The following is a 72089-nucleotide window of genomic DNA, read 5'->3' as shown; positions in this document are numbered from 1 at the left end:
AAGGCTTTGAATATTTCTTCTATTCTGCTGTATTTCCTAATTCAGTTAAAAAAAGGAAAACACTCTATATCTGCTTCATTGATTCCATATTCCCAGTCTTCTTTCTAAACTTATATATCTACTCTTTTTACCTCTCTTTGTATCTCTGTCTCTGTCTCTATCCTGAGGCCTTGTCCCAAAAGATATTTTGTTTATTTGGCCATAGTAAATAATAAATGCTAATTAATTGATTGTTTGGGTAATTGCTATACTAATTTATACTCACAGCCTTGGCAAATTTTAGAAACTGAAACTGTAGATAATACTATTGCTCTTATTTTTAAACCTTCAAATAATCAAATATTCTATTTCTAAAATAGAATAATTTTCTTTACTTCTGAAAAAAATGCACCATAAACTTTGCATATATTTGGAAGTTTTAAAAAATGAGATTAAAATAATGTCATCAGGGGTTACAATATGATATCACAATTTTAGACTATTATCTCGTTCACTTTTCTCCCTAATATACTGAAACAAGTGATGTAGCTTCAGTATTCTAGTTGGAAAATGTAATCAGTGAAATGTGTTTATTTATATGGAATTTTGTAAACCACTGAGTTCTTCAAATGAGATGTCCAACAACCAGGAGGAAGCCTCTGCAAATGCAGTGTCAAGGTATTTTAAGTACCTTCCTACTGACATGTGGTGTAAACTGAAACTGACACTGTGTCCAATGAAAATGTTTTTGTTCCTCCAGTGATATGTCATGCATGCCCAGTCATTTGTTATTCTAATATTGAATGCTGGCATTGATTCCCCTTCCCTGGGAGAAAGAAAGAGAGAAAGAGAAGAAAAGAAAGGAAAAAAGAAAGAAAGAGAGAAAAAAGAAAGAGAAAAGGGAAACGGGAGAAAGAGAAAGAAAACATTCATGCATACACATAATTACACAGACTTTTAGAATAAAAGTCAAAATTATAAATGCATAGATTTAAAGATATAGAAGAAACAGGGACATCAGGTCAACCTAAAAGCCTTCCCAAATGTTAATTGTATTCCTCTCTAGTGTTATTATGCTGAGTGTACCTCACTTAATGCACTTTATGCAACTTTTCAGGAAAAGTTGAATCATATTTTTAAAGAAGCCTTTCTCTGAAACCTTCTCTGCTATAAATAATCCTGCCTTAAATGAACTGTTGCATGAATTTAGATTTTGCAATAATTCAGTTTTCTAAAAGAGAAGACACCCCTACTTATTCACTGCAGTGATTCTCTTTGGGATTCCTGACTATTCTTTTGGTTTATCAACAGTTGCAGAAGGGAGGCAAAGATTGTTCTTCCTCCTACCCTTCCACCCCCAGCAGTTATGTTCTGATGAACAGGGCTATTGTTCATGCATCTCTGCTAGCTAGCATTCATTTCTTATTTAGGTGTGGGATGGCTCTGAAATGTTAATGGGCTTCCAACAGTGCTCTCATTTATAACATGAGGTGTTATGCTTTGTTGTTTTTATTGCCTTGTTGTGCCACTCTCCAGTTTATGTGAGTTTTCTGTACATTTAAAATTTTTATCACTTCTCTAGCATTTGTTTTAGAGTTGGGGTTTATATATTTGGGGGAGGTGGTAGAATAGATGTTCCCTATCCCCCAAGATAAAATAGCTTTTTCAGTTGAAGCAATTTGAGAGGACTAGAAATTGGAGTGAATCAAACCTAAAAAGTTTGATATTCAATAGCCATTATTGGAAGAAAAGTAAATCTTTAGTATGATTCTTATTCTTTATATCCTGAAGGATGCAAACAATTTATTCTTGGACATTGAGATGTAACTCATCCTTTTGAGATTTTCCCAAAATACACACTTTCAATCCCTAAGGGAATGACTTTCCAAATTTCAAAGTATTCTATTGATCCATACTCCTAAAACCTCTGAGTCCACACCAGCTTTTTAATATTAATTGTTAAGCCATTGATACAATTAGTTTAAAGCAAAGACATTTACTGAAATGACATATTAACAAAACATTCTGACCACAAGCCTGGTATCTCTCCCCCTCCCTTTCTTTGTGTATACGCACACACACACACACACACACGTGTGTATACATATACATATGTGGATATATCTATATATGGATATATAATGTATTTGTGTGTACAGTATTTTATTAATTCCCACTGTTCACAATTTGTAAAAGATATAAAACCTTTATTGGTTGCAATCTATGGTCCAATCAAGGTGGACATTCAAGGTCTGAAAAGTCAAATCTAAAATGGTTTTTGTCTCACATTTTTTAGAAAGAAAAGAACTTCTTTCTGTGACTTTTCAGACTGCTACATTAATAAATCCTTACCCAAGATAGCATTGTATACATTTTTACATATTCAGGAAATTATTTGGATGGTCAATATTAGAATCAGTATCAAAACAGTGTCTTCATACACAAAATGCAACATGACTTCAAATTATAATCAAACAATATTTGAATCTCACATTTGGAAGCAATCTCAGAATTCTTTTGCTAATCCAATTGGAAATACCCCAAAGTAGAAAAGGCTGCCTCAGAAAATAATCGTTTCCCTAACTGGGAGGGAAGGAAAGGCCAGGTGACTGATTGTCAGGGATACTTAATAGCTTAGATTGAGATGTATTCTAAAGTCCATTCTTCCTCTGACATTCTATGATTCTGTGACAGCTGCTGAATTGGACAGGAATTAAGAAAGTGGAAGGTCACTTCAGAGATATGGCAGTTGTGATACTGCACACCTCTCTGACTGCCAAATTCCTAGACCTACTCCACCCATCCTTGACAATATATGAACTTAAGGTAACATATATGAAATTCTTTCTGTTTCATGTAAATTTAACTGATTAGGTCACAATGAATTGGGAGAATTCTGAAACTGAGTATCATGTGTACCAAATATTTGGTCAAATAACTGGATTTTTCACTTTTCATTTGAATATATTGGCTATCATATCTGCAAGCCAAAGGAGATTTGGCCAAGATCATTGAGCAGGCTCAGGGAAGTATGCAGATAGTGATCTAATGATAATTGATAAAAGGAAGGATGTGATATTCATGCACAACAAAACCACCAGGAAGTAGAGTTGAATTATCTTCTGGATACATTTTAAAAATAAAAGACTGATACAATTATCAAGTGAGTTCACCGGACTGAGAAAGGAGAAAGATGATCTTAAATAGGAAGATACTGTTTCTGATTAAGAAAACACTTCTTTTATTCATATAAAGTATTTATTAGGTGTTGGGTTTTATAAACTGTTTGGTCCTGCAGCCTTTATTTAAAAAAGGTTACTCTGAATGCATTACCAAGTATCCTGTGGAATATTTCACATAAAAGGAAACAGAAAATGTATAAATGTAAACAGGCTAATTGTATGCAGATATAAATTATGTATGTTGGTCTTATGAAAAAGCATCCCTGATTTGCAGGGGTCTTACTCAGCAGCTTTGTGTCTTGTCTAAGGGGATATTTAGTATGGCTGTGATGTGCAGAATTTAAAACAAAACTTTAAATCATGGAGAATAAAATATAGCCCAATTGTGATAAGACCATGCTGTTGGGAGAATGAGATTTTTATTTTATTTTGTTGCTATTGACTTCCATGCTCATTAGCTCTATTATAGAAAGTATGTTCCCGCATATGAACATTGCCAAGCAAAAGATTAGGTCGGAAATTTGGATGATTTGCTTGATGTCTTTTAACAATAATTGTATGTGGAACAGTCTCCAAATAGTCTCATTATCCAAATGGGTATGTCCCACTCAAGTCTCTCCTCTTTTAGTCTGGAAAATCAAATGGTCAAGGTGGGGCATAATTGTGGTTTCATTTGGAAGAGACTTTGGAGCATACATTTTTACAGTTAAAAAGTAAATGTAATAGACTTGGGGAAAATGTTAAATGTATCAAATAAGCCATCATTACTTTATGGTGAAATATGAAAAAATGTGAAGCCTTCTTTAGAGGAAAGTACAACTAGATTTGAAAAGATATTGGAGGCCATCTGGTTCAACCTCTTCATTTTACATATAAGGAAACTAAGACGCAGAGATGTTGAATCATACAAGTACTAATAGAAATGGCATTTGAAACCAGGCCTTCTGACTTCAGACCCAGTTCTCTTCTCATTGTATTGTTCCGAACACTATTAATTGTACATACTAGGAAATGCCCCAAATTTTTACATGTTTGACCCCATATTTCCAGTTAAAGAAAAAGATTCCCCCAAAGCACAGCATGAATATTGTAAATGGGCATCTGTCTGAGTGGAAATAATTTTTTTGATGTTATGTGACATGTGGTACATAAAATATTATGAGCATTTATGACGATGAGCACAAACCTTTAGTTGACCCATCATAGAAGTGCTTGGTTAGTAAATAATTGACTAATGTAGGCATATTTTTTCTTCCCAGGGAGCATCTATTTGGCAGTGCAATGACATAAGCACAGAATTGGAACATAGACAATATCATCTCTTCTTGTAACTATAAGAAATAAACATGGTACTTTTAGGAAGCAAAGAATGTTTTCATGAGCTGTATTTAAAGAAAACATTTTGCTCATCAGGACTGTCTTGATTTTGACACCTTAGAAAGGTAAGAAAAAAGAACTTGCTTCTCAAGGCTATTCCACATCATGAGCAAAAAGCATACAATTCACCTTTGGTTCAAGATATTAACCAAAGATTGAAATATAACATTGAAATCAAGCTATTCATCAACAGATCCAGTTTTCCATGTAGAACAGGGCTGGCCATAAGGAAAATTGTCAAGTAGGCAAAGTTGCCTTTTTTGTTCCTGTTTTCTCCTTCCAGCTACCCTTTCCCTGTCTCATGCTCTTACCATTCTCCTTCCTAACAGTGAGAGTCCACTTGGGCTTTTCAACCATTCTTTGAACTTTTCCATTATCCCCTCATCTCCCTCTCTCCTGCCCCTTTCCCCCTTAAATGTTTTCCATTGCCTCCCTCAAGGTTTTCCTAGGTAATTTGCCAGCTTTAGCCAATTATAAATTAATTTATGCTCATGGCTAATAGTAACTTAATGTGTTACCCCTCCTAGGCAACATATTAAAAGGCTCAGTACCTTAGTTAAAAGGTATTATATCAATGACAAATGTGGGAATTTTAAACACCTAAATCTAATATGCCTAAACCTAGATCAAGAATTCATTTTTGGATTGGGGGAGGGCACATAGGAACTTCAAATGATTGCTTACCTAGGGTTGAAACTTGAATATTCCCAGTAAAAGATGACCCAAACCCCCAGGAACTTTAAGATCAAACCACAAAAGAATTCTTTGAAGGAACTGGGAGTGTCAATTCTGAAGAAGCCATAGCAGAGAACATGACAGTTATTTTTTTTTTCTAGATATTTTAAGGACTGTCATGTGGAAGAGGAAATCAGACATATTCTGTGTGATCCAAGTGGATAGATCTAGAAACAGTAAAAGTTACAAAGAAATTCATGCAAGTGGCTTGGATTCAACCCTAACAATAGCAATTATAGCTATCCAGATATGGAATGGAGGAGGTAGGGATATCCCCAGAGGTGTTCTGGAGCCAGTTCCAAGCAGTTCACAAGAGCTTCACATATTTAAATGTGAAGGTTTTTTTACCTTGGACATAGGAAAAAACTACAAATACTTGAATTATTGTTTTGTTGATTTCATCTAGACTTAAGAAACTGATTCAGGAAATGTTGATTATGCAGATTAAACTTAGAAGTTTCTAAGAATTGCTTTTTTTTGGAAAGCTGATTATTAAACATTTACCAGTACATCCTTAACTAGAAGTCTTCAACTGGATATTGGATATCTACTCAAATACTTTAAGAAGTTCTTATTCAACTATAGGTTGATTTATATGGCTTCTGAGATCCTTTCAAAAACTAAGACTTTGTGATTTGTGGCCTTATAGTTGATAATTTTTTTAATCCAAATTCTTCTTGCCATTAGTACTTCTTCCATTTCCATAAGGGGCAACATTGGTTAGACTCTATAATGTGCTACACGTGAGACCTTTTAAAAAAGCATCTCTGAAGTGTCACCTGGGGCAAAATAGAGCAGATGAGTTAATTATATGTCTCCAGTGCCAGGAATAAATTTGTCACACTAGCAAACCATAATCTGTATTCACCATCAATATGCTTCTATAATATTTCAGTGTTATGACCATTAATAACACAATTTTGTGCACCCTCAAAAAATTGACAACTGTTGGAGTACTTATAATAGCTATTCCTAGATTGATTTTGAATGAGTATAGGAACAAGGAAATTCATAAACTTAGTTTAGCATGCTGGCCAAGCCTCACATCAATCTTCAAAAGTCTGATAATTTAGACAGGCTAACAATCCAAAATAATCAGATAATTGCCAAAGGTCCCCTCCTTTTGTGCTGTGTAGACCCAGTTTACACTCCAGAGAGCTCCTGCATTTTAACAGCTTTTTGCTAGTTCTAAACTAAAAGAGTTCCCATAAAGGTGGTTGGAGAGGTTATTAGACTTAACCTTTCTTTCCTCAGGTCAAAGAAATGAAGTTGGAATCTGCTATCTTTATGTCTTTTTATTGTTTTAAATTGGGCTTGATTTCTGGCAAAGGGCAAAAGCAAATGGTTCACTTTGGGGAGTGGCATTAACAATTTTAGGACAATAAGGCCAATTAGCAGATGATGATTTTGAGGATCCTACATAGCCCCCTGGAGGTTGGAAACATTAATTCAGCCCCATAAATAGAGTCATTTACTTCCCTTTTCCCAACTAATATGAGGTCCATTGTTTAAAAATGGTTTAATTCATTCTACATAATCTTCTTCTTGTATTTGTATCCTGAGGCTGCTTGGTAATTATAACCAAAAGTAAAAAGAAGCAAACCGCTAAGGAGCACCCTAGATACCTGAGAATTATTGCTAGACTATCTGGGATTCTTAACAAGCATCCCAGGAATTCTGAACACTTCTACAGGAACAATTTTCTTCTTCCCTTGTTGAAAATCATGGCTATTATTTTTACTATTTCTATAATGACATGTCAGAGACTTCCTCATGACACTGAGGGCTGGGGTACACTTTGGTCCATTATCTTCTCCTCTTCTCCTATAAAGCCGACCCAAGAAATTTAGCAACATCTCTGTAAGGTATACTCCATCCTCACCCTACCTCATTGTTAAGGATACAGGGCCCAATTCTCCACTTGTAAGCATATTGTTCACAAAATTAAAGAAGAAAAATTTCACTGAAATATCGAAGACAAAGTATAACCCCCAAATGAGCTCTTAGAAGCTAACATGCATCCTCTAGTGAGCAACCTCCTCCCAAAGGTTTATAGAGATTTTCAGTAGCTGGGCAGGGTCCTCCCCAGCTTTTTCCAGCTCATGGTGCAGGGGATGACTCCTGCAGTTCTCCTCTCTCCCAGAAGGTGCTACTCACTTTATTGATCTGCTAACATCTCTTGTAGAGAGCTAGTAGGTTGCATCAAACATTTTTATCTCAGGTAATGGGACAGTGAAAATTAATCTAACTCATTATATAGAGTCAGTCTCAGACCATACTTCATATCCCATCTACCAAGACACTAGGACCTACCCAAATGTTGCCATGTGAATCTACTACTCCTTCTAAGTCCATGACAAATATATAAACACACATGTTCACATACACACACTTGACATACTTTTTATCTCTTGGTCAGTAATTAAATCGATATTTCCACTGTTGCTGGAATGGGTGTGACAATCAGTCCATTAATACTTCCTGTGAATGTTTAGACCCAAATTTCCTTCTCTAAACCTTCATCCAAATAGTCAAAGCTATGTTTTTTTCCAGTAGTAATGTACGGCTGTGAAAGGTAGACTTTAAGGAAAGCTGAACACTGCAGAAGCAATGCTTTTGAATTGTGGTGCCAGAGAAGACTTCTGAGAATTCTTTGAATAACAAGGAGATCAAATCAATCACTACATAAAGAAATTTAGACTGCTCATTGGAAGGCCAAATACTGAAGCTGAAACTTAAATACTTTAGCCACATAATAAGAAGACAGGAAAAGACTCAGATGTCGGGAAAGATTGAAGGCAAAAAGGACAAGGGGAAGGCAGAAGATGAGATAGATAGTGTCATGGAATCAAGGAGCATGAACTTGGACAGAATTTGGGAGATAGTGGAGGATAGAAGGGCCTGGCTTGCCTATGGGGTCATATAGTTCATGAGATCATAAAGAATCAAGTGTGACTGAGCAACTACAACAACAATAAAAAAAATTCGCATTTCCTTTGTGCATCATATCTCCTGCTTTGAATGTATGCTCCTTGAGAGGAAGTGCTGCCTCACTTTTATATTTGTACCTGACAAAGTAAATACTTAAATGCTTGTTCATTCAGTTCATTCATTCAAAGAATTTCTTGCCTCTGTCCATCATATATCCTACAACTCTGCTTCACTCACAACGTATAATGCTAGTCATTACTCTCTATCCAAATCAAAACATGTTGGGGCAAATTTTTTTTCAGTTAGTTGAGTATAGTTTTCACCAAGATAGTAATTTTCTCTGTCTGCTAGGAGACCCAGTTTCCTACCTGTTAGAATTCAAGATTTCATTTTATACTCCAGTCTGAATAACAAGGGACCTCACTAGCTAGATATAGTGGCAGGGCAGGAAAGCAGGGGAACTTGAGGAATTTTTTTAGCCTTGAGTTTTGAGTTTGACTTTTTCTACATAAAGCACCTAACAAAATCTTTGCTTTCCAGATGGAAGATACTTAGTAAATTCCAATTTAAAATGTAACTAAGTACAAGATGAGGACTTCCAAAAAACAAAAACAACTTTTGTACTTGGACAAGAGCCTGCTAAAAGATTTGTCTATAATAAAAGGGGTTTGGGGATATACCAGTGAATCCAACCTGTTAAACATGTTTGCCTATAAAAATGGTATGAAAAGAAAACCCTGAGTGTCTAGTGAAGATGAATATCTGTTTGTTCCTTATGCCTGAGAGAAACTGTTAAGGATCAGCTATTCTATTGCACGAACAATGAAGCTTATAGTGTGTATATAAAGTGATGATTTCTGTTGATTTATGTGATTTGTGTCTAATTTATTCATCAGTGAGTGCTGCATAAATGCATATGAAACAAGGTTTAAATATGTGGACATAAAGTCTAACAATTGAACTCTTATGTCAGCTCATCCAAACACATCTGACTTCCCATACCTGGCATTTGAAATTTTGAATTCAAGTGGGTCAATTCACAGCATTCTAATGCTAGCCACAGTTGGTGTACCAGAAATGTTTTCTCATCAGTAGAATGATTTTGGATGTTTGATTTATATCACTGGGCAACCACTGGTCTCTCTTTCAGACCTGTTGTCTCTTGGCATGTGTGGGGTGCTGTATTACACCATTCTCTAAACTATTTGGTGCCATTGCTCTTATTAAACAATGGGAAAAGATTAATGTTTGTTTGGATACTTTCCCAAAATGGCTGTCTGGATCTCCTAACTTTTATGTCCTCTGGAAATACTGGGAGAGAATGTCTATGGGTGCCAGATATCTGGAATTCCAACAGATCCTCTATCATAGATTTTATTCTGGGCAAGACTTTAACCTCTCAATGTTTTAATCTCTCAACTATTATCTGAGGAAGAATAAAAACAAACAAACAACCAACAATCATAATGAATTATTATTACAGTATTTTTTCCCTTTGGGGTAGCTAGATAGAACAGTAAATATAGTGCCAGTCAGAAAGACTTCTTGATTTCAAATCCAATCTCAGACAATTACTAGGTATGTGACTCTGGGCAAATGACCTAATCCTGTTTGCTTCAGATTCATCATCTATGAGCTGGAGAAGGAAATGATACCTCTCCAGTATCTTTGCCAAGAAGACCCCCAAATTGGGTCAGAATAGTATGACAGGAGTAACTAAGCAACAACAATAAAAGTTTAGTCACAATTTGGAAAACTTGACTGATCAAATTTAATTTCCTTGAAAGTCTGGCCAAGTGCTTGAAATTAATTTTCTATTTTTATTGAATTAAAAGTACTCCATTATCTGAATTTACTAAAATGACTAAACAATAATTTTTCTTTAATCTTAAATTTATAGGTGATTTATACTTATTTGGGGATGATTTTGCCTAAAAATCCACTAAAACAAAAAATATCATCTTTATCAAGTAGTGCAAATATAACCACAATTTTGCCATGTAAAACATAAACACAATACTATTTTTAGGTCACCAACCCAATGAGAAAAATAACATCTTCCATCTATTCACCCTTCTGATCAGTGGTGTTTTTTTTAAACTAATTAATCAATCAATTCATTAATTTTGCTATTTAATAGCTAAGTCCTAGGCAAAGATAGGCGGTTTAAATGATCTACTGTGACTATACTTGTTCTGTGGTGTTCACATAACCACAGAATTATAGAGGAAAGGAACCTGGAAAGGAACCATTTCTGAAAATGTATCCTCCCTGTAAGGCTCTTCATCAGTGGTCATTTAGGCAGTGTTAAAAAAAAATCCCTGGGAGTGAATAAGGAATATCCTGGACCATCTCCTGACAGTCCATTATAATTCCCATTAGGGCAGCTTTAATTATCAGGATTTCCCCCCCCCTCACACTAACCTTAAATTTAACTTCTTTGCAACTTTCACACATTTTCTCCTAATTGGAACAAAGGTCTAATCTAAAGGGAAGGAGCACATACTTTCTTCTTTGTAACGCTATTTCAAATGCTTGAATAAAATGGCTGTCTCCTTCTAAGAGTTTGCTATTCTAAATCAGTCAATAATCATTTCTTAAATACTTACATTTGTAGGTATTTAAGGCTTTGTGCCAAAGTTTGAAAATACAAAAAGAGACAAAAATCTAAGAGAACTAAAAATGTAATGGGGGAGACAACAAACAAACATATTTTATAGTTGTTCAGGTATTTCAATCCAAGGCTGACTCTTCTTAATTCTAGTAAAGACATTGTAGTGATTTACCATTTCCTTCTTCAACTTTTTTTAAAACATGAGGAAATAGATTCATTTTTATCTATTTATTGCTATAGACTAAAACTAGTTTGTTTTTTGTAACCACTTCAAAATTTCAGTCAGCAACATTCTTGGTTTTTTTTTTTTTTTTTAAACAAAAACAAACCTCCTTTTAATTCTATAATTCAAAAGTATACTGTACTTATACATCAAAAAAACAAAACGGGAGTTTACATATTATATTTCTGGCTGCCCCCTACCCTGAGCTCATCTGGAAATTTGATAAGCATGCTTTTGACATATCTTTATTTTAAGTTTTTGATAAAAGTAAAGAACAAGACAGAGCTAAGATATGTCCCCCCAAGTCCCTTAAGTGCCACTATTGACAGTTTCATGGATAAATATGGTTAAACATTTCTAGAGGCCAATATTTTGGTGAAGATATTCCCTGACTTTTAAACAGATATGTAATATACATGTGAATTCCTTCTTAGACCCTTTTTGGCTTAGTAAGTTCTGTCCAAGATTGACTTACAATCTTTGAGAACTTATAGTTGTGTTCATGCCACAATAAGACATTAGAAAGTTACTTTGGTGAAGAACCAGACTAACATATCTATGAAAAAGTGAAATGTGCTAGTTTGGCATGACCCAAATATTTCTAACTTCATATAAGGAAAGAATTTTCTAACAAATTCATTTTGGAATTTTGCTTGGAATCGATGTCAAATTTAGCAGTCTCTGGTTTCTACAGCATGTTTTTGCTTTCTATTGAAAACTAAAACTTTGTGCTTAGCACCTGGCAAAGTACCAGAAATGTAATAGGCTCAATAAATTGTTGTTGATTTGTTGATTTGGACATTTGAACATACATATTCTTTCTTCTGTTTTCTGTGATTTTTCATAAATTACTATTCTTTGCAATAACTCATATAAGTTCTTCCAAAATCCTAGAATGTAGTTCATCCAAGTTTGGGGACTTGAAACTATATAAAATGCTTTCTTATTGTTTCCTCACTTCTCTTGGACCTGACTCTGGAAACAGAATTTTTCCAGTCTCCCGAAACTTTTCATTTTAGTTCAAAATTAGTAAAACTTTATTCTATTCTTCCACCATTAAAAGAAAATTGGGGAAAAAAGAAAAATGTGTTTCATGCTAACAAAGATGAACACAGCCTTCTCAAAATATGGTGAGGAAGATGTACTATAGAAGATGAAAGTATTTTTCTCTTATAATTCTTTCAAGGCAGGTTCTTCAAACTTTTGTGTATTCCTTCATCCCAGAGCCCTAGCATGGCCTATTGGAGTGGAACCCAGGACAAAGAAAATTTAGATTAATCAAATTCCTTAACATGAAGCTAAAAGGAACTATCCAAGGTCAAGTGTCTGCTTTCCCAAACTTTTTAAAACCATCTTTCTTTTCAGAGTCACTAGCTTTGGGAATCATCCAGTTTTTACTGATTTTTTAGAAGCCTGATGTCCTAAAACCTTAGATGACATGTTTGACTACATTCAATATTATTTTTCTTGGTTATTATGAATGATTCTCTAGAGTTCCTATTTGTATATATACCGATTCAATACATTGATTCTAGAAACACTAGGATTTCCTAAAATGAAGTTCATGGCTATACAGATGAGATAGACATAATAACCTACACAGGAAAAACCAAGAGGAAGAATGGTCATTACTTGAATATGACATACATTTGGTTGTCATAAATATGCAGAAATACATAGGATAAAAATATTGTAAAGGATTGTAATGTGCACTGGTGGAGGGGTACCTTCATCAAGGAGATTACAAATCAATCAAAGTGTTGCATTCTCCTATAACTACCATATTACCAGCCTGTTCATGCTTATTTATCAGAATTTTATCTGGAGAATCAGTTTTCCTCATTACTTTAATCCCACTATATGGAATTAAATCAACTAAATTCAGCAAACTGTTGGGTGCAAAACACTTTGCTCACTGTTGGGGCTGCAAAGATGAATATGAAATTGTGCTGGCCTTTAAGAGCTTACCCTTATTAGGTGCTCTGCTTTTAGTAGGGGGTCCCCCAACAGATCTCTGTATAGACAGAAGTTGTCTCTTACTTTAATCATTTGATTTGATGCTCATTTTGCATTCCATTGTGTTAATAATGTAAAAAATACAGAAAATGAACTATAAAATTTGATTTCGGACCTTAATAAGCTCAGAATTTAGCTGAATTTTTAAAAAGGGATAAAAATGAAGCACTGGTCGTATAAAATTAAGTTCTAAATTGTGTGACCTAGACAACAAATATGAAATCAAAGATGGAAAGCAGCCATTCATGTTGGATGGAGAAAATGGAGAAATCAATCTAAAATAATCTTAAATAATTCAAAATAATGCCAGTTTTTTAGAAGTATATTTCTTTGGGATAATAGTACAGGAGTTTTCAAATAGAAGATTTCACAAAGATTCTTTGAATTAAATTGATACACATCAACATTAAACTTTGTTGTAGTCACTATAGTTGTGTCTGACTCTTCATAATCCTTTTGGGGTTTCTTGGCAAATGTACTGGAGTAGTTTGCCATTTCCTCCTTCAGATCATTTTTACAGATGAGGAAACTGAGGAAAATGACCTAAGTGACTTGCACAGGGTCACAACCTGACAAACTCAGGAAGATGAGTCTTCCTGAATTCAGACCTGGCACTCTAACTACTATTCCACCTAGCTGTCCCAGCACTAGTAAGTCTAAGTACTAAGTAGTAACTCTGCCACTGTTTCCATCTATCCAAATTCTACCCACCCTTCAAGTCCTGGTCACATTTCCTCTTTAATTTCTTTTCCAAGCAATCTTATATGATTATGTACTCCTCACTCCAAACACCTTGCCAGACAAATAGTAGTCCTTTAATTTGTTGATTCATTGTGTAGAGCTGATATCTTTAAATGCAGTACTGCAGCCTTAAGAATCTTCTTTTCTTTGGAACATGTGTAGATGTTAATACTCTGGGATGTCTTTTCATTCATTATCATTATGTTTATTATTAACATGTTTTCATTTATTATTAGCATTCAGTCAACCCCCAGACTCAAGAATTCATTCAAAATTCATATTTGATGGTCATATCTTCAGCTTCAATTAACTGGTTCACAGGAATCCACTTTTAACGTGAAATACTGTTTGGGTTTAGTTTAGTTTTTTTTTTCCTCAAGACTTTTGGAGACCAATGATCCACATGTTTCTTGCCTATGGGCTGTCATATTGTTTGTATCTTGCATTGCTTGAAAAGAACTGCATACCACATGTACCAATTTCTATTGATTTTGCTTTTGTGCAACTCTCCTTTTCATAATTGCTAAGAGCTTCCAACACACTTTTGTTTTCTCCATCACAACTCTAGTGATGCCTCCTTGAATTTTATTTAGCTGGTATATAACTAGAGATTTGGTCCACAATGTAGACTGTGGCTTCATCTCTTTTTTAAATGATTGGCAGCATATTCACAGGTTGATCACAACTAGCTCTTACTCAGTTTCATCATTGTTTGTTTTGAATGCCATTACTTAACATTACAAAATGACATGAATTTATTTTTCTTCTGTGTCAGGGTTTCTTAACATCCTTTCTCATCTGTAATGGGATCTGCATACTTATTTTTAAAAAATTAATTTAATAGCTGTAGTTCAATATTATTGGTTTCCTTTCTTTTCCTAATATTATGAATGTTATTTTATGCACTTTAAAACACTTTTCTAAGTAGGGCCCATAGGTTTCACTAGATTGCCTAAGTGATCCATTATGGAAAGTAGTAAGTGCCTCTATACTATGTGATCTTTGAAAATTTTTTGAAAATCCAGAGTTTGAAGGAACATCAGTGGCAATATGGTCCAACTGCTCATTTTATACATGAGGGAGTTGAAACCCCCAAAGGAAAAAGTGACATTTTCAAAGTTGTACATCATAAGCAGGATTTGAGCACAGGTCCCTTTTATTCAGAGCCAATTCTTGTCACTATCCTGCCACAATTCAATTCAATCCAATTCCACTAGCATTAGCTAAGTTATTTTCCAGACATTGGGCAAAAAAACAAAAACAAAAAAACAAACAACAACAAAAAATCCTAAGCTAGAAAGTCCTTTCCTCAAAGAATTTACCATATATTGAGGGGAGAGATAAATGTGCATTCAAATAAGAAAATACATAATTGATATGAAAAAATAAAGCAATTTCAGGGCATAGGGGACACTAATAACTGGGAAAATGAATAATGACCTTTTGTGGGAGGAAGCATCTTAAGTTAAGCCTTGAGATGAAGGGATTCCAAAAATTAGAGATGAGGAGGGAGAACATTTTAGATATGGAGACAAGCCTCTTCAAAGCCACAGAGGTAAAGAGATGCATTTTTATATGGTTAAAAAGTCATTCAATTTAATTGGAATATAGAATATAAAGATATAGGTGATTTGTATTAAATTTAGAAAGATTGTTATGGATTACCACATTATCCAACTTCTCTGGGTTCAATTTCCTATTTTATAAAGTAAAAACACTGCACTAGATAATCTCTAAAGTTTGCTCAGGCTCTAAATCCCATTATCCTATTTGTACTACCTGCTTCCCAGGGATGTAAGAATTGAAAGAGATGAGGCATGGAAAAGGATTGTGGGAGGCAGCATGCTAGTATTAGTAGTAAGAAGTAATAATATCACTTATACATTATTATCGTTTGAGTGGGAGTCAGGTTGACATGGTAATCTAAGGAGGTTTAAAAGCCCACTGACAATACCTATAGTGTTTATTAATAGGCAAAGATAAATGATAATTTAGGGTTTGGAATGGCAGTGCTGAGCACAATCAATTTGGATTAGCTACACATTACCAAATTGAAAACATTTTACTTATGTATTATGTTGGATCGTGAATCAGGTTTCTATTCATTCATTCCACTAGAAGGTAGAATACCTGACATTCCCCTAAAAGACTTACCAAATGGAAGTAAAGCAGGTTTTCCTGTTTCAAAGAGAGTTGGGGTTATTTGGGGATAACTATTTAATCATGCTTTTAGTGAACTTGGACTGCCAAGGAATCAATTTTCTTCTAGGGGGAGTATTTTACAAGTGGCAGAGATGGAACGACCCTATTACCCACTGGAACTAAGACAATTTTATATATGGATAAAAGAAAAGATAATTGATGGTACGTTGCCCATCAGATAGGGAAGCATAATCAGAATCCACCCATTTGTAGAAGACAGTTGGTGTTAACTCAGTCTTACTTGGAAAGTGAAGGTTTTGAAATATTCAGTGATAATGATATCTGGCATAAACCAGAAAGCAGTAAAACTTTCCTCGGGCCTCCCAGGAGGGAAGTTGCCAGTGAGGACTCAGGGATTTGAGGGATATTCATGAATGTGTTTAGCGAGTAAGAGTTACATCAGGTGTGAACTGTCAGTTCAGAGAGAGGAAGGCCAGCCTGTCGAGCAGATGTGTCTGATCTAGAGTGTGACTAATCTACTCTAAGTTAAGTGTATTTTCTGCTAAAAACAAGTATTTTTGGGTTTGGGTAATTTAATGTAATATTTATGTCATTATGTCATTTTTTTAAAACAATTATATCCGTTTGATATATCTTGCCCTACTGGTTATCTGGGGTTGTCTACTAATATGGAAATACAGTTTAAAACAAATAATTACACTTCAATTAATTACTTGGCACCACTACCATTATTATGAGGTGGGCATTTCTTAAGGCTCATTTACATTCAGTGTTTTGCTAAGTATAGTAAACAGACTTGGTTTTAACTTCTAGGAATTTATTCTTCAAGATACTTTGCTGAACTTGAAAAAAAATAATGATTACTATTAAATAAATTAAAAACTTAAATCAAACAAGACAATATACTATCAAGGTTTTATTTTTTTTTCATTCCCTTGAAAAATCAAAAGGTCAATCAGAAAAAAAAATTTTTTTTTCAAGCACCTACTCTATGCTAGATACTGTAGACATATAATAGAAAAAGAGAGACCTCAGAGATCTAGCTCAATCCACTCATTTTAAGATATAAGAAAGTTTAAAAACTTGCCCCATGCCACATAGGAAATAAGAGGCAGAGTCAGGAAATAAATCCAGATCTTTTAACTTAAGATCCAGAAATTTTTTTCACTCTACTACAAAACTTACTGGATTTTGCTGTTTTTTTTTTTTTTTTTTTTTTTTTTTTTATGCAAGACCTTTTAATGGATAGCATAAAATGGACTTTGATAATATGTAGAATTGTTAGCAAAATTCTAGTCTTTTGTCTAATCATAAGCAAGTTATTAGAGGCATGATGGAATGATCATAGATCTCAAGAGTCAGCAAACCGTGGCTGTAGTGCTGCCTCTAAAGCTACAATAGATTTGGTATGTATGACTCTAAGTCAAAATGTTTAATTTTCTTCATCTTCAGTTTTCCAGCTATCAAACGTAAATAAAAATATGGCTCTACATATTTCTGAGCAGTGCTATTGGGAAAATACATTGTAAAAATGGTTTATAGATGGATTATTGTTGCCCTCTTCCCTTTTTTTTTTTATCATGTTTTTATTTGTTACATTGTTAGAAATGGCTAACATGGGGCAGCTAGATGGTGCAGTGGATAGAGCACCAGCTCTGGTTCAAATCTGGCCTCAGACACTTAACACTTCCTAGCTGTGTGACCCTGAGGAAGTCACTTAACCCAAACTGCCTCACCAAAAAAAAAAAAAAAAAAAAAAAAAAGGCTAACATGGATGTTCTTAATCTAACCACTATTCTTTCTTCCCATTTCCTCTCATAAGGATTTTCCTTTCTTCTGTTCATAGTCTTGTTGCCATATATCCCATATTTTGCTATTATTTTGACTCTGTGAATTTCTAATTTATGTTCATGCCTTTCTTCTGAGATTAATTCCCATTTGCCCTATGTATGTCTTGTATGTATGTTTAGTTGTTTGTGTGTCATCTCCCCCATCAGAATGTGAGTTCCTTGAGGGTAGGGTCTCTTTTTTGCATTTCTTTATATCTCAGAACACTAACTTATTCCTTGGTACATTGTGAACACAATAAATACTCTGACTGAGAATATAATTTTCTGTACTCTGATCACACTTTCCTTTGGCTCTTTGCCAGATGAGCTCTTATTATATATGTGACCCTTTATGAGTTTTTGTTTATCTTGTTTTACTAAACTGTCCACTGGAACCTCCTTGTGGGCAAATGACCTTAAATAACTTTCCTGCCTAAAGCAGAGTCTTGCCTAGAATAGAGATAGACAGTCTGGAGTTTTTCTCTGAGATGTAAATGAATCCTTCTTAGGCATTTTTCAAACTGATGAGTGAGAAGAACAAAACCCTGCTGTAGAATTCTCTTTTCCCTCTGTCTGTATGGGAATAAAAAGGGTGGAAGTAGATTTTTGAGGGTAATGGTATGACACATGTGAGAACTCCAGGGATAAGAGAATTCAGTTCCTATAAATAAACAAACAAACAAACAAACAAAAAACTACAGCTTTAGATATGGTTAATTTCAGACATGAATACAGACTCACAAATATAGACCCAGAAGAGATGTTAGAGACCCTCTATTTGAACTCTTCTATTTTGTAGTTGAAGGAACTGAGGCTCAGGAAAGATAAATAAGTATTAACATATTTTACACTTATTGACTACCTGCCATCTAGGGGAGGGGATGGGGGACAAGGAGGGGAGAAGTTGGAACAGTAGGTTTTGCAAGAGTCAATGTTGAAAAACTACCCATGCATATATTTTGTAAATAAAAAGCTATAAATAATTCTTTTAAAATCACAAAAAAGAAAGATAAGTACTTGTCAGTTGACATAGGTAGAATGTGGCAAAGCTGTGATCAAGAAGGAAATTAGTCAAGAAAAAGAAACTGGACAAGATCAAGATCCCAAAGTGTATATATTGGCAGGGAAGTTGGGCTGCCATCTTTATGGTTCTTCTTTGACTTGTTATTTATAAGGCCCTATAGCTTTATGATGCTTAGTAGTAGAGTAAACCTTAGAAAACTTTGAGGAATGTCATATGTGATCTTGCAAGACAACAAATTGGATTATGCTTTCTGAAGAAGAAATATAACCGAGTGGAATGCAAGACTAGGATATGGATGGTGGCAGAGATTCCTAATAGGAGGAGCTGGTGATGAAAGCTCTCAATCTGAAAAATGAGAGAAAATGTGTATGTATGAGTCAGTAGGAAGACTGAGAGTATCCAAACATAGCCTTTAGCCTCACATTCCCTGAAAAATTTTGCTATTAGGAAGCCTATATTTTGATGTGACTAATTCCCATTTCTTCACATATTGCATAGTGATTATTTATTGCTTACCTTTTCTAAAAAAATATTTATTGTATTTTGGTTATAGTTTCCCATTTTGGATATATCACTTTACATCTCCATTTTTCATAGAGTTTTAAATTATTAAGTTCTCCAGTCTTTCTTCACTTTCTCTCCACTTCTCCTTTACCCTTGCTCTATTTACTCTTTGCTTGTTGGGATATTCAATTCCCTTCCCTTTAGCCTTCAATCACAGTCTAAATTCTTGGACTTGCTTGTTGCCAGCTTTTCCCTGTATTCTGATGCTTTTCCATTAAAAATCTTAAACCAAATTACCACAAGGAAGGAGAGAATCTAAAAATTTCCTCTTTTCTCTTTTATCTGTCTATCTAATAAAAATTAGAACAAATATAAATCCCCAAAGTTCTACATAAGGTAGTCTTAACTTTTGCTTCAGTCTTCTTACACAAAGTGTTTGCATTCAATAGTGCAGTGAGAGATGCCCATTGATAGGGAAGGACTAAACAAGTTGTGGCATATAAATGTAATGGAATATTATTGTGCTATAAGAAACATAATTGATATAGAGAAGCAAAGGATGATTGATATGAACTTATGAAAAGTAAAATAAGCAGAAATGGTAGAATAATATGCACTGTAGCAATTGACTCTGGCTTTACTGTCCCAGAGAAAAGCTATCAGAATCTTCTAATTGTAGCTCTTGGGGTTTTTCTGAGCAGCATTTTTCCAAGAGCTCCTGTTCCAAAGTATTCCTCCTTAATTGTTAAATGACAGTAGTTACTATCCCATTTGTGTTCAAGCAATTAAAATTTATTAGCTTTTACAAAGATATATTTATTTCAAATATATAGCAATAGAAATAAACATCCCCCAAACTAATATCTGGGGAGTTCATTTTCCCCTATTACCTTGGTTATTAGAAAAATAAGGCCAGACTTAACACACTTTCTGTATAGCATTGGTTCCATCAAGTTCATATTCAAATTTGGCATTACTGCTATTAGAGTCTATCCTTTGGCTACCACTGGACTATGTCTTGAAGGTTGTTCCTTCATTATGCTAAACTAACTACAAAAGTCAGCACAGAATCATATCCAGGCTTCCTGTTGACTTGCTATTCAATATCCTCTCAAAGCTCATAATCTCTAATCTCCATCATCTAAAATAGAAAAAAAAATGCCAGCAGAGAACCAAGATTCTTATTAACAGTCCTCATGACAGTTTTAGATGAGGAGAGCCCAACACCTCTCCTCTTATAACTTTGCCTCTCTTATCTCATCAGAATGCTGACAGCCAGGAAGAAGTCAGATCAAAAGAAAAAATAGGTACTAGTTGACTGGTATCTTTTGAATGAACACCAATTTTGCCTCTATAGTCAATCAAAGAAGCTTGTTTTCACCAAGTAATTAGTAGACTGGAACCATTTATATATTTCTTGCACATGATCGAAAGACCACATGGGGATGAGAGTGCCTTTGAATTATATTGCTATTTAATTCTCTAATTGTTTAAGACTCCCCATAAACACTTCTGTGTATATATAAATGCATATATTATAGATATATAAAATAAGAGCTCTTAGCACATAAGATTATATTTATTGAGTCTGGCATCTTAGTATGAAATGTAAGTGTAACATTTGTCTCCTGATCATCCTTCCAGCTACTAAATTAGATTACTGATTTTAGTACTTTGGAATGAAAAATGTCCTAATCTGGTTACCCCACCCTCCAGTAGTCTCAGTGCTACAGAATGGCAATACAGATTTGTTTGCTTGCCCTAGAAGGTGCTATCAATCCTTGTACCTAACAATAATAACTAAAGAGTATAATACTTTTCAAAGAAACAAAAAGTCACCTCCTAAACAAAAGATAAGTGTGTGTGTGTGTGTGTGTGTGTGTGTGTGTAAAATTTAAAAAGTGAATTGAACACAATATAAATCAGCACTATGATTTGACAAGTTAATATTCTATCTTAACCTACAATAAGAAAATCTAGTATCCAGGGGAAAGAATATAATAATCACTCAGTTTCTTCCATGGTCAGATTATTTCTAGAATATTTTAATCCATTATTAGCAACATATTTTAGGAAGAACATTGACAAACTGGAGACTATCTGTAGGAATATAGTCTGGATGACTACTCTTCACCATTATGGTGTATTGGTTAGAAGTAATTAGGGATATTTAGCTTAGAGAAGAGAAGACTTAAAAAAGATGACAATTGTCTTCATGTATCTGAAAGTTTATCATACAGAAGGAGGATTAAAATTTTTCTTCTCTCCAAGGGCAGTACAAGATTCAAAGAGGCAAATTTAGGAAGAACTTCCTACCAATCAGAGTTATCCAAAAAAGGTATGAGATGCCTAATGGAGCAGAGGATTCCCCTAAACCAGAGGGTCTAGTTTATAATGGTTATCATTTTTAGGTACAGGTTTAACCTGTACTAGTTGACTTCCAAAGTCCCTTTCAATTCTGTCACCTTATATAAGGACACTTGGACTTGGGATTTAATGGATACTCTCAAACGTATTGTAACATCTCTAATTTTTGTCCAGGCAATTCTTGTTCATATTTTTCCATACATTTACCATAGAAGATGAGACTAGTGTTCTAGAGATATTGTTTTAATTCTTTATAGCATCACCATGTCCCATTGAGTCTGTCCATTTGTCTTTCATCCTTAATACATGGTTCCTACCTTTTTAATGTAATAAATATTCTCAAAAATGTTATGCCACTTTGTGCATGTAAATCATTGTTTATTATAAGTTACAGTGCACTTATACCCATCATAGGTATTTACTTTGTCATTTAAGTTGCACACATTTTTTTTTAAACAAATTTTAGAGTTCTGTATAGAAACTCCTAGAAAAATAAGGCTTGAGATGGATTTTTGTATTTTGGCCAATAAGAGTTTCTAAAATGCAGGTTAGGTCAATTTCCTTTATTTATTTTGGAGCAAAGTTCATTATCTATCTGCCATGTCTATCCAAGACAAAATTATTGATGGAGTATGTCAGTAGAATATTCATCCAATTTTGTGTCACAATCTATTTTATTTTGTGGTGTAAATGATAGAATATTCTCTATCATATTGGTAATTCAAGAAGTCAAGACCCTATTGTGCTTACTGTTTATTATTTTATGAAGTTTTTACTTTGTTAGAAGAAAATGTTGCCTTAAAAATTTCTTACTACAAAGTTTCTTTATGATTCTATTAAAAATATAGCAATAATGTTGGAGTGTTTGTGGGAAGAGACATATTGGTATATTGTTAGTGTACTTATGAAAAGGTAGAACCATCTTGAAAAGCAATTTGGAAATATGCAAATAAAGTGGCCAAATGGTTCATACTCAGCAGCTAAAGATTCCATTACTGGCCTTATACAAAAGAAGCAATTAATAAAAAGAAAGTCCCCATATACACCATATTTATAGCAGCACTTTTTTGGTGATAGTAAAGAATTGGAAACCACATATATAACCACTGACTAGGAAATGACTAAAGTTTTGGTACACAAGTCCAATGGAATATTATTGTGCTGTAAGAAATGATGTATGTGCCTGAAAAAATCCTCCACGAACTCAAGCAAAGTGAAATGTACTGAGTACAAATAACAATATTGTGGGATGATCAGATATGAATGACTGTTATTCTCAGCAATACAATGATCCAAGACTACTCTGAAAGACTTATGATGAAAAATGCTATCTATATATAGCCAGAGAAAGAATTAATTGAATACAAATTAAAGCATACTTTTTTTTTACTTTATGTTTCTTGATGGGGTTTTATTTTGGGGAGGGGGAGAATTATGTTTCCTTTTGCAATATGACTTTGATGGAAATTTTTTGCATAACTTCACATATGCTTTCTTAATGCAGGATGGAAGGGGGAAAGAAGAGTGAGAATCTGGAGTTTCAAAAAGTTTTAAAAACAAATGTAAAAAGTTATATTTAAATGAGGAAAATAAAAAAATAACCAAAAATACAAATAAGAAATGACATGCAAGGAATATAGGGAAGGATGAAAAGAAGTACATGAACTCATACACAGAGAAACAAGCAAAACCAAGAAAACAGTTTACAGTGTAAAACAATATAAATGGAAAGAACAATCACACATAAACACACATACACACACACACACACACACACACACACACAATGAAGATTCAAGAATGTGCATGGTTTGAAAGAAGAGATATAAGAAGAAATTCCCAACCCACCAATTCATGTAAGTCTCCCCAAGCCTCTCTAAAATCCTCCTGCCAATCTTTTCTTATACAACAATAATATTACATAACATTCATATACATAACATATTCAGCCGTTCTCCAACTGATGGGCATCCACAAAAAACGCTGCCACAAACATTTTTTGCACATATGTATCCCTTTCCCTCCTTTAAGATCTCTTTGGGATAATTCCAGTAGAAACACTACTGAATCAAAGAGTATGTACAGTTTGATAACTTTTTGAGCATAGTTCCAAATCACTCTCCAGAATGTCTGGATCTGGCCACCAACAATGTACTACTGTCCCAGTTTTCCCACACCCCCTCCAAATTTGTCATTATCTTTTTCTATCATCTTGGCCAATCTGAGAGATGTGTAGTGTTATCTCAGAGATGTCTTAATTTGCATTTTTCTGATCAATAGTGATTTAGAGCACCTTTTCATATGACTAGAAATTATTTCAATTTCTTCATCTGAAAATTGTCTATTCATATCCTTTGACCATTTATCAATTGGAGAATGACTTGAGTTCTTATAAATTTGAGTCAACTCTTTATATTTTAAAAATGAGGCCTTCATCAGAGTGCTTAAATGTAAAAATGTTTTTCCCAATGTATTGCTTCCCTTCTAATCTAGTCTGCATTAGTTTTGTTGGTATAAGAACTTTTCAACTTAATATAATCAAAATGATCTATTTGGTGTTCAATTATGTAGGTTTGTCCAAATCACCATCCAATGAGTATAAATAATATGATCCCTACACCTTCTCATCCAATGAAAAGTTGAAATAGGTTGTTTGCAGAGACAAGGATGATTATAGTGAATAGGAAAATAACTAGATATTTTAAAAAGTGGTATATGTTAGGGTCTTCCAGTTCTTCTTTGGTCACAAATCCCTTCCTCTTCCATAGATCTGAGAGGTAAACTATCCTATGTTCTTCTAATTTGCTTATATTATCATTCTTTATGTCTAAATCATGGACCCATTTCGATCTTATCTTGGTATATGGTATTAGGTTACTGATTGTATCCAAACATAGAACATAGTTGAGTCTCCTGGACAAGATCTGTAACTATTCAAAAGTGTTTAACCTAATCATCTACAAAAGGAAAAAAAGAAATAGAAGTAGAGGAAGAATGCCTTAGTATCCGAATTATAACATGCACTTAGGTGAATTAATATATAGAGCTTAAGTGCTTTGGGCAGACGTTGCAAAAGGACAATGAGTTGGGCCCAGAATTAAATAATAATAGGTTAGATTATATTTGGGAAATTTTAAAATTCTTTTAATAACCCTAAATTTCTTTCTTAAATACAGGATCAATTTTTTAATACTAGTATCCTATAGATATATAGATTTAGAGAACTCAGTATGAAGCATGCTATTTAGATAGAGAGGTGATAGAGAATGCAGATTGAAATATTTGGCAGGGGATACACACACATACACACAAATATATGTATAAATATGCACAGACCTATATTAAACATATATGCATCAAATATCATAGCATGAAAAATTATTAAGGAAAAATTATTTGGATCATGAAGTTATATAGTTATATAACCTTAGCCTTAAAGGGGCTGAAGATTACAAAATGAACTTTAATGTTCCTTTCTTAGGGCTGGACAAATCTAACAGAAAGATAATCAAAAGAGAAAATAAAACTGAACAAACTGTTGAAAAATTTAAAGCTGAATGACTTCTAAATGGTTACATTAAAGAATATACAAACTTTTAGCAATACATATAACTCTTACAAAAATTGATCATGAGTTAGGGCATAGAAAAATTATAAATTGATTATAAAAAAGAATAAATACTAAATTTATTCTGAATAGATAATAATACATTAAAATGGTAACTAAAACAGAGAAAATAATATATACATAACTAAATGGAGTCTTACTGTCATTCTTATTAATGGGATTAAAGAATAAATCACAAAGATATTTAATTATTATGTTTAAGAGAAAATAATAAAGAATTAGCATGCCAACATTTATTGGAATGCATTCCAAGCAGTGCACAGAAGAAAAAAAATCTCAGAAAACATGCATTAAGAAAATAAATAAAAAAAGAAAAAGAAAAAAAAAAGAAAATAAATAAGGAGACAATAAAACTAAATATTCAGGATTAAAAAAAACAAATATGCGAATAAGCAAAAAAGAAGAATCTCTTTTTGAAAATAAAAGATGTTAAATTTAGAACTGTGGGATTGGAACCCAGATCTTATGACTGGAAAGCCAATGCTTTTTTTCTCTATTTCTATCTATCTGAACAAATGATTAAAGAAGTAATAAAGACAATTTAAAATTGGTTCTTTAAAAAATCTTTTAATCTTTTATTCATCGGATTAAAAACAAAGTTGGGGAAAATTCAGTTAACAAAATAAAAAGCAAACAAAAGAAAAACATAACCCCCCCAAAAGGAAATAAGAATTAACAGAAATTATAAGAATACAATTAACAAGTATAACTATCAAAATAAGGAAAAAACACGTAGAGAAAACAAATAGAAAATTCTCAGAAAGCTTTCCTCTTCCCTAATTTACTTTAGTAATTCCCTTGTACTTCTTAATACTTAGCCCTGTCAGTCTACTGATTGAAAGGCATAGTCCTTCTAACACAGCTCTATTTTATATCTTGAGTTTCAAAGGTAATATATATATGTGTATATATATATATATATATATATAATATTTAAAACTCATATTAACCATCAAACCAAAGACTCCAGTTTCTCCCATGTTATTTACAAATAACAAAACTGAAGACCATTTTCATTTCTTTTAAACAGGACAAGCTATTCTCTCTTCAACCTTTCAAATTGAGGACCTTTGTTTCTAGACTCCTGCAAACTAATTGCTTATTGCCTGGGGAATTCCTTTATTTTATTTTATTATTCTCTGGAATATTATTTTTCCCACTCCTGCCTCAAGGTCTTTAGTATAAAACTAGCTTATCTATTTACTGAATACAAGTCATACAGTTAAAACCATAGCAATAACAAAACAACAAAAAGTGATTTTTATCTCTGATAATTGCAGGATTTGTTCAGATTCAAGATTGAAAAGAAAACAGACTCCCTTATAAGTGGCCTGAAATCAAAACACACACTCAAAAAACAAATAAACAACCAACTTTCAAGATAAAAATATAAACATTAATTTCACCTACTTTCAATCTTAACTGCAGAGACTTTCTGTTTGTCTTTCTAAGCTTTACAAATGTAAAATGCATTAATGTCGATACCTTTAGAATATTACAAATTCACCCCACTGTCTATTAACATACCTCAACTCTCTCTCAATGGCAATTCTACCTGTATTATTCATTTTCCATTATCCAATAATCCAAGTCTCTCTGCTGAGATTCTGCAAAAAGGCACCTATTAGTCCCAAACTCAGGGTGATCTGTCTGTTGGGACTTGGATTAGATCATCAAGTTATTTCAGTAGGCCAAGCTAACTGCTTCTCAATTGTACTCTGAGTCACCCACCAGTGCAGGTTCTAGCCACAATATATGATTAAAAGTTTCTTCATCCATTTTAGATTGCCTCCAGCATCAATTCATATTAACTTGCTATGGTCCTGTGTATTTTCAGTCACTTAGCCAATAAGCTGGAAGCCTCAGTCTACTCCTGTATATTTTCATCCAAATGAGGCTTTACAAAACTCAATTTTCCCAAAGAGAGTTCACACTGAGCTGAAGACAAAAATTTCACGATTTATCAACCTCAGGTCAGAACATCATCTGTCAAAGTCAATTGTCTTTATTCTCACCTGTCTCCCCATTTAGAATTCCAAGGAAATATGTATGAGGCAAATCTGGAGAGTTAATATGGTGGCCTAGAAAGTTTCTGAGTTTTACAATCACATTTTTTCACTCAAAAGTTCATTTTTTTCCTAAAAGTTGAGATTTGGTAGGTCCTATTAACAATCATCTGAACTCTATTTGCTGTTTTTATTCTTAGTTTAGCATACAGAGAAGATAATTTGTCATGCGATTTGTGGAATTTAGCAGCCCAGCTCTTATTAATGTTAATGTGAGTCATGGAGCAGAACTCTCTCCTTTGTGCTAGGGATTTATGCTGGAATGCTATTTTATCACTAACACAACATCTCACAAATTACAAGAGTTTAATATAATTCTGAATCTTACTTTTTATTTTCTATCATCACCTTTTCACTCAAGAAGAAAAGTGGAACCAGCCCATTGTATACAGTATAATGCATAATTTTTTTTCTTATGAAATTTATCTTCACTCAAAAAGAGAAATAGTATAAATCCCTGAAGATACCTCTCTTAATCGAGATCAGTTATCAGGAGTTTTCTCTCTCCCTCTCACTTGCATATATTTCTCAAGAGACAGAATACATGAATTATATATAATTAAGTGCAAAATGCTGTGTTAATTAATTAATTAGTTGATTTATAATACAGATGAAAAATCAGCTCATTGGAAAATTTCACCAGCACACAGAGCTTGGACTTTAGCTTTTACAAGTGGGCCAGGCAACTGCTGAAATTGTTCATCAGTTTATCCTCTAAAAGCTTTAACTTTGAGTAGAAGTACAGCAATGCAATATACTTTCTTTTCTCAATTTCCCATATAAGAAAAACACATAGTAAGAGACAGACGAGTGACAGAAATTGAGAGGAGGAAAAAAACCAACTCATAATGTGGTAGGAAAAAAAAAAAAGATTGCCAGAAATCTGGATTTGCCACTTAACCACTTTTTAAACAAATCATCTAACTTCCCTTAGCCTCAGTTTTTTGATCAATAAAGTGAGTGTTGAATTTGTTAATCTCTAAAGTGCTTTCCAAATCTAAAAATCCAATGGTCCTGTTTTTTTTCCATCTCTTGCTTCACCAAAGTTTTTGCATTCATCCTATTTCTAACAGCTGCAGGGCAATCTGGCACCTATGGGATGCAGTTCTATCTCTAGTACTGCTTCCTGGCTTTATGCTTAACTCTTTTGACCAGGCAGATAATCAAATGAAGAATAAAATTATAACCAAAACTCAAGTTTCAGAAATTCTCAATACAAAATCTTGCCTGACAAAACCTCTGGACTGATAGAAAGGGCAAGGATGGAACAGAGAAAATACCACAAAATATATAGGATATAAATAATACCTTAATTCAGACCATATACTTATTTGAAATTTAGGGGCACAGGTACCATAAATTTGACTTTCTGAAATGTAGCACAGGTTCAAATTAAACTTCGGGTCAGCATCTATTAAAACCACCACTTCAGAGCTATTATTTGATTAATTTTCTTCCTTCCTTCCTTCCTTCCTTCCTTCCTTCCTTCCTTCCTTCCTTCCTAACTTCTTTTCTTCCTTCTTTTTAGCTCTTGGGTTTCAGTAAATGAAAACCCATTTATTCAAGATGAAAACATTGAACTAAACAGAATAGCATAAAAATATCAAAGAAATCCCTCTTTTACTCCCCTTGCAAAGAGGAGCACAGTTTCACACCATTACTATGAAGGGATAACATTCATAACTTAGATAACATGCCTAGGATTGTTTCTCAGTTGTAACATTTCTCTGCTTCTGAAATTGCTACTTATTTTGTATTGAGCTGCTGATGTCACCTGCTGGATTGCTAATATAATACAGTAGTCTGATTTATTCAGGCTGCTGAAGTTATCTGCTAGGCTGGTTTGTTTGTTTTTAGCTGCATTGAAATCTGGTAGTTCACTGTTAAGTTACTACTGTCATCAGAAAGTGCTTCATTGAATTCAAGCTCTGGTGTTTCCTTTTAGACAAGAAATATTTGTACCGCTTTTTGATTATAATCTGTATTTCCAAGGCAATTTTAAAGCTTTAACAAATTTTAGATATGTAGTTCCTCCAAACCAGTATATGGTGAAAGTACTTTACATCAGATCTGTATTTTGAACTACTTTGACAGAATGAAAAGTTTTAGTTATGTAATATAGTACTCTTTCCTCCCCAAAACCTTCCTTTCCCCCCAAAAAATTATAGACTTGAAAACACCAATAAATATGAATATTTTGATTTATAAAGAATTTCCTATGCTTTTTTTCTGAGCTTTCCCCTTTATTCCTTTCTTTCTGTGAAATATTCTATTATATTAACAAACTATATTTCATTCAGCCATCATCCAGTTGATGATGGCATCCATTTTTTTTGCTACAACAAAAAGGACCTGTATGAATATTTTTGAGTATACAGGACCTTTCTTTCTATATTTGTTTTCTTTGAGGTATATACAGGGTGCCACTAGGTCAGAGGGAATGGATCCTTTATTGATTTTGAGAATATATTTCCAAATTGCTTTTCAGGATAGTATGACAAATTTACAACTCCTTGAAATAGTACATTAGTGTGCTTATTCCCCCCCTCCCCAACATTGTCTCCAACTGTTATTTTCATTTTTATCATCTTTGTCAATCTCATAAGTTTGAAATAGAATCTTAGGTGTATTATAATTTGTATTTCTCTTATTATTAATTATTTAGAGCATTTTCACATAGCTGTTGATAACTTGCATTTATTTTTTTTCCAGTCTTTTTTCATCTATTTATTTTCAAAGCATATACATTCACCTTTGTAAAACATTGTGTTCCAAATATTTTTTCCTTCCTTTCCCCTAGACAACAAGCACTCACAGCTTTCAAATTAGGAAAGCATCAAATGCCTCATCAGGTATCTCAAACTTTTCAGTCCTCCTTCCTTCCCATTTCACCTCCTACATTCCAGAAACTAAGAATCCCATCACCACTTTCTTCTCCCATTCAAGACTCTTATCTCATGTGAAAAGGACAACATGTGAAATTCTTCTATACATATTTCCACAATTATCAGTAATATTAAAGTTTATCATATGTGCACATTAAGTTTAATATATGTTAAAACCAGGAACTGAGAGTTGCAAGGCTGTGGAGGGAAAAAGTCCAAGTCAGAAAAATAGAGCAGATTAAAATTTCCAAGTTAATCAATATTGGGATCAACCAGTGTTGGCTAATGTACCTCCAATTTAGGCTGGATTGGGAGATGGCTTTAAAACATGACAAAGAGGATTTTTAAAAGCTCATTTCAGATTTACAATCAACTTTAGTATCATTCATCTTCTTAGATCAGCCCAATATTCTAGATATTTAAGATCTTCCGGTGTTAGTTATCCCTCCCAGGTTTGTGACATCAGCAAATTTGATAAGCATGCCATTTTTGTTTTTATTCACGAGTTTGACAAAATCATTAAACAGATTAGGGCCAAGAACAGATTACCAGAGTACTCTGTTTCAGAACTCCTGACAGCTGGCATTGTACCATTAATGGATTCTCTTTCAACCAGTTTAGAATCTGCCTAATTATACTATCATGTAGTCAACATCTCTCTCTACATTTTTCCATACAAATAGGATGAGATGCTTTATAAAATTCATTTATAAAACCTAGGCAAGCTATATCAACAGTATTTCTGGATCTACTAGTTTTTGTTCAGTTGTTTCAGTTATATCCAAATCTTTGTAACCCCATTTAGGTTTTTGTTTTCATTTTTGTTTTTTTGCTAATATACTGGAGTAGTTTTCTATCTCCTTCTCCAGCTCATTTTACAGATGAAGAAACTGAGGAAAATAGGGTTAAATAAGTTGCCCAGCATCATGCAAATAATAAGAGTCTGAGGACTGATTTGAACTCAGGAATATGTCATGGAATATCAGAAGATGGAGTCCATCTGGGTCAGAGGATATGAATTCATTAAAGGAAACTAAATGCTTTCTTACTTTTCTCTTACTTTCTGGGATCTTCACTAGCCAATTTCCTCTATTTTATTTTTCCATTGCAAAGATCCATTTTCTTACCTCCCTTTCCTCTTTAATAGCAACTCTCTCAATATACCTAATATTTAGGTTGAGGTCAATGAATTATTTTCAAATTTTATTATGCCCCTGGGGGTTAATACTAGATTCATGCAGATTGCCTTCAAACTTTACTGGATCCAATTGGCAAATTCCTTTCTTGCATCCAAAGTACTGATTCCCCGTCAGATGAAGATAAAGCAAAATGAAACAAAATTATGGGTCTCCAGGATACTCCATGACAATAGCTATGGGTCAACTCAGAGTTCATGGGATTTTTATGTGGAGAAAATGAAGAGTTAAAAAAACACCTCTCTATATTTTAATAAAACTTTAGATATTATTCAAGAGTGATCATTCCACAAGTAAATATGTTATTTCCTGTACTCACTCTCCAACCCAATATGATACTTCTCATTGAATCAATATGGAACAAACTCTGGAACTGGAACCACCTGATTGGGATTTAAATTCTATCTCTGCTACTTATTTACTCACTAACTGTGGCTTTGGACATATAACTTGAAACATGATTTCCTCAGTGATGTGTAAGAGTTAGAACTAGGAGTAATGAGTAGATGTTGCAAAAAGGGAAATGTTGAAATGGTGTCAGGAAAGCAAAAAAATACTTTTAATGTTTTCCAAACATGGAATAGTTTCCATTCCTTTGAGTTCTTCAGGCAAAGAACATTTGTTAAGTATGCTAAAGTAAGAATTTCATTGAAGTCTGGGTTAAACTAGTTAGTCATTGTAATAGTCCTCTCTCTCAGATTCTTTGATTCTATGTTTCATCTCTAAACCTATTCACCTAAATACTGTTCACCTAACAAAAACAAAATATCATGTTTAGAGATATAGAATAGGCAAAAAAAAACTGACTAGTTAAAAATCCATAACATAAATATATCTATTTCATAAATATCCCACTGTTCTGAGCTGCACACCTCTTACCTACTCCAGGTTTCTAGTATATAATCATGTTACTTAATTTTTCAACTTTATTAGCTAACTTCTCTAAATATTGATGAAGCTCTGTAGAGAATAAGACCAGATGCCAGCTTTCTTCTAAGTCCATGTAAACAATTGCCTGAAAAGAATTGTCAGGATGGAAATATCACCATATTTTAAAAACATGTTGGTATCCAAAGACACTATTCAGAAGAAGAGGTTAATATATAAACATATTTAACACTGTGGATAATAATTATTTTGTCATGCTCAAGGAAAATATTTAAATATGAAAATCATCAGGTTTATAGAGAAAAAAGAGTCCAGGGGGGAAAAGAATAGGCTTTTTTTCAGATTAGAGAAGGGAAAGGTGTTTTCCAGTCCTCATTTCAGGTTGGGACCCTATGGAATCTGTGGCTCACATGGTGAGTTTGTAGTGACATTGCTTTTTGTAGCTCTGCTAATGAATTTGGGGTATATCTTCATATATGAAAAATATACTTCATCTAAAATTGGTGTTTGGGAGCTAAGAAAACATATCAGTATTCATACATTAAAATAAACTAAGAAAAATATATTAATTCACCTTCTCTCCAGGGGAAAAAGATAAGGATCTTCCAAGATCCTTGAACTCATACCTGGAAAATATCATAGTGATTTCTTTACTCCTCAGAGTTGGTTTCTAACTCTACTCCAAATTATTACACAGTTACATGGTCCAAAGAGATGTCTCCATTAGCTGTTACAAAGATGTGGAGAATTCTCTGTGCATCCAGCTTGAAATCTCTCAGCTAGCTCTATAAGAAAATTTCCTGAAGGAAAATCTCAATGCCTGTTTTAAAGTAGGCCGGAGCTATCCATTATCCATTGGCCTATATCTGAAACAGGATTACCTATTGGTAAAGTTTTCATCTAGCTTTAGGAGTTACCTGAGGCTTTAGATATGCTCTCACACAGCCTAGGGCCACAACAAAAATACAAAATTCCACTATTTTATAAAGGGTGAATTATACAGTTGTGCAATAGTGGATAAAATGGTATTGTCCTCAATAAAAATACTGAGAGGTAGTATAGCTTTAGTGAAGGAAGAAGCAGTCCTGAAAAGGAAGGATTCTGTATCTAACTGAAGACTTAGAAAAGTTTGAGATCAGTTTAGATTCTCTCTATAATGGGAAAATCCAATTCCAAACAGGGCCAGGTGCTAAAGCTTAAAGAGCAAAAATAGGTATGGGTACAGAGAAACTGAGTTGAAAAGCATCTTGCAAATCAGTCAAAATGTATTCACAATGATAGAAAAAAATGAGGGTGAAGCCACCTGTCAAGCAAGAAATTGAGGCTCTAATCAGGTGGAGCTATAGGACAAAAGGGAATGATGACATCCAGGTGGGTTCAAAATGACCTGAAGTTCAAGGGAGGACTTCTTGGGAATAGATAAGGAACTTACTTCCTCATCTATATGGCCAAGGAAGATTCATAGGTTCAACATGGCTACATAAAACAACAACAGCTCAATTTAGGGGCTTGGGGGATGGCCTAAAAGCCAAGGCAGATTCTGGAGGATACTGAGATTTGCCAGATTTAGTAGTTAGCTGTCAAACCAGAGTGAGTTGACCTAAAATCCAACTTAGATAGCAAAGAGGTGAAGAAGAAGAAGAGGGACTATGGTTCTACAAAGTTTGCCAGCTGAACTAAGCCAAGTTGAATCAAGCCAAGACCAATCTACGGCTATATTTTAGTTAAAAATTCTGCAAACTCACTTTTTCCTATGCTTTTCTATTTCTTTTTTGTTTTATTTTTAGGAAATTACTTTTGAAAATTCTAAATGTGTTTTTTGTGAACTAAGGGGAAAAGTTCTGTACTTCTAGACCAAGAGAGACAGGAGTGAAAAATAGAATAGATGGTAAAAGCAATTGTTTTGATTCCCTGAATGGAATTGAGACATAGAGAAGTAAATCATGGGAGGAGAGAATAAACTCTGATTACTGAATCTTTCCAACCTCAGTTTTCCCCTCTTTCTCCCTCCCCTCAGTACATTATATAAAAATGAATTTGTAAAGAATAACAGACTTGCTGTTTTGGTTCATGTGTTCTCTTTGTTATATAACAGGGACAACAAAAGTCCATTTCAGTTGATTGTAGGACAAGAACATTCTAGTGCCCAGTATAACTTATAAATCTTGTTGGAGGTTTAGCCATTGCTGGGTTCTATTCATACATGTTCATTATCTTAATTTTCAAGATCAAAATTACGTTTTGGGCTCAATTATCTGGATGTATTAGGCCAAAGTGACTTTTTTTTTGGCTTGGTTAGCTAGCATTTACATATGGTTTTAAGATTTGCAAAATGCTTGACATATATTATTTAATTTTATTCTTACAATAACCCTAAGAGATATCTGCCATTTTATCTGTCTCTCCACCCACCTCAGTCCTCCTCTTTTTTTCTCCCCCCCTTTTCTTTCCCTTAAGTTTGGAGGAAAAGCAGGCACAATGGCATAGTGAATAGAGAATTTGCCTATGAAAAATGCTTCTTCTGTGTCCTTGGGTAGATCATTGTTTTGAGAATATTTCTAAGACTAAAAATCACAAAGATGGAGCCTACCTGCATTGAGTGTCCTTTCTAGGAAGTTGCCTAAAGCAATTTATGCACATATACATTCCCCACTCCAATTTTTGTGAGCCCACCTTCAATCCACCTTTTTGCAAAGAGGGGGACAAATGCTACCTATGAAGTTAAGGACAAGACAAATGGGTCCTCTAAGTACCTCCTTGACTTGTCCCCATTGTTCACAAACAGATACCAATGACACATCAGAAATCTTCCTGATAATGTAAAGAGGTCTCATCTGCCAGAGATCCTTACAAAGAATGACTTCTGGTGAGAACTCCTGGATGAGAAAGTAGATGCCTTACAAAAACCATTTTATGTCTGAAGAAACCCTAAGTGAAGGACTAGCTTTAATATCAACCTGACTTGCAGTAATGATGTGAGGATTAATTAATTAATGACTGAAGCACTTTGAAAATACAAAGGACTATATAAATGCTAAATATTATTAAATGTTAATAGTCATGTTCATGCACAACCCTGATATTAATTTAAATTTCTAAACCTTATTATCAGAATGAAATGCATAATAATGAGCTTCTCCTAATAAATATTTTGTTTATGATGTATTTAGAGTAGTTTTATTTATCTAGCTTGGGAAAGTATAAATTATAGCGGGTGGCAAAAAGGTTGCTGCCTTTTCTTCATGATAATTAAAATGGAAATTTAGAGAAATATAATGAATACATTAGGCTAAAATTCTTTGTGCTTGAACAGCTGAGGTTCTCTGGATAACTCCATTTCAGTATTTGCTATTGTTTTTGGAGTTGTGACAATCTAATTTTTGGTTGTGCTGGTTTATTTGTTTGGTTTTGTGATGTGGTTCCTCTTCCTAAAAGTACTCTATGACATCTATTTCATCCTCAAATTAAAGAGAATTACATTTAATTTTGGTTGTTATTATTGTTTTTTTTTTGTTTTTGTTTTTTTTTTGAGAAATGATCCCTTGAGATAATTAGAGACTCTAGGGTGTTAAAAAATCAAGGCTGGGAACTCCTATTCTATAGAGCATGTATTGCCTGAGTCAAGGAGCATGGTGCTCTCATTGCTTTATCCATAGGGGAGGTAGGTTTATTTTGTCTTTCTATGGAGTGCCCTGGATCAGTAACTAACAATCTGAGAGCATGCTTAGGGGGTGGTGATGGGGAATCATTTGTATTTCAATTAGAGAAGACCTGAGTGAAGTCTTGATCTGGGAAGTATTCAAAGATCTATTTATACATTACTTATCAAATGACTCTAGATGTTTATATTTAGGACACAATCAGCTTGATTAAGCTCCACAAGCTCTGCAGGCTCCATCAATGTACAATTGTGGAATTTTCAACCCTTTTCCTGGCAGGAAGACAATTTCTCCTGAATCCAGATACCATTAGAGGATTACATATCATAATCTGGGAACAGCCTAACCACTCTTTTGAGTTATGCAGGTGAAAAAATTAAGGTGATCCTCCAAACCCCTTCTGACTAAGACCAAACTTTTGAACTTGGGAAAATAAAGATTGTTAAGTCAATCCAAAGAGCTTAGATGAATTTCTATGGTGTGTGTGTGTGTGTGTGTGTGTGTTAAAGCCAGTTGAAACCTCAGCTCCTGTTAAAATTTTTTGTGTAACCTTAGAAATCAGCAAATACTACAAATCAGATCTTAATTAATTATTTTTGCTGAACTGGTTGTTAAATAATTGCCAGGATAGTCCTGGTTTGAATATTCTAGGACAGGGCTTCTTAAACTTTTTCCAATCATAACCCCTTTTTTTCTGAGAAAATTTTACATGATCCTGGGAATATATATATATATATATATATATATATATATATATATAAAACATAGGTGTATAAATCAGAAGCTTTGCATAAGTATAATGTCAGGCAAGTGTTATCAGGCTCAAGGGATGACCAGTGCATATAAGTTTTAGGGTTCCAAAGAGCACTAGATAACATGAGGGTACAGAGGGCTTCTCTAGAGTCATAGTAAAAGCATTTGTGAATGAGAGGACTCAGAAATGATATTCTTTTGATGATAATATCTATCCCCAATTTTATGTGAATTATAGTCTCAATAAACCAGGCTTTATTAAGGGTCTACTATACATGAGTATTGAATCTATAAAGAAAAAAATGAAATACTTCTTGTTCTCAAGATATTCATATTCTATCAGGGGAGTCAGACTACTCATTTAATGATATATGTGTGTGTACATATGTGCATATGCATATGCATATGCACATATACATACATATGTGTGCACATACACATAGTCATTGGAAGAGGGAAGGCCCTATCAACCTGTGGGATTAGGAAAGGCTTTGTGTAGCATTTAAGTGGAATTGGAAGGAAATAAAGATTTTCCAGAGGTAAAAGTCAGGAGGGAATAAATACCAGTTCTGGTTGAAGAGGCATGGCTAAGATACTGGTATGGGAGGTAGACTGGTGTATGTGGACAATAACAGCAAGAAAATTGCACAATGCATGAAGCAAAATAAAGTATATAATGGAATTGGAAAAGTAGATGGAATAATGTTAGAAAGGACTTTAAAAACCAAATAGAGGAGTTTATAATTTATCCTAAAGGCAATAGTCTACCACTTTGGCTATATTTATAGCAAATATTATTTTTGTTGCTTTGATATAGACTTATGTGCTCATTGATAGTTTGTAACCTTGCAATATTTCTTGAGACATCAAGGGATTAAGTGATTTGTCGATAATTATACTACATACATGTATGTGTATATATATATATATAAAGCCATATATAGAAGTCAGATCTGCCTAACTCAAAGGGATAGTCTACTATTCATTATCAATGTTCTTTTCTATACCAATGATTCTCATTTTTACTTAATTCAGTCTTAAGCTCTCTTCTAACCTCCTGACTCATATTTTCAACTGCCTATCAAACATCTAAAAGTGGATGTCCTATAAATGTTTTAGCATCAATATGTTCAAAACTGAGCCTATTATCTTTTCATCCAAACCCTTTGCTTCCACACTTCCCTACTGTTGTCAAAACACCATCATATCACCACCCTTCTAGCCACCCAATCTCACAAACTAGGAGTCACCCTCATGATTCCTCATTCTCTCATCACCCTCTCCCCACAATCCAATTCATTGAATAGTCTCCATGATTCAAGTTTCTCTCCAATCCATTCTTCACTTGGTTGACAAATTAATCTTTCTAAAGCACAAATCTAATCATGTCACTCTCCTTATTTGGTAAAACACAGGAGCTCCTTGTTTCTTATCAGAATAGAATCCTTTGGCATTAAAAATTCTTCGTAACCTGGCCTCCTACCCCTTTAGTCTTCCCACCTACTAATTGACACAATGACACTGACTTCCTTGTACTTGACTCTTTATCAGCCTATTCAGGGTTTTGTCCAATAAGCCTGGAATTCTCTTCCTTTTCATCTCAGCTCTTGACTTCTCTGACTTCCTTCAAGTCACAGCTAAAATCCTATCTACTGAAGAAGTTTTCCTAATCTTCCTTAATGTTTGTGGCTTCATTTTGTTGATAATTCCTAATTTATTATATATGCATATATGTACATGTGTATACACACATATATATATGCACACACATATATATGATTTATATAGAGTTATTTCCATATTGTCCCCAACATTACACTATGAACTTCTTGAAAGGGGAGACTGTCTTTTGCCTTTTTTGTATCTTGAGCATTTGTCATAATGCCTAGTACATCTTAAACACTCATTGATTTATTACATAGCATTAGGTAATAAATGTTATGCACTGTTATCTCTCTAACTAGTTTGTATATGAAATGCTAGTGCCAATATTTGTGGGCAAAAGGTGAACTAAGGGGCTAAAATGATTGTGATGCTAGTTATACTCCTTATGCTAAAAGAAAAGGTCTAGAAAAAAAATGTTAATTGCCATTAACAGTCAAGCAAAGATGTGTGCCTTGCATGTGGCAGGTATTTGATGAATATAGCTTGGTTTAGATAGAATGGAAAAGGGGAACTGATGGAAGAAATGATTTAATGAGAAGAGTAAGAATTAATTAAGAGCATAAGATGGAAAAAGAAAGATAGAAAAATTATTGCAAACTATGTCCCTAGAAAAAGACTACTTCAGAGTTTTAAGTGGGATAAATCAGCCACATTAGAGGCTCTCAAACTTTTTCAGTAAAAAATGTCTATTTTCCACACCCAATATTTCAGGGATACCCAAGTCATAATGGGAATCATTTGGTATCCATTTTTGAAAATATCTAGTGACACATATTTGGCAGTGCTCTTAAATGTATTATCATAAAAGTATCTGCATACATTTAAAAAACAGTAATGCACCTATGTGTGAGATGTTATTTACTCATTCTTCAGAAAAATGCAAACTGCAGTTTGATATAAATCTAGAAGATATTGCTTGTTAATAGAAAAGATCTTCTTTCCCTTAGAGTCAGGGTCTTGACAGCCTAACTGGCTGGGGTATAACATATAGGCTCAATAAATTAGGATATCTGTTAATCCCAACAATAATTTAGCTTAACTGTTGAGTCTGAATTAATATCTTATGTATCTGTAAGTTGCCTAACTCTATATGTTTTTAGATTTCTTATACCACAGGAGATTAAGTCTTAGCACAGGCATAGGACGTGCTTAGGGAAGACTAGTATCTCTGGTGTTAGAGCTTCTGGGCCCCTTTCAGGATTGCTTTGGTGATCACCTGTTTCATCCAACTCTCACTTGTGGCTCTAAGAAGTTGCAGCATACACATGTACTGGGGCCCTATCCTAGTAAATCATTTTGTCAGATGGGCTAAAACAGGTGGAGGATGATCAAAGGGTCTCATACCCACTATTAAGTTAGGGGGTGTCTACCCCAAACATGTGAAGACTTCCCCTGATGGAATGGATGGATGAGAACAATTCCTTCCAATGGCCATCACCAGTTGTCTTGACTCTATCTTGCACTAAACAATAATGACTCTGGAAGAGAGAATGGGGCCACTGATTTTGTGCAATTCTGCCTTACTTAAATCAACTTTATGCACAAATTTAAAAAAATCTTATATATTTTAGGGTGGACTGACTGAAATAATTTGGATTGCTAACTTAAAAGGAGTGTTGTTGAGTAGTAAGGAGCAAAACTGTATTGCCAACACTAGGGCTTAAAGTAGAGAATTTCATTCATGGAAAAACAGACCAGAGTCTTTTGTGGGGGGTAGGCCTCTACTAAAAGCTACTTACACAAGTTATGGCATGTGTAAATATGGATAAGGGAAATTATACCTGAAACAATAGCAGGATTTCTAGGTTTCATCAAGAAAGTCTGAAGTTAAATTGCTGTTATTGATTGATTCAAAAGCTAATAATGATAACTTTTACTGAAATTCTGGAGAAATGAATTCCTGTTATTCAAATCCTTTCCCCCCCCAAGATAAAGTTGGAGACCATAAGATGATACAGACATACCTTTCAACTTGGCTGGAAAAAATGCTGAAACTGACAAATTTCTCTCAGGGAAGCTTTAAAGGAGATTTATTTTAATTCTTAAATATTGTAAGAAGAAAGTTCTCTACAAGAATGTAGAGTAATGATAGTTATAGATATTTTAAGAAATTATTGTACAAACTAAAGGGGAATATCTCAACTCAACATAACATGTAAAATCTATATAAATATTACTGAAAAATAAAATTATAACTTTTTCTGATGCAATAATTCAAAAAGTACAACATGAATTCTGAAAAAGAATTGATCCCATATTTATAATATAAGCAACCACAGAGAAAAGAATTAAATTTATACTTCTCACATGCATGTTTTTTTGGGATTCTGAAAAATGATATGATAGAATGGATAAACAGAAACTTAAATGAACCTATGAATATCTCAAAATAACAGATCAGCAAGAAGTGTTATCATAAAAATATATCAATATTATTTAAAACAAGTAACACTACCTCCCACATAAAACAAAAGGGTCATGCTAAAAAGTAGATTACTCAGCAATTCTTAAAAATATATAATTGAGGAAAATGATGCAATAAAGAAAAAGAACCTCAAAGGAAAACACATAGAAATCTATCATATGTTGATTAGCAATTTCCACTAACAAAAACAGAGTATCACAGTTAAATTTATGCTTAATGAAATAAACAAATGATTTAATATTTGACAAGTATTTATTAGCCATCTATTACATACTCAGCAGGATTTCTATCAATAAAAATAATAGCCTTCAGCATAAAATTACTAGATATAGTAAAATTTTAAAGTAAGCTAGTCATTTTTAATATTTAGGAAGCTTATTAAATCCAGAGAATAATAATGATTTAATATAAAATGAAAAAGTATAACAATAAGAGGAATAATTTTCTGGCATTTCAGAAAATATATGGTAAGAATGAGATACAAAATCACATAGATATTTTATTAATATTTAAATATGGTGATGGAACATGGAACTCTGGTGGGATGATAAAGAAGATAATCCGCATTGTAGAAGTGAAAAAGAACAAAGAATCAATAAGCATTTATTAAATTCCTACTATGTGAAAGGCACTGTACTAGACATCAGAGATTTAAAGACAAAAATGAAACAATTTTTCCTCTCAAAGAACTTACATTTTTATTAAGGGAAACAACAGAGATTGCTATAAATACAGTATATACAAAGTATAAATAAATGAAATACATATAATTTCAGAGAGAGTAAAGCTTTAAGAAAGTAATATATAATAAACCTGTAAAGGTAAGCTGGGATAAATATTATCTTTAATAATATTTTCTTTTTTCTCAATTTCATATAATTTTAAGCATTGGTTTTTCAAAATTGAATCCCAAAAATTTCCCCTCTCTTCTTCCTCACTGAAACAGTAAGTAATTTGATATAGATTGCATGTGCAATTTATACAAAATATATTTAACTATTAGTCATGTTGCTAAAAAAAAAAAATAGACAAAAAAGGACTAAAAAATACGGACAAAAAAGGACCAAAAAAGTAAAAGAAAGTATGCTTTGTCAAAGACTAAGTTGCTATATTTGTTGACTGTTTTATCCCTTGAACCTAATCTATTCCACTGATCAACTAATCTATTCCTTAGCCAATACCAAATAGTTTTGGTAACTGCTGCTCTATAATATAATTTTAGATCTGGTACAGCTAAGCCACCTTCAGTTGATTTTTTTTTCATTAATCCCCTTGAAATTCTTGACCTTTTGTTTTTCCATATGAACTTTGTTGTTATTTTTTCTAGGTCATTAAAATAGTTTTTGGGAGTCTGATTGGTATAGCGCTAAATAAATAGATTAGTTTAGGTAATATTGTCATCTTTATTATATTTGCTCGCCCTATCCAAGAGCATTTAATATTTTCCAATTGGTTAGATCAGACTTAATTTGTGTGAAAAGTGGTCTGTAATTTTGCTCATAAAGTTTCTGATTTTCCCTTGGCAGATAGATTCCTAAATATTTTATATTATTGTTGGAGGGGATGTGGGAAAACTGGGACATTGATGCATTGTTGGTGGAGTTGTGAACGAATCCAACCATTTTGGAGAGTAGTTTGGAACTATGCTCAAAAAGTTATCAAACTGTGCATACCCTTTGATCCAGCAGTGTTACTACTGGGATTATATCCCAAAGAGATTATAAAGAAGGGAAAGGGACCTGTATGTGCACGAATGTTTGTGGCAGCCCTTTTGTAGTGGCTAAAACTGAAACTGAATGGATGTCCATCAGTTGGAGAATGGCTGAATAAATTGTGGTATATGAATATTATGGAATATTACTGTTCTGTAAGAAATGACCAACAGGATGATTTCAGAAAGGCCTGGAGAGACTTACACGAACTGATGCTGAGTGAAATGAGCAGGACCAGGAGATCATTATATACTTCAACAACAATACTATATGATGACCAGTTCTGATGGACCAGGCCATCCTCAGCAATGAGATCAACCAAATCATTTCCAATGGAGCAGTAATGAACTGAACCAGCTATGCCCAGAAAAAGAACTCTGGGAGATGACTAAAACCATTACATTGAATTCCCAATCCCTATATTTATGCACACCTGCATTTTTGATTTCCTTCACAAGCTAATTGTACAATAATTCAGAGTCTGATTCTTTTTGTACAGCAAAATAACGTTTTGGTCATGTATACTTATTGTGTATCTAATTTATATTTTAATATATTTAACATCTACTGGTCATCCTGCCATCTAGGGGAGGGGGGGGGTAAGAGGTGAAAAATTGGAACAAGAGGTTTGGCAATTGTTAATGCTGTAAAGTTACCCATGCATATATCCTGTAAATAAAAGCCTATTAAATAAAAAAAAAAAAAAAGAAAGTATGCTTTGATCCCTCCATCCTTGGAAATTGTCTTGGCTTATTCTATTGCTGAGAATTCCTAAGTAATTCATAATTCTTCATACAATATTGCTGTTACCGTATACAATGTTCTCCAGGTTCTTCTCACTGCACTTTGCATCAGTTCATATAAGTCTTTCAAGTTTTTCTGAAATCGTTCTGCTTGTCATTTTTTATAGCACAATAGTATTCCATTAAAATTATACACCCCAAATTCAACCAAGTCTTACTTCATGAACATCTCTTCAATTTTCAATTCTTTGCAACGAGAAAAAGAGCTGATATAAATACAAATAGACCATTTTGTTTTATCTTAATCTCTTTAGGATATAGATCTTCTAATAGTATTGTTGGATCAAAGGTGTACAGAATTTTGTGGTTTTTTTAGCATAGTTCCAGAATGGTTGCATCAGTTCACAACTTCACCAACAGTGTATTTGTATCCCAGCAGTGCTTGGATTAATATTCAATAATGTCAAAAGCAATTGAAAGACTAAGAAAGATGATTGAAAATAGGTGATTAGATTATGGAATGATTACCTATGCCTCTATCTGTCTGTCTTTCTATCTATCTATCTATCTATATCTTGTTTGTGGATAATTGTATGCATGGTATCTCCCTGTTAGATTAAGAGCTCCTTAAAAGCAAGGACTGTGATTTTTTGCTTTTCTATGTATCCCTGATACTTACAAAAGTCCCAGGAATATAGTAGAAATTTAATAAACTCTACTCAACTGACTAATAACTTTGCACAAAGAAGGTTGAGTTAAATAATCAGATTGGAAACCAGTTTGCAAGGATTTGGGAAGCCAGTTAGAGTAGAGGAAATGAAGTCAATCTGTCAAAAACAAACAATAACAGGAGAATATACTTTTAAATTAAAAATTTCAATTCTAAGAGCTGTATGATATATTTCCCTCTGGCTCCACTCACAATCTCTGAGACTTCCTGTAACAAAACATTTTAGTCATCCCTTCTTTTAATTTGATATCTTCCTCATTAGAATGCAAACTTCTTGATTGACAGGGACTATTTCACTTTTCTATAAGAAACCTTGATACTTATCACAGTGCCTGACATATATCAGGTATAAAATAAATGCTTGTTGTTTCCTTAATTGAATATATTTAAGAAAAAAGATGACAAGGTTGATTATGGACATTATCATGGCTACAGTAAATATATGAAAAAAACAAAATGTTAATCAAGAAAATTGCATTATGCTAAAATGTTCTAGAAAATGAATCAATATAAATACTATATATACACACATATATATGTAATCTATATGCATATATATTAAACATAATGTATGTCTATATAAATATAGCATCTTTAAATATTTAAAGAAAAAGCTTGATTGAATTAGAGGGAGAATAACATAGCAAAGTATGGGACTATAATGTATCCCTTTCACACCTAAACATTTCTAAGGCAGAAAAGAATAATAATAAGCTTAAGAAACTAAAAAGAAAACAAAAACAATTTTTAAATTAAAAAAAGAACCTACAAAGAATTTCAAGAAATTTATAGTTAATAGATCTCTGGTGACTTCTGAATTGACATAGGAAGGAATTTCTGTATAAATGTACATGGCACATTTATAAAAATTGGCCCCATGTTGAGGCATAAATATCTAATTCTAAGCTCAGCAGTAATTAATGTCCCTGAGAATTGCTTAATGGAAATTTTGTTCTAATGCACTCTCTTATGAAGATGGTCAAGCTCTTGATCTTCAGGTATAAGAACAAGGAAATGACGTTCATAGCAATAACTAGTTCTTGCTGAAGTCTTATTAGCACTCTTGAGATCCCAACTTTTCTTTTTTGATGTTCTCTGACCATTCCTTTAAGTATACATCCTAGAATTTTACCAGAAATCCATAAGATTACTTTCTTCCCTTTCTTGAAAAATGGAATTATTATTGGCTTCTTTTGGGCAAGGAAAAAGTTCTTGGAGAAGGCACCATTTGATTTAAGACTTCAAGGCTTAAGATGCAGGTTGACAGAGCAGATATTAAGCTCACTTCAGACCAAGAACACCAGATTTCAATTTCTATCTCTGATTTGTACTAGCTATATGACCCTGGTCAAGTCACTTAACTTCTCAATAGTCTAGGTCAGTGGTGTCAAACTAAAATAGAAACAGATCCCTGAAGGTCACACATTGCTTTAGAAACAAGAAAATAATAATATCCAGGTTGTATTTTTATTTATTTTGTTAAACATTTCCCACTTACATTTGAATATTGGTGGGAACATATGGCAAGGAATTCATGAGTTTGACATCTCTGCTCTGTGGCAAGTCTGTAAGAACATTAATTTTAGAGAAGGTTCCCAACTATATTGCCAAAGGGTTTCCTTATCTGGGAATCATAGTTCAAGTCTTCATTCCCATCCTTAATCATAGTTTCAGTCTTCATTCCTATTGTCAGTAGTTTTAATAGGTAAAAATGGATGAGAGAGACAAAGATGCTAAATATTGGAGAAAGCCTGAACAAAGGGTGAGAGGTGAGGCAGAAAGTGCTATATAGGGAGTAGCTAATAGATTGGTCTGGCTGAAATATGAAAGGTAGTAATGGAAATAGTGGGAGATGAGGTTGGGAAGATCCCGCCATGTCAGATTATGGAGTGGCTTGAATATCAGACTATGGATTGTAGACCTTACATTGTGAATGATAGGCAGTTAATGATTGATTCTGAGTTGAAAAGTGATACGATTAAATGGCAATTCTGAATAATTCCTCATTCTCAATCCCATGAAAATTTGAACCTGTTTTAGTCCAAACAAAGTCTCTAAAAGGAATGGCAGGGTTCAATCAGATAAAGAACTACGTAGTGACCAAGGCCTACCGTGGGTTCATCACTGACTGCTTTCTCAGTTCTATCAAAACCACCCATAGGACATTCTAAACATTAATTAGTAAGAGAATACAATCCATAACAAAAATGAAAATATCTCTCCACTGTATGAATATGGGAATCTTGCACACCTGTAATATCTCACTGAGTTACCAGTGGATAGAACATAGAAAAACTGAGTGCTATGCAAATACCTCTGGTGTGAGGAACCAAAAAGAAGCATACATACCCAGAGACTAGCAATGGACAATTAAGAAATATATATAGTAGGCAGATTCACTTGGGAAAAACTCAGGGATAGAATAGCTCTTTTGCAGTAAAGATCACTGTGAGTGATCGAGACAGTGTCACAAACAGTGAGAGGCTCTAACAATAGACTCTTCATTTATGAAGCAAATTATAAAACTCAGGTTTCCACTGTTGGTCTCATCTGTCTCTTTTTTAACCTTCATAAATAGGCATCATCAATATCATCACTTATATTGTCATCAAAATAAGAAGTCCATTTGGATGAGGGAGGGAATGGATAAAGGAAGCCAAGGCAGACAGAAATAAAAGGTCATTGCCCTAACAAAGATTTCTAATGTAAATTTATTAAAAATGAACTGAAGCTCTGGTTACCAGAACTGAGTTAAATCTCTGAAATAACTGTATCTTAGAGGAAGTATGGAGTTAAATGAACATGTATGTCCTGTTTTTGTTTCCATTTTTGCTTTTGCCTTCTTAGTCATTTAGTTTTACATCTTTTATGTTAGCTTTTTAAAAAGATAAATAAAAAGATCTGCATGTGCTTATAGCCTTACCTATATGAGTATCTTGGCCATTGCTTATCCTTGACTAGCCTTGTAAAGGCTTTAATGCTCACATCTTTACTTCTGAGAAAACTATCTCTCTTTTACCTCTCATGTATTAACCCTGAACTTGCCATGCAAATTATTCAATTTTTTGCACTTTGGGCCTGAGAAAATTGCATTTGTATTTGAGTTCCATTAGAAGCCTTCATGCATGATTGAGCATGTTTATATTCTTTTTGTGTTGGATGTAAAACTCATCTCTGAGTCAGTGGTATGGCAAACATTTTTTTCTTAACAAAAGAATATCTAAGTAACTCAAAATAGGCAAAGCAAGAGGAAAGGAGTGGGCATCACATGTAGATTATTTCTCACAAACAGCTAAATTCCTGGAATTGAAAAAACATCCAATTAAGCATTTTGAAATAGCTCCTGGCTATATCTATATGATCCCAAATATTCAGATGACAAGTGAAAAAGTCAGACAAACAGCCAATTGAATAATTTCCAGAATTGTATAGGTGTAATCTATGGTCAGGGATTTAAATATATCTGCAAAGAGCAAAAGACAAAAAATGAAACAAACAAAAATCTCCAAATGCTAATTCCAACAAAAATAAATTATAATAGATTTTGATACTATGGCACACCATACTTTCCACAAATGAAGAATATCATTATTTTACCAAAATAAAAGTATTCTATTCTGGTAATTACATAATTTTTTTCAGTACATATTTAAGTTCTGATATTAAATAAAAGCATTTCTAAATTTTTAATGATCACAATTTTCTTATTTCAGAAAAAATGTATTTGAATATATCGTCTGAAGCTTCTAGATATGGGGCAAACTATCAATGGACAAAACTCATAAGACACATGTCAAATAAATTAACAGTAAGTCTTTTAAATTACCAGGCAGATTAGAACTAGTTACCCAACCAAAAAGCACTGTAATTTATATTTCTTGGGTTTGGGTTGGTTTGTTGTTCAGTCATTTTAGTCATAGTCAACTTTCTGTGACTTCACTTGGGATTTTTTTTGGCAAAGATATTGGAGTGGTTTGCCATTATCTTTTCCAACTTTTCTTCTCTATTTCTGTGTTTCTTTGATTAGGCACTATACAACGTTACCTTGATGTGTCCTTAAAGCAATTTATTGGAAAAATGGGGGGGGGTGGTATATGAACAATCACAATTAAAGAATTTTTCCATTAGAAGGGATCTAAGCAGCAAATTTTACCCAAATAATTCCCATGATATATCTCAAAAAGTAGCTTTTCTAGTCCTGCTTGGACCCCCCAACAAGAAAGAAACTTCACTACATTAGAGGAAAACTCATTCCCTGAAATAAACTATAAATTTGCCGTTTCAATTTCTACCCATTACCCCTGATAATACCTTTTAGCACCAACCAGAATAATCAGAATTCCATATAATAGCCCTTCAGTAACTGAAGACAAGAATAAAGTAATCCCTAAATTTTTTCAACTCCTGGCTAAACATTTGATTGATTCTCAGTTGTCATGGGACTTGGGATTCTTCATCATTTTGATTTCCCTCCTTTGGACTCTTAATCAATCAATACAACATTATTTGATTGCTATTTTGGGCCAAGCACTGGTGATAAAAAAAGAGGCAAAAAAAAATAGTCCTTGCTTAAAAAAAAACTTACAATCTAATAAGAGAAATCATGCAAATAAACATATATACAAAGCAAGCTATATTCAAGATAAATAGTAAATAAATAAGAGAGGGAAGGTACCAAAATTAAGAGAGATTAGGAGAGGCCAGCTGTAGATGATAAGAGTTTTGATTAAGACTTTAACAAAAGTTAGTAATTAAAAAGGCAGTGATAAAAAGGGAAAGCATTGTAGTCATGTGAAATAGTCTGGAAAAATACGTGGAGCCCAGTTTTTCAAAAGTATTCTGAAAATATAATGCCCAGAATTGAACACAGTTCTCCAGGTATGCTTTGACCAGGGCAGAGCATCAAAAAGGTTTTTTTTTTTTTTTTTTTATCACTTTCCTATTTCTACAAATTACACCTCTAGATTTAGTTTTTTGGTCACCAAACCAAAATATTGATTTATATTGCACTTGGCAGTTCACTGAAACTCTCAGATCTTTTTCAGGTAAACTTATATCTAAATATGACTCATCAATCTTATATTTCTGAAGTTGATATTTTATTTCCAAACGTAAAACCTTTGCATTTATCCATATTGAATTTCATCTTTTTAGATTCAGCCCAGTATTCTGAGACAATCCAGAACTTTTTGGTTCTTGACTGTCATATAGTCTGTTAGCTATCTTTTTCAGCATTATGTCATCTGAAAATTTGATAAGCATGTCATTTGTGCCTCTACTCAAAATTTTGATAATATAGGACCAACCATGAATCCTCTGTGGAAGAACTCATATTAAATTGGTATTGAAGAATTAATGACAAATTTTTTATTGCACTTTCTACCAGTTCTAAACAAATATAATTTGTATTACCTAACCCCTTCCCCACAAAAATAGGGTAAACTTCTTTTTCAAATGTCTTGTTGAAATCCAGATAGAAAGAAAGTCTCTGAATGTACTGATATAATATTAATTTTTATGGGGAGACAACATAAAAATAGTTGAAAAGGATGGAGTGTTGGGGACAAAGATATTTAGCATGGAATTATGGTGGGGGAAATTCATAGGATAGCATGAAAAGAAATGGAAGTGATCTGAGCACTTTCCTTAAAAGGAGGAATGAAAGTTCCAAGAGGAACCAACTAACTGTGTTACAAGTGAGTAAATTGTAGTTATATAATTTTAAAAGGGGGAGAATTCTGGTAATATGGCGGAGTAAGTTGGTAAATTTCAAGCTGTCTTGGTTTCCCCCACAAATAAAACAAATTTGTGCTTCAGTGGCAACATAAACTGGGAAAAAATCAAGAAGACTTGGGACAGAATGTGGGTCCTCCTGATATAATCAAGAAGATCTGAAGAAAGATCCTGAAGAAAGAAAGGCCAGGATTAACCTATCTGAAATGCAACCATTTCCCCACTAGCTTTGTAGAAACTTCAAGTGGGGATCTCTTGGGCTAGCTGGGCATGGGTGGAGCCTCTGCAGGAACCACAGACTTTTTACCTCCTTGACTGTTTGCCCAGTGGGGATTTGAATTTGGGAGGACTGAGTAAACCTCTAGAGATCACAAACTTCAGCCCCAGCTGTACCGCTGAGATATGGCCTTGGTCAAGAAGTAATCAGCAAGGAGTTAATACAGTGGCAGTGGGTAAGGACACTGCAGGTTGTGGCCACTTACAGGAGGGTGGAGTTCTTGGTTTGGAGTTCCTGATCAGCGAGGAGAGCTAAAGGGAAGTTTAAGGCATCATCCTTCCCACCTCATAATTAGAGGTGCTTACACTAATATTTCTTATTTAAAAAAATGAACTGCCAAGAATAAAGAATCCCATCATTGAAACTTATTATGGGAACTGGGAAAACTGGAGTTCATCTTCAGAGGAGAACACTTTAATAAAAAAGATTCTACCACAAAAAGTAATGTAAAACAGCTCCCTGCTCAGAGAGAATTTATAGAACTTTTAAAATAAAGAATTAAAAAATGAAATGAGAGACAATGAGGAAAAACTAAGGAAAAAATTAAAATCATCCAAAAAAACAAGATTATAAAAAAAGGTTAACCAATTAGAAAAGGAAGTACTTTGAAAATTAGAATTAGGCAAGGGGAAACCAGTGAAGCTACAAGAGACCAAGAAATAACAAAATTAATTATAAATAATAAGAAAATAGAACAGAATATGAAACATCTTATAAGAAAAATGACAATTCTGGAGAATAGATCAAGAAAAGAAAATATAAGAATAATTGGAATGCCAGAAAATTGAGATAAAAAAGAGAACCTTGACACAATAATGCAGGAAATGATGCTAGAAAATTATCCTGAAGTGATAGAATATGAAGGCAAAGTAGAAAGAGAAAAAATCCACCAATCACCACCTAAACAAGATCCTTTGTGGAAAACACACAGGAATATTATTGCTAAATTTCAAAATCCCTAGATCCAAAGATTCCGAAGAAACAAACAAACAAAAAAAAACTATTCAAATATGCTGAAGCTACAATTAAAATTGTACAAGAGTTATCAGCAGCTACCATAAAAGATTGTAGGTCCTGGAATCATATCTACAGACAAGCAAAAGAACTAAACCTGTGGCCAAAAATATCATGCCCAGAAAAATTTATTTATAATTTTGAAAAAATAAAAAAGAATATTCAATGAACTTGCAGGTCTCCAGGACTTTTTATCAAACAAGCCTAAAATTAACAGAAAATTCATCATATAAGAGCCAATATTAAATATCAGTTTCAAGAAATTCAACAAGGATAAATTATTTAAACATGGACAAATTGTTTATGTATTTTTACATGAGAAATGTATATTTTATGTTCAAGATTTACATCAACAATAGTGTAGATCAAAAGAAAGATTGGCAGAGTAAAGGCTAAAATAGTAATTATGTTATACAATGAGGTGCAGAGGAAGAACTGACACAGAGGCATTGGGGGAGGGGAGGAGGACTTATAGTTCTGGACACCTGTTCATATCAGGAATGAATTCAATAGGCAATATTAAATATATACCATGCAAGGTAAATAAGGGGGGAAGGATCAGTGGATGGGGATGAAAAGAATAGGGGAAGAAGACAAAGGAGGGATCCCTGGGTGGGGGAAGGTTAAGCAATAGTAAGCCAAGTTATGGAGCAGAATTTAATTAAAGAGTTAGCAGGGATAGGAAAGAAAGATGTGTGTATCTGAGGTGTGTATGTGAGTGTGTATATGTATGTGCATATCTACATATGTATACAGAAATATATTTATATATATATATAATAAACTGGATGAAGAGGAGATATGTATGTATATATATAATATATATTATGTGTAAAATATAATATATATGTAATGTATATATATATATATATCACTTCTTTACTGTTTAGGGGTAATGGGGGAATATAAGGAGGGAAAAGAATAAAGTAAAAAAGATGTGCAGCAGAGAACAAAAGAATAATTTACAAGTAAAGAAAATATGGACACTCATTAATATAATTTCTACTATATATATTGTTTCTTCAAATAATATAAATTTGACAACTTTTTTTACAATGTCAAAGAGCTAATAAATTTCAGAGCTTGAATTTAAATCATTCATCTTATACTATGCTGGATTGGGAGTCAGGAAGATGTGAGTTCAAATCCTGCTTTGAACATTTATTAACTATCTGACTCTAGGTAAGTCACTTAATTGCTTAATCTTAGTTTTCTCATATGTAAAATGGAAATAATTTCCTAGGGTTTTTAAAATGAGGATGAAGGACTTTGCAGACATTAAAACTATATATCAGTGTTATATATTATTCTTAAAATAGGTCAGTAGAAGCACTAGATTTAGTCACAAGACCTGATTTCATCCTTTTCCAAATTTCTTTTCATGAATCCTGAAATGCAAATAATCTCTCCCCAGTTATACCTTAATTTGTATAATTTTCTCTGTCTGGAATGAATGCCTTCTTGTATATATTGTTATGTTTCCCTCATTTTCCCCTTTTACTTTTTTTTTGTTGAATTTTTTAATTTACTTTTTTTCTTTTTAATATACATTGCTTTATGAATCATGTTGGAAGAGAAAAATCAGAACAAAGGGGAAAAATCATGGGAGAGAAAATATAAACAGAAAAAAGTGAACATAGCATGTGCTGATTTATATTCAATTTCCATAGTTATTTTTTCTGGATGCAGATGGCATTTTCTACTCAAAGTCTATCGGGATTGCCTTGGATCACTGAACCATTGAGAAGAATCAATCTTTCATATTTGATCATTGAACATTCTTGATATTATTGTGTACAATATATTCTTCATTCTGCTTATTTCCTTCAGCATAAGTTCTTGTAAATCTTTCTAGGCCTGCCTTTCTAAAATGATTGTGTTCATCATTTTTGTAGAACAATGATATTCTATTACCTTCATATACCAAAACTTATTCAGCCATTCCCCAACTGATGGGCATCTGCTCATTTTCCAATTTTGCACATGTGGATACTTTATGGTATGTACAGTTTGATGGCCTTTTGGACATAGTTCCAGATTGCTCTCCAGAATGGTTGGATCAATTCACAACTCCACAAACGATGTATTAGTGTTCCAGTTTTCCCATATCCCCTCCAACATTTATCACTATCTTTTCCTGTCCTCTTAGCCAATCTGAGAGGTGTGAGGTAGTACTTCATAGATCTTTTAATTTGCATTTTTCTAATCAATAGTGATTCAGATCATTTTCCCATATGAATAACTATAGATCGTCTGAAAATCATCTATTCATATTCTTTGACCATTTATCAACTGGGGAATAACTTGTATTCTTATAAATTTGACACAATTCTTTATATATTTTAGAAATGAAGCCTTTATCAGAAACAATGTTTGTAAAATTTTTTCCTAGCTTTGGACTTCCCTTTTAGTCTTGTTTCTGTTCGTTTTGTTTGTGCAAAATCTTTTTTAATTTAATGTAATTAGAGTTGTCCTTTTTGCCTTTCATAATGTTCTCTAGCTCTTCTTTGATCATAAATTCCTCTCTTCTCCAAAGATATAGGTAAATTTTCCCTTGCTCTCCTAATTTGCTTATGGAATCACCCTTTATACCCAAATCTTGTACCCATTTTGACCTTATTTTGGTAAGGGTTGTGAGATATAGACCTATGCCCCGTTTCTGACATTATTTTCCAGTTTTCCTAGCAATTTTTGTCAAAGAGTGAGTTCTTATCCTTGAAGCTGGAGTTTTGAGGGTGGGGTTTATCAAGACTAGATTGCTATAGGTCTTTATTATTGTGTTGTGTGTATCTAACCCATTTCACTGATCTCCCACTCTATTTCTTAGCCAGTACCAAATGATTTTGATGACTGCTGCATTATAATATAGTTTTAGATCTGGTAAGACCCCTTTTACTTTCAAGATAAAAACTTGAGTCTCAGATTACTTTGTCTCAGATAAATATTCATAAGCCAGCCTTTTCCATAAACTTTTGACATCCCAGGTAGATACATTCATACAAGGACATTGAGGACTATCTATATCTGATTTCATTTGAAGATGAGTTATTCTTCCTAGGGTCATAAAATATAAGATAATTCTTTCCTGAACCAGTGATCAAAGCTTTTTATCCTAGATAGCACATCAGAAACTCATGTAACAAAGGTAAAAGCAGTATGTCATCTAGAGTTTTAATAGTATTGTCTTTTAGTACCTGTAGTCCTGTCAGACAAACATGCCACAAGCACAATTCAGACTTGGTTGCTAGACTACACTCTCCTTCTTCTATGTTCTCTTCTTTATACTTGTACAGCTGGCTGCACCTGGTGCAGTTCCTCATCACTTCATCCCTGTAGTATCTCAATAACCTTTTTTATTGGTCTTCCTACCACATGTCTCTTCCACTAGCCTCTACTCAGCTTCTAACATGATCTTTCTAAAATACAGGTCCAGCTATGTTATTCTGTTGTTCAAGCAACACTAGAAGCTCACTATTATCTCTAAGATCAAACAAAATCCCCAGTTTGACTTTTAAAGTCCATCATAACCAGACATCTCTCTATTTTTTTCCAGTCTTCTTACATTTGACTCCCCTACATCCACTCTTTAACCATTTGAATTGAACTTTAAAGTGCAATTATTTGAGCAAAGGTCAACCCAACCATATGGAGTGGTGTTAACATGAGGGTTGGGAAAATACTAGTTAGATTTAGGGAATTTCCATTGGTCCAGATTAGCTGAAACATAGATTGAATAAAAGAAAGGAATATGTGAAATTAGAAAGGTAGACTGGCAACTGCAGATGATGATGGATGCTGATAATATTACTGATGATGACCTACATTATCATTTACATAAGACTTTATTGTTTATAAAGTATTTTAAATATTTTTATTCTGTATTTGATAAACATTCTTAAAAGTATACTTTAGAATATAAAAAACAGAAAAAGGAATTTAAATGAAGTTGCAAATTTCTATAATGTGTAAGTTGATTTTTTGCTGTTTTTAGTGCATGAGAAATTCAACACAATCCTTTCAGAATTGTCATGTTTATCTATTCTTCTTTCTATTCTTTTCTAAGTATTTTTAAAAATGCTTCAATGAATGGTTCTCTTTTCCTGCTTTTCTTTGTTTTTACAAATTATTGTTGTGGTGGATCCTTCATTCTTAAAGAGGACCCAATAATATCACAAGAATTATGTCTTAACTTGCACATGAATTGGATATGAGTAGGGCAGAGCTGCATAGAAAAGTCAACTTCACTTTCTTCTCCAGTCATTGAAGTCCAGGGGCAAGTTCAAGGACAAGATGACACTTTACAGACTGGGGTGCAGTTGTTGACCTCAGCCTTTTTAAATTAAAATCTTTCTCAGGTCTTAGTTTGAGGACATGCCTATTGAATGACTAAGAGCTGGGTATAAGCTGAGTCAAAAGATGGCTCAATTTAGCATCACAAAGATATTAATCTGACACTGACTCTGTTGACAAATATTGGTATCCCTATTGTACAGATAAAGAAATTTAAGTTCAGAGAAGTGAGAAGACTTGGTTATAACACAATGTTATTAAATATCTAAGGAGGGATTCAAATACAGGCCACCTGACTCTTAGCTCTAAACAGTTCAAATTTCATTTGATGGGCAATAGAGAGTTATTGGAGATTTTATAATTATTATTATTTTATCAGAAGAGCAATTTGGTTAGGTCTGTGGCAGCACTTTGAATGGTTCTACTATTACCTTTAAAGGCTATTGCCAGGGAATATGATACTTTCACAGAAAAAGTGGAAATACAGCATAGCTTAGTGAAGTTAGTATGAACATTTCTGAGAATGAAGATCAACTGATTTGACATTTTCATCACTAAAATTGAATACTTCTTTGAATGGTTATTCTTACCAATAAATAAAAATTATTAAGCTTACCAGAACGTTGACACCGCCCATAACAAGAGGAAAAACAACTCTGAACAAGTTTTCTTAATCATATATTCCCCACCAACAATTCAATTTAGTCAGTGATATTTCACTGCAGCACCAATCCTTAAAGGTTTTTTTCAGCTTTAGAAAATTATAATTTCTGAGCAGCTAAAACTTGAGAAATAAAAGACATCTTGCTAGCATAATTTATAAAGCATTCAGTGGTTAAAATAAGAAAAAAAATTAGCCTTTGAGTGAAACTTAAAACACGTTTGTCAAAAGCTAGCAGCCAAAACACAGGAAAGCAATTTATCCAAAATTAGATTGCTTTGAAATACTAAGGTTAATGGAATCAGAGGAAGGAAAAGGTGTTGAGATAATTTGGTATAGTTAAAACCTTCAACTCAGATTGGAGATAATCTGAGTTAAGTATATGAACATTAACATACCTCTTAAAATGTTCTAAACAATTGATAGTGGTTAGGGACAATTTCTAAGAAAGAGAAGGTCATAGGCTAAGTAATTTTTTTAAGGAGAAAAAAATCTGCTAGCAGTACCAAAATCCTTTGAAAACCTTTTGGAGAGAATTTTCCCTCCCTTATTTAAGGAAACTTCACTTAAAACAGAGGCCAATATAATGAAAATATTCAGGCCAAAAATGTGGATTGCTTGCAGAATTCAAGAAAAACTGGGTTTTCACCTTGGGTCAACATAGTCCCATTGATGTTTTTACAATGCAGAACATCTGTAAAAGTTCACAAAAAATAATGTTCTTAGGAAATTATTAGACACTGAACTCTGGAACAATGTGAGCTTTTGAATTTTATGTATTTAAAGATGCTTCAGAAAGAAGTATGGGATCAGAGAGTTAGACATGAATTGCTTAGGCCTATACAGCTAGTGTTTCAAATTTCCATGGAAGATGACCATTTGTAGTTTTGTTTCTTAAAAGAACTGAAGAAAAGTAGTCCTGTATTCTAAGTCAATCAGAAGAACGGTTCTATGTTCACTAAAAATAAGTTCATTCCCTATGCCATTCTTAAGAATTAATAATCATTTAAAATCAGACAAAAATGAATTTGGCCATATACATGTATATGTATCTTGATCCTCAGGAAACTAGAAGATATAAATTAAATGTTCCTATACCCATAATTTCAACATTTTTACCTCAAAAGAATATTATCATTTGGGAGAGAATCTTGTTCAGTCATTTACAAATAGTCACCTTTGTAAACCAAGAAATAACCTTGTTTTAAAGAATCACTGACATTGTTGTTCTATTGTCACCTGCTGGTAATTGAAAATGTGTTTCTGCCAGCTCCACCTAAGACGGAATGTAATTCTTTCTAAGATCTTGATCTCAAATTGGTAGAAAGAGAGTCAAAGAGGAAAAGAAAGAAGCCCTGACTTGTTCTCTGCACTAGTAATTTTGCTACTGCCCTTTCTGATAATGTAAGGTATTATTCTTACTGATTCCTGGATTGCAGTAATAGGTTTCTTTCTTTTCCACCCCCCTCCCTTTCATAGTTCTGTTTTACCTTATTGATTTGGAATTATGTAGCATTCTCATATTAAAACACAAACACATATACGCACACATCTATGGTTTACTTTAAAATAATATCCAAGGAAACTTTATTTATAGAGAGCATCTATAGGTAATAAATGGGACTACTCATTTGCTGAGCTGCTCAAATCTGTTTCCAAAGGAAACCTTGAAGATACTGTTCCAAAACATGTGAAATCTTTATGACGCACAGGATAATAATGACTACAGTCAATAAGTCTTAAGTGACCTCAGGATCATAGAAACAGAAGAAAAGTTCAAACTATTAACCTCCCCCCAAAGATTGTATTGCAACCCAAATCTGATGTTGCTGTAATATCAGTCTACTTTCTCTGCTGATATTTCAAGCAGAGTAAACAGAATTCTGATGACACTTGTTATACTCCCTGAGGTGTGAAGTTATAGAAAATATTGAAGAATGCACATGCATCATGACTGTTCATGAGTTTCATCTCTACTGTAGTCAAGGAGAAAAAAAGCTGCAAGTCAGTATAAAATTCCCCAACCTTATTCAGAGAATGAAAACAAGGCAATTTAATAGTTTCTCTTTTCAGCTATCATATGCAGAAAACTATAGTTAGAAGGAACCATGAAAGTCATTTATTTTAATTTTCTATCAGATGCTCATTCAACTTTGGCTTGATCCCTTCCATAAATGAGGAACTCACTAGTTTATGAGAACCAAAAGTCATAATGTGGCTTAAAATATTATAGAATTTAGATATTTAGAGTATCTTAAAAATTATGGAATCACAGAATTTAAGAATTGGAAGGAGTATCAATGATCATCTAGTTCAACCTGTACATAAAAGAATCCCTACTCTAATATACCCAATAAGTAGTTGTCTAGTCTCTACTGGATAGAAAATAAGCCAATACTTTTTGAGACTGTTCATTCCATTTTTAGACAGCTCTAATTGTTAAAAATATCTCCAGACACTAGCTTTAAATTAACTTTTTTGTAATTTCTACCCATTGTTTCTGATTGTGCCTTCTGAGGTCAAATAAAGCAAATTGAATCTCTCCCTGACCTGAAAGTTCTTCAAAAACATGAAGATAATTATATGGTCCTTACTGAGCCTTCTCTTCTTTAGGATGAAAATCTCTAGATCTATAGTTCTCAGATATGTTTGACCCTTCATTATGCAAGTTGTCCTATTCTAGGTACTCTTCAATTCAGCAGTCCTCCAGAAGCCATGATGTTTAAAACTAAACATAATACTCATATGGGATAAGTAGAGAGTACAATGGGAATATCATTTCCCTTTTCCTGGAAGCTATTCTACTTTTAATGCACTCCAAACTCAAATCGATATTTTTTGGAATCCTATTTTATAGAACTGACTCATACTGAAATTGTAGTACACTAAAAACCCCAGTTCCTTTTCAGAACAGCTTCTGTTCATCCATTTCCTTTTCTATTTTATGCTCTTAAAATCAATCATTTTTGGTGCCCAAGTGTAAGACTTTATATTTATCCTGATTGGATTTCTTCATTTGGATTTAATCCAATACCCTAGCATGTCAAGGTCCTTTTGGAACCCCACTATGTCATCCACTGTTAACTACCCTCCCCAGACTTGTGTCATCTCTAAATATGATAAGCATACCATCTATTCATCTACCTGTCATTGATAAAAATGTTAAAAAGTAAAGATCCAAACATAGATTTTTAGATTGCTCCACCATATATCTCCTGCCACACTGACATCAAATCAGTGCTGGCAAAGGTTTAATAGCTGAATTTTGAAAAAGATGCCTGACAGAGTTTAATCTTTAAACATTATTTATAATGTTATTAGTTTAATAAGATTTAAGTATTATTAATATTTTATTCATAAATTCTCAAGTCTAGACAATAAACCCCAATAAACCAATACTTGATTATAGTATTTCTGATTTTTCAGGTGTGAATTCTCACAATAAATTTAATAATTAGTTCTAATGGGCTGGTTCAAGCTGACTCCCACATACTCTTGCATTAAACCATTAACAATTTTGTGTTAGGTAATTATCCAACTAGTTCTGAATTCAGCTAATTGTTTATCATATTATCCACATCTCTCTTTATTCTCTATAAGAACAATATGATACATTTTATCAAAAGTTGAGTTCAAATCTAGATAAACTACTCACAATGTTTTTCTCCTGTCTTTATATATTAGATTTGTCAATAAAGAAAGATGAGTAGTCTGAAATGACCTGCATTTGATAAAGATATGTTGGCACTATTCAATTGCTTAAATATTCTAGAATTTCTCTAGGAATAGAAATCCCCAACTGACCTACAGTTTGCAGGCTTTTCCTTTCCTTAAAAAAAGAAATTTGGGGTACTTCCCTTCCCTAATTTCTTCCATTTACCCTGATATTATTAATGTCATTAATTGTTACAGTAATCTTTTAGCACCTGAGAATAGAGTTTATTTGGAGCAGGTGAATTAGTCAAAGAGCACTGGATGTTAAATTACTATCTATATAACAAATATAACTGTGTACTTTTTTTATTTTTGTTTTCCTCCCCTCATCCTTAAGAAGCATGCCAAATATATTTGTATGTATATGTATATAAAAGCATACATATAGGGACATACAAATATATACAAATACATAGATATCTAAAAACATACATACATCTACACATATATAATCATTCATATATACATAAGACTGTAAAAACTTATTTCCACCTGTCATGTTTCTCTGAAGGTGAGATAGCATCTTCCTTCATATGTCCAAGTCTTTCCATGTTTTTCTAAATCAACCAGCTTATCTTTTCCTACACCACAGAAGTATTCCAGCCCATTCACATCTTATCTGATAGATTGTCTATGAAAGTTTTTCCCTTCTTCATTCCTTCTATTTTTGTTTTTATTTATACATGTTTCATTTATACAAGAAGATGTAATTTAAAATAATAAATAAATAAAACAATCAAAATTATCCTTTTTTACTTTTCAACAATGCTGTCTTTTATGATATAAAGTCTGATTTTGCTGAATCTACTTCCTTTACTCCTTTTTTCCTGTTTTCTTTGAAGTTCCTGACCTTTTGCTCTTCCAAATGAACTTTGCTATTTTTTTTTCAAACTCAGTAAAATTTTTTAGCAATTTAATTGGGATAATACTGAATAAATAGATCAGTTAGGTAAAATTGTTATTTTAATTATTATTTAAAAATTATATTGACTTTAACTACTCATGAACAATAAATATTACTTCAATTATTATAAAAATGTTTGTTTTATATTTATGTTCATATAGTTCCTAGGCCTGTTTCAGCAGGTACATGCTCAGGAATGTTTAGGTATGTTAAATGGTCTGAAACAATATTGAATAATATTGCTGACACATAGTGTAGTTTCTCTATTTTTCACTTTTGATTAAATCTACTTTCTTTAACTTAGTCTGAAATGAAGATTACTATCCATGCTTTTTTACATAATACATTTTACTCATATCCTTTATTTTATGCATGTGTGTGTGCATCTTTCATCTCTATGATGTTTCCTGAAAGCAACATATAGTTGAATTCAGATTTTTAATATATTATCCATTTCCATTTTATGGAAAACTTGGTTCCATTAATATTCTAATCTGCAATTACTTGTTATTCATTTTCTTTCTTCTTGTTTTTCCTCACTATCCTTCTTACCTTATTTTCTCTATCTCTTTGCTTCCTATTCCTTAACCTTTCCACCCTTCTAAAAGTACTTATCCTCTCCATCACCTTATCTCCTTGCCCTTTTATTTCTTTCTGAATTTAGACAACTTTTATACATATATAATACATCTACATTGACACACATGCACACAAACATACATAGTTCCTCCTTTAACTCATTCCCAATGAGAGTAAATTTCTAGCCCTAACTGCCCTCCCCCTAACTAGATTCTTGTGAATCAATAGTTTTTCTTTTATGCCTCATTTGTATGAGATAATAACTTCTTTTGGTGTCTCCCTATATGTTTTTGAATTTTGCAGAATCACTCCATTATTCTCAACTCAGTCCAAGGCTTTCAAACTACCCAAATTATGACAATAATAAGAATATTACTAATATTTTCACATATGCAAAAGAATTTGACCTTAAGAGTCCCGTCTAGTTGGTCTTTAATGTTTTCTTACATTTCTTCTGGATCTCATATACATTTTCCCTTAAGTTCTAGGGATTTTGTCACAAAAATCTGAAAATCATTCATTTAGGTAATTGGGTTGTTTTTTACTTTTTGGTAAAGTTAGAATTATATGCTTAACTATGTATGCTGGGCAAATTACCACTGACTAAAACCTCAGCCCTTTTGTACTATGGAATATAATATTCCAACACCTAAGTTCCTTCAATGTAGTAGTTGTAGTCTTTATTGTAAATCCCATTTAATCATAATTTTAGCTCTGTGATCTTTAAATTTTTTTTCTTATTTATTTCAATATTTTCTCTTTAGCCTGGGGACTCTGAAATTTGACTATCATATTCCTGTAAATTTTCTTTCTGGGATGTCTTTAGGTGATGATCATTAAACTTTTTTCGATTTCTACTTTGCCTTCTTGTTCTAGAATTTCAGAGTGATTTTCATAGAATATTTCTTATAATATTGTATCAAGATTTCTTTTTAGATCATATTTTTCAAGTAGTCTGACTTTTCTTATATTATTTCTCCTTGATGTGTTGCCCAGAACAATTGTTTTTCGGATGAGATATTTCGTTTTCTTTTCTATTTTTCATTTTTTTATGTTATTTTATTTATTAAAACATCATTGGTTTCTCTTTCCCAAATCTAGTTTTCAAAGAATATTTTTCTTCCTTAAGTTTTTGACAAGATATCACAGAATAGACAGGTCTTTGAATGAGCTCTTCCTGACTTTCCTCAGATCAACACCAGATCAAGCATTTTAATGGATTTTGGAGTGATAAAACCCACAAATATTTGGAGTGTAACAAATTTCCAGCAGAAGATATTTTGTTTCTTATTTGTTTTGTGATTTGATTTATCTAAATCTGAGAGTGCAAGATTGAGGTCTCCTGCTATTATAGTTTTGCTGTCTATTTCTTCTCGTAACTCTCTTAACTTCTCCTTTAGGAAGTTAGATGTTATACCACTTGGTGCATATATGTTTAATACTGATATTGCTTCATTGTCTATAGTACCTTTTAGCAAGATATAGTTTCCTTCCTTATCTCTTTTAATTAGATCAATTTTTGCTTTTACTTGATCTGAGATAAGGATGGCTACCCCTGCTTTTTTGACTTCGCCTGAAGCATAATAGGTTCTGCTCCAGCCTTTTACCTTTACTCTGTATGTATCTCCCTGTTTTAAATGTGTTTCCTGTAAACAACATATTGTAGGGTTCTGACTTTTGATCCAGTCTGCTATCTGCCTCTTCTTTATGGGGGGAGTTCATCCCATTCACATTTACAATTAAAATTACTAATTCTGTATTTCCTGCCATCCTAATATCCCCAGATTATGCTTTTCTTTTTCTTGCCCTCTTTTCCCCCTTCCTTAGTATTAAACTTATTGGTCCCACTCAGCAGAAGATATTTTGGAAGAACTTCAGTAAAGGTCTGTCTCATTTGAGTGGGGAGGGGCAAGGGAGTGTTTGCAACCTAGTGCAGGGGTAGTGCAGTGCAGAGAGACCCAGGGCAGAGAGGCTTTCATGTTGGGGAATTTAGTGGAAGGCTCATAGCCAAGATACAACAGTGTTTGCTACTCTGTCCTGGTTCAGAAGCCAATAGATCAGCAGACTATCTGTGAGACCTCCAACATAATTACAGAAGGCAAATAGTGATCTCCTGAACCTCAGCATAAAATGGCCATACTCACTCAGCATGAGAAGAAAGCCAGAAGTACTGGCACCAGGGGCAATGTAAAGTAGTTGTGGCGTATAAAGGAAACTTGGAACAGTCTCCAATTTGCCGAGACCTTTAAAAAATGAACAAAAAAGCAAAAACAGTTCTGACCACAGATAACTTTTATGAAGACAAGGAAGAACAGACCTCAAACTCTGAGGACACTTATGGCAAGACATCTTCAGATGAAGTCTCAAAGAGTGATATAAGTTGATTTCCATCTCACAAGACTCTCTTGGAAGAATTAAAAAATGATCTTAATAGAGAGTTAGAAGAAAAATGGGGAAAGGAAATGAGAGCTCTGAAAAAGTAAATGCAGAAATTGTCTCAAAATCATGCTTTAAAAATAGTTTTGGCTAAATGGATAAAGAAAACAACTCCTTGGAAAACAGAGTTTATGGAGTGGGGAAAAATCCAATGAACAAAATAGCTCATTAAAAAATTCAATTGGCTAAATGCAAAAAAAGATAAGCTAACTGATGGAAATAATTTGCTAAAAATGAGAATTGAAAAAATGGAAACGAATGACTAAATGAGACATCAAAAAACCAGTCAAACAAGACAAAAAATATATAGGAAAAAAAGTAAAATACCTCATTGGAAAAATAACTGACCTGGAAAATAAATCCAGGAGATACAATTTAAGAATTATTGAACTACCTGAAAACCATAATAATAATAATAATAAAAAGATTCTAGACATCTTTCAAGAAATCATCAAGGAAAACTGTCCTAGAACCAGAGGGCAAAAATAGCCATTATAAAGAATCTACTGATCACCTCCTGAAAGAGACTCCAAAATGAAAACTGCAAGGAATAATGTAACTAAATACCAGAATTATCATATTCAGGAGAAAATACTGCAAGCAACCATAAAGAACCAATTCAAATATTAAGGAACCACAATCAGGATTGCCCAGGAGCTAACAGCTTCCACTTTAAAGGATCAAAGGGCCTGGAGGAGGGCAAATGAACTTAGTTTGCAGCCAAGAATCAACTATCCAGAAAAATTAACCATTATCTTTCAGGGGAAAAAAAGATGGACATTCTATGAAATAGGGGGCTTTCAATTATTTTTGATAAAAAGATCAGAGATGAACAGAAAATTTGATCTTCAAATACAAAACTCAATAGAAGCATAAAAAGGTTTTAAGAAAAAAGAAAAAAAACATTTTTTAAAGGTTACAATGTTTACATCCCTGTTTAATGTTTAACTCCTGAGAACTGTGTCTTTGTTAGGAGTATACTTAAAGGATGTAGATAATAATTTGACTTTACTGTGATGATATTAAAAAAAGAAACTTGGGGTGGAAAAGGGATTGTATTGGAAGAAGATGGAAGAGAAAGTAAAATGGGATAAATTGCATTACATGAAGAGGCAAAAAACTTACTACAGTTGAGAGAAAGAAGGGAGTGAGATGAGCATTGTATAAACCTTAATCTCATTGGATATGACTCAAAGAGAGAATATCAGACATATTTAGTTTAATATAGAAATTTGTCTCATCCTATGGGAAAGTAAGAGATAATAGAAGGGAGAATTGAAGTAGAAAGGGAAAGGAATAAGAAAGGTGGGAGGGGTTGTTAAAAGGAAAAACATATTGAGGAAAGTGGTGGTCAGAAACAAAACACTAGTAAGGAGGAAAAGGGGAAAGAAAAGAGAAAAATAACATGTCAGGAAATACAGAATTAGTAATTTTTACCATGAATGTGAATGGGATGAACTCTTCTATAAAATAAAAGTGGATAACATACTGGATAAAAGATAGAATCTTACGATATATTGTTTAAAAGAAATACATTTAAAGCAGAGTGATACGTATAAAATAAAAGTAAAAGTCTGAAACAAAATCTATTATTTAGGTATTCTAATATCAAATCAGGAAAAAGCAAAAAATAAATCTAATTAAAAGAGATAAAGAAGGAAACTACATCTTGCTAAAGGGTACTATAGATAATGAAGTAATATCAATACTAAACTATGTACCAAGTGGTATAGCAAACCAGTTCCTAGAGGAGAAGTTACAAGAACTACAAGAAGAAATAGATGGCAAAATTGTACTAGTGGGAAATCTCAACCTCACTCTATCAGAACTAGATAAATTGAACCACAAAATAAACAGGAAACAAGTTAAGGAGGTAAATAGAATTTCAGAAAAGTTAGATATGATAGATCTTTGGCTAAAACTTAATGGAACAAAAAGGAATATACATTTTTTTTCAATAGTACATGATAATGAATGAAGTAAATTGTGAAAGCTATCTCACAAGATGGAGAAAGTGTTCTAAAGACTGGGTGAAGGTTGGCTGTGCCCCAGGATCAGGTTTTTTCTCCAGAAATCATGTGATTTACAATGAGTGAGACCTTTTCTTTGTGAAACTAAGTTGGAGCCATCTAGCATTGAAACTTACACATAAGATAATTTAGTAATCCTAAAGATGTAATTGGATTGAAAGTTTTTCTTTATTTATAACTTAGAATGTGAGGTCATTTGTGCTGCCTAATCAGGGCAAAGATCCAGCCTTTCCAGAGTGTTACTCTAGGCACCTTATATAATTCTTGTCTGTTAACTGGACCTCACTTCTCTTTGCCTTACTGCTGGTGGGGAGGCAGATGCCCTTTCTCATGAGATCACAACAAAATTCCTTTCTGCTTTTGCCTTGAGAAATCTTGTTAATTTGTTTGATTTGTTTTAACCAGTGGTCTTGTCCCACACAATGCCTACTCAGAATTTGGACATGTATTAGGGCATGAAACCTCAAAATCTAATGCAGAAAGGCAGAAATACTAAATTCATCCTTTTTCAGATCATGATGGAATAAAAATTACATGCAATATAGAGCCAGGGAAAAATAGAGCAAAAAAAATTGGAAACTAAATAATCTAATGCTAAATAATGAGTTGGTAAAACAAGTCATAGACACAATAGATAATTTCAGCTAAGAGAATGAAAATAATGCAACAATATACCAAAATTTATGGGATGCATCCAAAGCAGTTCTTAAGGGAAATTTTATATCTCTAGATGTTTACTTGCATAAAAGAAAGAGAAGATTTTTTGACCACTAATTCCAATACTATGCAAACTACTTGGAAAAATAGAGAAAGAAGGAATCCTCCAAATTTCTTTTATGACACAAATATGGTGCTGATATCTAAATGAGGCAGGGGAAAAACAGAGAAAGAAAATTACAAATCAATTTCTCTATTAAATATTGATGGAAAAATATTAGAAAAAAAGATTACAGCAATTTGTCACCAGGATAATACACCATGATTAAGTATTATTCATACCAGGAATGCAAGGCTGGCTTAATATTAGGAAAAGTATTATCATAATTAATCATATCAATAAGCAAACTAACAGAAATCTTACGGTTATCTCAAGAGATGAAAAAAAATATTTGACAAAATCCAACATCCATTTCTATTAAAAACACTATAGAGCATAACAATAAATGGAGTTTTCCTTAAAATAATCAGTAGCATCTATCTAAAGCCATCAGCAAGACTCATATGTAATGGGGATAAACTAGAAGCATTCCCAATAAGATCAGAGGTAAGACAAGGTTGCCCACTGTTACCATTACTTACTTTTCATTATTTTATTAGAAATGTTAGCATTAGCAACAATGGAAGAAAAAGAAATTGGAGGAATTAGAGTAGGTAATGAGATAACCAAATTATCACTCTTTGCATATGATATAAGGTTTATTTAGAGAATCCTAGAGAATCAACTAAAAAAACTACTAGAAACAACTCACAACTTCAGCAAAGTTGCAGGATACAAAATAAATTCACACAAATCAACAGCATTTGTATATGTTATCATTGAAATCCAGCAGCAAGAGATACAAAGAGAAGTTCTATTTAAAACAATTGTAGATAATGTAAAATATGTGGGAGTCTGCCTGTCAAGACAAAGTCAGGAACTATAGAAACACAATTACAAAACACTTTCTACACAAATAAAGTCAGATCTAAACAATTGGAAAAAATTTAAATGCTCATTGGAAGGCCAAATTAATATAATAAAAATGATAATGTTATTTAAGTGAATCTACTTATTCAGTGCCATAACAACTAAACTGCCAAGAAATTATTTTGCAGAGTTAGAAAAAATCATAACAAAGTTCCTCTGGAAGAATAAAAGGTTAAGAATTTCAATGTAATTAATGAAAAAAAAATCCAAATGAAGGTAGCTTAGCTGTACTAGATCTAAAACTATGTTATAAGGCAGTGGTTATCAAAACCATTTGGTACTGGCTAAGAAATAGAGTAGTTGATCAGTGGAATAGATTAGGTTCAGAAGACACAATAGTCAGTGACTATAGTAATTTAGTGTTTGATAAACCCAAAGACCCCAGCTTCTGGGATAAGAATTCACTACTTGACAAAAATTGCTATGAAAATTGGAAAATAACATGGCAGAAACTAGGCTTTGATAAACACCTAACACCCATACCAAGATAAGGTTGGAATGGGTTCCTGATTTAGACATAAAGAGTGATATGATAAAAAATCAGAAGAACAAAGGAAAGTGTACCTCCCAAATGTCTGGAGAAGCAAGGCATTTATGGGCAAAAAAGAGAGTACGGTATGAAATGCAAAATGGATAATTTTGATTATATTAAGTTAAAAAGATCTTGTACAAACAAAACTAATGCAGACAACATTAGAAGGGAAGCAGAAACTGGGAAAAAATCTTTACATCCAAGGTTTCTGATAAAGCCCTCATTTCTAAAATATATAGAAAATTAATTCAAATTTATAAGAATACAAGCCGTTCTCCAATTGACAAATGGTCAAAGGATATGAACAAACAATTTTTAGACAAAGAAATTAAAACAATTTCTAATCACAGGAAAAAATGCTCTATATCACTATTGATCAGAGCAATGCATATCAAAACGAATCTGATATATGACTACGCATCCTTCAGATTATCTAAGATATCAGAAAAAGATAATGATAAATGTTGGAGGGCGTGTAGGAAAATGGGAAACTTATGCATTTTTGAAGTTGTGAACTGATCCAACCATTCTGGAGAGCAATATTGAACTATGTCCAAAGGACCATCAAAATGTTTAAATCCTTTGTTTCAGCAGTGTCTCTACTGGGCTTATCTCCCCAAAAAATCATAAAAAAGAGAAAAAGATCCATATGTGCAAAAATGTTTGTAGCAGCCCTGTTTAGTAGTGGCAAGGAAATGGAAACTGAATGGATGCCCATCAACTGGGAAATGGCTGAATAAATTATGGCATACAAAAGTTATAGAATGCTATAAGAAATGATCAGCAGGATGATTTTGGAAAGGCCTGGAGAGACTTATATGAACTGATACTAAGTGAAATGAGTAAAACTAGGGGAACATTGGCACATACGGCAAAAATAAGATTATGTGATAATGAATTCTAATGGACATGACTCTTTTCAACAATGAGTATTTCAACAGAATTATTCAATTCAATTCAATTCTATTCTATTCACACTATTCTGCAAATGATTCTTTTTCCTATGGTCCCTTTTGTGGTTTCTTTCGTACAAGCTACAGCTGTCTTCTCTACCCTGAAAGTGAAATCAGAGTCTCTGCTCTTCCCACAGTCAACAGGGTCCCTACAAACAGATGTCACCAGATATGTGCAAGCTTCTTCTTCCCATAGCCATAATTTAAGATATATCTAGTCAGCACAGTTCTGCTTGGCATCCTTCCACAATGGAAGGTTCTTTAATTTTCTCATATTCGACCACCAGATACCCCTCTGCTGCTCAGAGGTAATGCACTATCTTTTTTGTGGAGAAAATTTGGAGAGCTGAAAGTGTTCTTACCTAGTTCATCATCTTTCCTGAATCCTCTCTCTTGTTCTGTTATTTCTAATGCAAATGTTACTTTCTCCCACAGAGAAAACAGAAACAACATGAGATTTGAAGAATTCTTGCTGTGGTTATATTTCTTCAATTTATCCATACATATTAAATAAAGATACCATTTCTTTTTTGGTCTTAGCTTCCTTTACATCCTTCGGAGCTTTTCTATTTTTACAAGATGGTGCCATGCTTATTCATTCTTTGTTAACTTAACTTGTTCCCATCTTTTATAGTTTTCTTTTTAAAGATTAAATCATTTAGTGTGTTCCTTATGCACTTATGTTACTCTCATCAGACAGATTATCTACCTCAAACCCTCCTATTTTACATATGAGCAATTTAATAAGCAGATCAGCTAAGTGACTTGCTCAAAGCCACAAGGGTTTGAAAGAATCTAAGGGTTGGAAAGAACCTCGGACACCATTTTATCCTAACCTAACCTTAACAGAACTCTCACATTTTTAACAAGTAAAAAGTTCATTTCTTATCCAATTGAAAAATCTCCAGTGAGAGAATTCATTTGCCCTCTTTCTCATTCTATTTTGGGAAGATTTTCCTTTATCTAATGATTATATCATCATCATCATCATCATCATCATCATCATCATCACCTAATACCAAGTCATAATCAAATACCATGTCATTTCTATCTGTTGCTTCTAAGTCTACCTTGAACAAATCTAATACCTCCTTTCTGTGACTGCCCTTTGCATATTTAAAGACAACTTTCATGTGTACCATAATCTTTTCTTTTTGTGACTAAACATTGATAAAATTTTTGTTATATCAACTGATTCTTACAGTTCCCTTAGCAGCTGAATCACCTTTCTTTGGATGTACTTTAGTTTGTGAATGCCCTAAGATTGAATAAACCATTTTAGCATCTATTTCACAATTTTGATTCACTCTGGACTTGTAGTCAACTGAAATTCTAAGGTCCTTTTTACATTGCTAGCATTTATGCTAGTTAACTACCATTTTGTGCTTATAATTTTTTCTATAGAAACCAAGTGCCAGACTTTACAGTTATTTTTGTTAAACTTCATATTGTTAACTTTAATTGATCATTCTATTCTGTTTATGATGGCTGCTGTGTCCACCCAGGTTTTCTCTTTCCATTGGTGAATAAAAGTAGGGTTTCAGAAACTTATAATTTAGATGGGAATCCAGAACTAGTTTGTGTGCCAACTTTCTCCTTGCACCATTTGTTTCTGCTTCTATTATTCTGGTCTTCTATTATCATTATTATATTCTATTAATCAGTCTCTGATTATTTCTAAATCACAGATGCATAGATATCAGTAGGACTCTGAAGTAACTCTGCTATTCAGAACACAGAAGATGAAAAGATTTTTTTTTTACTTTGCATACCAAGAACTGCCCAAGTCAAGAACAGTTTTCACACATCTTATGACATCAAGAATGATGGGCCAGATCATTGAACATTATGTTAATATTTACTCTGAGGACTAAAAATCCTATAATATACCAATTTCAGCCTACACAAAGTTATAAAACTCCAAAGAAAATCCATCATTCTGAGGATCATCTTGATTATGATAATCTGCATTGGTGGTCCTTGTGACCTTCCCTGTGCTCAGACGGTCTTTTAGTAAGGAAAGAGCTATTGTCTTCTTCATGCACTTCTCTACAACAATAGTCATACTGTGAGGACACTATTTTCTTCCTATTAAATCCAGATGCTAGAATATCTAAGAAGACAGCTATTTCAAAAGCATGGCTAGAATCTCACCATCTGTCCTACTTACTGATCTTTGGAATATAGAACCATCCTTCATATTCAAATGAAATTTAAAGTATTATCAAAAGGAAAGAAAGAAGAATATTATGAAGCACAAAGGAAGATATAAATTGGACAGAACTACCATATGGGGAAGCATATAATGATTAACATATCAACTTTGAAGCAGAGATTATTATGGACATCCATTTCCTTAAAAAGTGTGTAGGATACAGAGAACAAATAAAAATGTGTAGACAGCTGTTTCACCCTGCTAAAAGATTCATAGAAGCTGATGAACACTTTAAACACTGACTTCCTTGAGCTATATACTTTGATACTCTGGCTTAATAATTTACATCATAAATACAGAGATTGGTTACTAAATTTTACATCTATTTAATTGACATCTCTAGAATGTCACTGCATCCAATGTTGCAACTGCAAGATATGATTACTTTCCGTTTTTGTGCAAATGAATCTGAAAGCAAAATGATTCTCTAAATGCTAATCACTGAAGACCAAAATCTCAAGCATTGGGGGAGGGAAGAAGAAGATGAAGAAACTAATTTTATTAAGAACTTTACACATATTCAGAGTTGAAATTTGATTTTGTAGTTGCACTGATGCATAAATCCCATAAAGCTAGTCAGCCACTGGCAAATGTATTAAAATCCCTAAAGTGCCTGTTTGAGTAGAGGAAAGAAGTCCCATTTAACTGGATAACTAAGATGCTTTACTGATAAAGCAGGACCAACAGCTTTATCAGAAGCATTTCAGCACAAAGTTCCCTGGATACTAATGGGATCATGATACTTTTATTAGCCTTTGTGACAAAGAATCCCATTTAACAAAGTTTTTTTTTTTTAATATAATTAACATTTTGGGGTTGCCAAAAAGAACTACTAAAGGCATTTTCTTGCTACATTTTAGCTTACATTAACAAAGAAAAAAGGTCTTATTTTCTTACTGATAGAGTGGTAGAGCTCTGAATGCACTTTTGTCAAACTGCACATAAAGAGCATATTAAAAATATAAATGCTTTGTAATAGGGGGTATGGTGAGTAGGTATTGTCCATAAATATCCTAAATGAGGAATTAA

This window comes from Sarcophilus harrisii, chromosome 4 (genome assembly GCF_902635505.1).
Source record: "Sarcophilus harrisii chromosome 4, mSarHar1.11, whole genome shotgun sequence".
Taxonomy (NCBI): Eukaryota; Metazoa; Chordata; class Mammalia; order Dasyuromorphia; family Dasyuridae; genus Sarcophilus; species Sarcophilus harrisii.
Note: the sequence above shows the minus strand (reverse complement) of the source record.